We start from the raw sequence: 72089 nt of genomic DNA on the forward strand, positions 1-72089 counted from the left end.
ACAGGTTGATCCCTGGCCTGGCACAGTAGGTTAAGGATCCTGCATTGCCACAGCTGTGGCCTAAGTTTCAATTGCGGCCCTGATCTAATCCCTGGCCCAGAAACTCCATATGCCGCAGGGCAGCCAAAAAATGAAAAAATAAAATTTAGGTATGCAGTTTACTGTTGACATTTACAACTTGGAAAAATTTGCTGAGGTATCTTGGATCCCTAATTTCTTTTTTTTTTTTTGAATGACAGAGAACGCCCTGTATTATCCTTAATGCCTTAAGTTGTTGCTAAAATTTTAACATTACAGGAGCTGTTTTGTACCAGTTAGCGTTCAATGATCATTTTAAGAATTACTCATGGCCAAGTGATGAACGAATCCGACTAGGAACCATGAGGTTGCGGGTTCGATCCCTGGCCTTGCTCAGTAGGTTAAGGATCTGGCGTTGCCGTGAGCTGTGGTGTAGGTTGCAGACGAGGCTCAGATCCTGCGTTGCTGTGGCTGTGCTGTAGGCTGGCGGCTCTAGTTCCGATTAGACCCCTAGCCTGGCAACCTCCACATGCTGCAGAAGCGGTCCTAGAAATGCCCAAAAAAAAAAAAAGTTGCCTGGTGGCTCAGCAGGGTAAGGATCTGGCATTGTCACTGCTGTGGCATGGGTTTGATCCCTAGCCTGGGGACTGCCACATGCTGTGGATATGGCCGAAAAAAAGGAATTGCTCTCTAATTTTTCCATGTGTAACATAGTTCCAAGCTCCTGCCAAATTCAACACTTGAGAACCCCAAGCTTATTTCCTTAAGAACTGTCATGTCTTAACTTACACAAGGAACAAATTTGATTATTTCTTAGAAGTTAGGCTTGCTTTCTAGCTACTTGGTTTGTTCTCTCTCACTGGTTTGCAACACATTCTCATTATGGGCCAAGTTGCAGATTTCTAGGTGATGTAGACCTTCGGGGTTGTTCATGATTGTCAAAATTGAGTATTAAAATCTGCAAATTACAGGAGTTCCGTCGTGGCTCAGTGGTTAGCGAATCTGACTAGGAACCATAAGGTTCCTGGCCTTGCTCAGTGGGTTAAGGATCCAGCATTGCCGTGAGCTGTGGTGTAGGTCACAGACGTGGCTCGGATCTGGCGTTGCTGTGGCTCTGGCGTAGGCCAGTGGTACAGCTCCGATTCGACCCCTAGCCTGGGAACCTCCATATGCTGTGGGAGCAGCCCTAGAAAAGGCAAAAAGACAAAAAAATAAATAAATAAAATCTGCAAATTACAGAAGTTTACTAGGGTTCTTCCTTTTGACCCTAAGTATCTTTTAAGTCTCATTCAAGAATTTACTATTTTATTGTTCTTTTTTCCACCAAACATTTTATTGTAAGCATTTTTCCAACCTAATTCTCGTAATTTTTAATCTTTACCCTTTTTTCCCCTCAGAATGTTTCCATTGGAATTGTCGGTAAAGACTTAGAGTTTACGATTTATGACGATGATGATGTGTCTCCATTCCTGGAAGGTCTTGAAGAAAGACCACAGAGAAAGGCACAGGTACATAACTAATTATAACCAGAGGCTTTAGTTCTACCCCAAATTGCTGTTTTCCTGCCACAACTGTGTAAATTCTACCATTTTTGTCTTTAATTGTTGAGATAGACTTGTTGTTCATAAAGCAATAGGAAAACTAAGAATTGAGTAAAGTAGAATACTGAGGGGTCAGTGATCTCCATAAACACAAAAAGGATAGATGATTTGGTTATCTGTCACAGTTTCTCAGTTCTGTGGGTTGACAGGCACAGCTAGATGGTTCTTTTGCTCATCTCACTTGGGTTCTCTCCAGTGTTCCAGTCAGTTGAGGAGGTGGGGCTGGAACATCCAAGATGGCTTTGCTCATTTGTCCTCTTTGATCACACTTGCTAGGTATCTTAGAGGGACAGCTAGAAGGCTGGGACCTCTGCTAGGATGGCTGGGCCTCTGTCCATGTAGTCTCAGGGCTCTCCTTCACCAGAGTGTCCCTGGCAGGGTGCAGCCCAGAGGCTACAGAAGTTCAAAAGTTCAGAAGTGAAAATTGCCAGGTGTTCTTATGTTTGAGGCCCAGGACTGGCACAGCATCACGGCACATTCTATTAGTTAAAGCAATAGGGCCAGCCAAGATGCTACAGGAAAAAATTCATTGGGGACCAGCTTCACAAATACAGAGAAAAGGATCAAGAAGTATTGGTGAATCTCAGGTTAAATATGGGTCTTTTTTTGTTGCATGTTTAGAATACACATTTGCTATATACATGTTTGAATAGCTGAGTAATTGAAAAGAAAGTGTGCTGTACAGAAATTTCTTCTACAGCATGCATTTTTTTTTTAACTTGAAAAGGATACTGTTGGTATATTTGGAGGAGCGAGATATGCATTATTTAACTGCTCTTGGGAAGAACCATCACCTTTGGGAAGAATGCAGTGGAGTGCCACACAGCTGCCTTGTTTAATCATATTTTTGCCATGTTTATTGGTGCTAAAGAGGAAAAGAATGTCTCAAATGGTGCCAGTTGTACTTTAAGGCTTGTAGTGATAATAAAAGAAAAGCCTTTATTCTTGTGTACAACAAAGTATGATGAAATGCTGGAGTTCAGTGATGCCTCATTTTTCAGAACTGTAAAATTATATATACTTTTTACAAAACTTTGTTCAGAAATTTTAACAGGACAGTGAATTAAAACTGAGTATCCAAAATATCTCCTACTCTTTTTTCTCATAAATTTTTTTGGCAATATATTATTTGTGATTATATATTAGTCAGATGTTCTTTTTACATATTTGCTTTTTTCTTCTCTCTTAAGCCTGCTCAACCTGCTGATGAACCTGCAGAAAAGGCTGATGAACCAATGGAACATTAAATGATAGACCAGTCTGTATGTGTATTACCAAACATGTAAGAATGCAAAAACACAATACTGATGACAATAATCTATACTTTGAACCAAAAGATACAGAATGGGGTAATAGTGTGTTTTAGGAATCAGTTCAGATGTGAGTTTTTTTCCAAGCAACTTCACCAAGGCCATATAATGGGTTGCATTTTTCTTTAGAGGGTCTGTATAATCATTTTCTAGAAAGTATAGTTATCTGTACTAATGTTTTTATATGAAGAACATACTGTCTTTGTGGTTTTGAAGACAACTGTGAAATAAAATTGTTTCACCTGCTAATGTATTGGGTTTTTGTTTTTTACGTAGCTTCAGTAAAATAGTAGTCTGAAATTACAACTGTGTCATGTATGGTCAACCAGGTTTGCCAAATTAAACTGCCTTTATTTTTACTGACGGGAAAAATAATACCTCTTATCTATAACAGTCTTATACTAATTCCCCAATGTACGGACTGGCTGCATGAAAATCCATGGAGATTTGGTCCAGAATACAGATTCAGGGTTCATCCCTGGAATTCTGATTAAAGTCTAAGAAACCACCACTTTCTAACAATTACAGTAGGAAGATTATTAACACATGAATGATATTTTTTCCAACTGGTAGGTGGCAGTAGTGATATCTCTGGCCTCAGCATAGGGAATGTTTGCACAAATAGCAAAAGAAAAATTTTAATTCCAAACCATCATTTCCTCTTATCCTACTCAGCCCCATTCCAGCATAATCTTTAGGCTTCCTTTTAATATGAGATTTGTAGGTAGATATTGCAGTACAATTTTGTCTTAAATCATGCAAAATGAAATGAGAAATCTGATTTTAAAAACAAAAGTAGGGAGTTCCCATTGTGGATCAGTGGTAATGAACCTGACTAGTATCCATGAGGACACAGGTTCAATCCCTAGCCTCTCAGTAGGTTAAGGATTCAGTGTTGCCATGAGCTGTGGTATAGGTCACAGATGTAGCTTGGATCTGGCATTGCTGTGGCTGTGGTGCAGACTGGCAGCTGGAGCACACTTTCAACCCCTGGCCTGGGAACTTCCATATACTGCAGGTGTGGCTCTAAAAATTAAAAAATAGATAAATAAAAATTTTTTTTAAATTAGGAGCTCCCTGGTAGCCTAGCAGGTTAAGGATCCAGTGTTAATCACGGCTATGGTACAGGTTCCATCCCTGGCTGAGAAACTTTTGCATGCCACAGGCATGGCTGAAAAAATTTTTTTTTAATTAAAATAAAAAACTCAAGTGTTCCCGTTGTGGCTCAGTGGTTAACGAATCCGACTTGAGGAACCATGAGGTGGGTTCAATCCCTGGCCTCACTCAGGATCCAGCGTTGCCTGAGCTGTGGTGTGGGTCGCAGACGAGGCTCGGATCCAGCGTTGCTGTGGCTCTGGCATGGGCCAGCAGCTACAGCTCTGATTGGACCCCTAGCCTGGGAACCTCCATGTGCCACAGGTGCAGTCCTAGAAAAGACAAAAAAAACCCTCAAAAACTAATAATCAAGGATTTTGCTGCTAAGAAGCCTGGAGGAGTTACTTTATTTTCTGAGATTTGTATCTTTCTAAAGCAAAACAGTTCATTTATACGTAAGGAACTTGGGTTTTAGACCTAATTCTACTAATTAGTGGCTATTTGCTCTGAGCAAGTAATTTAGCCCTGTTTTAAGGAAATCCTTTGGAGAATTAGTGTGAGGTTAAATGGGAGAATTTATGTGAAACATAATAGATTTAAATCTCTCTTGTGACTTCCTAAAGGGAGAATGGTAAGAGAAACTCTGGCAACCTTGTTTGAAGGAATAACCTCTGACTAAATACACGATTGTGGAAATGTTGGTCTCCATTCTGGAAGTGGCCTCAAGAGTCTGCCGTTTGAACTTGGAATGACGCCACAAGTGCCATTTGACCTACAGTGGAGTTACATCAGGCACATGTAACTCACAAACCCAACAGTGAAAGAGAAGTCCCCCAATTTGCCTGCAGGCTCATGGGTGTATAGTCTGGGGGAGGGAGTATGAGTGGGAAATTTCATAATTTACTCTTTCCTGGGGCAGATCTCTCTGCCTGTGTGCCTTTTATTGTGTGAGCCTCTGCCTTTGTTGATTTATCGTTTAAATGTGGGTTTTGTGTGTGTGTGTGTATCTGTGTTTTGTACCTGTTTCTTAAATGTAAACCAATTACTTGGTGGGTACTCAGCTGAGAGCAATTTTAGTATTTTTTTCAATATGTATTGAGAGCAATTTTAGTATTTTTTCAATTTTATTTTTACACAGACTTTAGAACTTAAATCCACCCCACCCCAGCAAGATTCAGTTCTACTATTCGTACAGAGTCCATTGTGTTGCCTTTTCATGTTTTATGTAGTGTATTATCAGTTATTACATTTAATCTGTGTTAAATAAACAGTAGAATTCCTAACAATGTCCTCTCATAAAACCTATCACTTGGTAAAAAGATAACATTTAATTCACTTGGAATTTATTAGGCATCCATAGGTATATCTTTGAAGTACTGGTATTGTTAAAAATGAGAGGCAATAAAGTAGGTGACAGGATTCAGTTCTCATTCCAGTTTTTTTCCAGTTTTTACCAAATGGGGGGGGGCACGTGCCTTTTCTCTAGGCTTTGATTTCCTAGACATCAAGATTTTTGATCCTTGATATGCATTAAGTCCTTGCTCTCAATTTATAATTTAAAAAGCATTCAAAATGATACAGTTACATGTTAGAGTAAAAATAAGTCCCAAAACAAAGTGCATCTTACAAGTGAGGAAGAATTAGGCTCTGTAAGATCCTGATAACTGTTCAACAAGCTCTGTATTTAAGAATGTACACACTGCCAGTGATGATTTTCAGCACAAACCCAAACTCCTGAGCTTTCTTATGGCTACGACTAGTTTTTTATGCTTTTTGGGGTCTCATTTCATGCTGATAGTTTGTCAGGTTTTTTTTCTTTTTCATTTTTTTTTTGTCTTTTTGCCTTTTCTAGGGCAGCTCCTGCAGCATATGGAGATTCCCAGGCCTCAGGTCTAATTGGAGCTGTAGCTGCTGGCCTACACCAGAGCCACAGCAACTCGGGATCCGAGCCTCGTCTGCAACCTACACCACAGCTCACAGCAATGCCAGATCATAAACCCACTGAGCAAGGCCAGGGATCGAACCCGCAACCTCATGGTTCCTAGTCGGATTCATGAGGTTGCAGGTTTGATCCCTGGCCTCGCTCAGTGCGTTAAGGATCCAGTGTTGCCATGAGCTGTGGTGTAGGTGGAAGATATGGCTCGGATCCTGCATTGCTGTGGCTGTAGCTCCTATTGGACCCCCAGCCTGGGAACCTCTATATGCCACAGGTGCAGCCCTAAAAAGCGAAAAAAAAAACCCCAAAAAAATTTAAATTAAAATAAATAAATAAAAATGAAGAAAGGGAGTTCTCTTCATGGCTCAGCAGTTAACATACCCGACTAGCATCCATGAGGACCCAGGTTCGATCCCTGGCCTTGCTCAGTGGGTTAAGGATCTGGCATTTTGGTGAGCTGTGGCGTAGGTCGCAGATGAGGTTTGGATTTGGCATTGCTGTGGCTGTGGTGTGGGCCAGCAGCTACAGCTCTGATTTGACCCCCTAGCCTGGGAACTTCCATATGCCTTTGGTGTGGCCCTAAAAAGAGAAAACAAAAAAGGAAGAAAGAAATGGAACAGCCTATTGTACACACATTTAGATCTCTGAGTGAAACAAAAGCAAATCTCAAAAGGTTACATTGTATAATTCATTTCTATTACATCCTTGAAATGACAATTACGGAGAACAGGTTTATAGTTGCCAGGGACTAAACAGAGAAGCCACTATGACTATGAAAGTATAGCAGGAGGGGGAGCCGTGTGATGGAATTGTTTTGTACCTTGACCAGTGGTGATCACACAAATCTAAACATGGTAAAGTTGCCTGGAGCTAAATACATAATGAGTACGTATAAAACTGGTGAAATCTTGAGGACCAGTGAATTATGTCAATGTCAATTTCCTGGATTTGATATTGTACTATAATTCTGCAAGATTTTATCATTGGAAGAAACTAGGTGAAGAGTGTGTGGGATCTCCATATTTGTGACTTTACAATTATCCAAGACAAAAGTAGCTTTTTTAAAAAATAGAATTATAGTTGATTTACAGAGTTGTATTAGTACAGCAAAGTGATTCATTTATATATATTTATATTTTTCAAATTCTTTTACATTATAGTTTATTACAGGATATTGAATATAGTTCCCTGTGTTATACAGTAGGACTTTGTCTTTTATCTATTTCATATACGGTAGTTTGTATCTGATAATCCCAAACTCCTAAGTTATTCCCCCCCCACCTTTCCTCTTTGGTAACCATAAATTTGTTTTCTATGTCTGTAGGTCTATTTCTGTTTTGTAAAAAATATGATACAAATTCATTTGTTTCATATTTTAGATCCCACGTATAAGTGATATGATATCTATGTCTTTTCAAAACAAATTGCTTTAATAAAATGAATGTACAGGATTTGAGGAAGACATGGCCCTTGGGATGTATTTTGGGTTTTCAAAGAATTTATTTTTATTTATTTTTTGGCTGTGCCCTGCAGAGCACAAAAGTTCCCAGGCCAGGACGTGACCGTGCCACAACAGTGGCAAACTGGATCCTTAACCCAATAAGCCACCAGAGAACTCCTCAAATAATTTATTTTTTGCTCCATAATTCCAAAAAGAAATAAATCTCAAAATAACTGTATTCTAGATAGATGAGGCTCTACTTGTGTTCTATCTCATCTCTAATTGAGATGAGCCTGTTAGTAAGGTCAGGTTGTCAGACCTTTGTTTTTCTTTGTCCTTTGTCTTTTAAGGGCCACACCTGCGGCACATGAAGGTTCCAAGGCTAGGGGTCAAATAGGAGCTGTAGCCGCCATTCTATGCCACAGCCACAGCAACGCTGGATCTGAGCGGCCTCTGTGACCTACACCACGCTCACGCAACGCCGGATCCTTAACCCGCTGAGCTAGGCCAGGGATTGAATATGCATCCTCATGGTTACTAGTCGGATTCGTTAACCACTGAGCCACGAAGGGAACTCCTGTCAGAGCTTTTTTGTATTTGCAATATTTTGCTTAACACTTCAAAAAAATTTTTATTAATAATTGGCCAGAAAACCCTTTGTGTGCTTGCGCATGTGCGTAGGGGCGCGGGGCAGGGATATAGAAACTTAAATGGACAAAACTGCTGGTACTATGGCCGGTTGTAGCTGTAACAATTAGGTCTTTGGAGACAGGTAAAATCCTTTGAAACAGTGACTGTTAATCTCCCTTTACGCGTAAAAAATTTCTAATCTAGGTTATTTTAAAGGATCGTGAAAGGGACCGTTGCTAAATAAAGACCATGTCTCAGACTAGTGATACTTTGACATTCAAACAACTCCAGCCTAACTGCAGAGGCAGAGATTCACCCTACGTCAAGCTTTAAGAGCTGAAATGGATCTTCATATAATCCAGTGTCTCTTATTAGAAGAATTGAATTTATTTCTCAACAAGTATTTAGTTACTTTCCTAGTTTTTTAGTGGGTGAACTAGAAAAGGGCTTCCAGCTCTCAGTCTATTGTTTCCCACTGGGCCACACAGCCCTGGAAAACGTTTTCCCCCTCTGTCAAAGCACTTCCTCTCCTTGGCTGTTTTAGTTCGTGGAAGGAAAAAAAAAAAAAAAAAGTTTCTCAGTGGCGTTTAAATGACCTCAGTGCTTAATTTAAGCTTGCACATAAAACTTGATAAGTATGTGTTTCCAATTCCCTCTTCGGCCTAAAGGAACATCGCCAAGAGAAGAGGAAGAAACCTGCGGTTCCTTTGAGTTAGAAACACTTATAATGTACTTGCAGCGCGCAGGCGCAGGACGGAGAAGGCTTGTCCTCTCTGACTTGCCGTAGGGGCTAGGTGGCTGCAGCCTGGGTTGGTTCCTTACCCCTTTCCACGTCAGCGGAGGACTCTGCAGAGCTGCAGCTGCTTCTGGGGGTTGGAACCGTAGTAGACGCTCCCGCGGCTGCCCCAGCTGCTGCCCTCGGAGTCAGGTAGCGTCACAAGCCCCTAATCTCGGAGGCTCGTGCTGGGCTGGCTAGAGTCGGAGGAACTGGCTCTAATGGGAAGATTCGGAAAGGGAGCGACTAGGCCGCTAGCGTCCGGGCCTGGCGAAGTGGAACGCGGGGCCGGGAAGCTGTGGGCCGGACGCCCCATCCCGGCCTGCTTACTGACCGGAGGTCTTTTCCCAGGCCCCCGGCCTCGCTGTTCCCGGCGGGGCTTGCTTAGCTGGAGGGAAGGGAGGGGGAAGGGGCGTGGGGGCGGGGGCAGAGCACTGATTGAGGGAGTCAAGTAGACAGAGTCGGGTCCCATGGATGAATGCCTTCAAGCGCTCTGTTATAGCAGAGTATTCGTGCACGGGGTCTCTTGAGCAGTTCAGGTTGTGTGTTAGGTTTAAAAGTTACTTCTGTAACGTGATGTGGTGGGGCTGGAGGACTGTCACTGTATTGTGGGCTTTAATTCTCCAGTACAGCGTTCTAAACCTTGGGCGGGGTTGTGGGGTGGGAGGTAATATACCCAAGGCCAAGGCTGACAAGTGTGTGTTTTTTGTTACATCAGGATTTATTTTTATGAGACACAACAGAGATTGACTCCCCCCTTCTAAACTTCTAAAATAATAAGCCGTGCTGTATGAACTTTAGACAGAAAAGATCACAGTGGTTACTAGTTGTGTTTTGTGGAGGGTTTTTTGGGTTGTTTTTTTACTTCTAATGATATCCTTGTATTTTATTTTTCTAGATTTTTTTTAGCATCTATTATCTTAAAATTGAGGGTTGGTTATAACCGGAAATCATGACGGCTGCTGAGAACGTCTGCTATACGTTAATTAACGTGCCAATGGATTCAGAACCACCATCTGAAATTAGCTTAAAAAATGATCTAGGTAAACTTTGATAATATTTTGAAAATGAAATGTAAAACATGCAGATAAGCTCATTTGCTTTTTAAGTTTCTTTATAATTAGAAATGCTTGATTTTTGTCTACTTTTTTTCCCCTAGGATCTTTTCAGTAGAACTTTGTCCTATTAAAAATGAAAATTTGTTACCTTTAGAGTTGCAGTATTTGTTTTTGGAAATAAAACAGCAGCTCAGTTTAGCTTATAACATAGTGAGGTGGGACTAAAGATATATAACGGTTTAGTTTTTAGATAATCTTCAGAATAACATAATGGTTTGTGTAGTTTAATATGTTTAAATGTAGTAATAATTCTCTGTAGGTAACAGGTTGAGAATGTATTTGTTTTAGTTCCTTTGTACACTTTGCTTCATATTACTTAACTCGTAAAATCAAAAGAACTTTGTTTTTTGGGTTCACCACCTGTTGAACAAATGAAGTCAACACGGAATACACATATATTTCCCAGAAAGATTTAAGCTTTTTATTTTTAAAGCATTTATGCTAAGAAGAAAACAAAAAGTTATGTTTAAAACTGTATGCTGTCTCCTTTTTATGAGCGATTCTGTCAGAAAACTTTTTTAAGTAATGCACATTCCAAAAATCATGATTCTTATTTAATTGAAGTACTAAAAATAAGTTACTGAAACTGACAACTACTGTGTAAAACAGACTAGAGGGGAAATTATGCTTCAAATTTTGAGCATATTTTTTAGAAGATAGTTTATAGTTTAAAAGGAGACAGTATTTTACTTGCATATTCCCACCTTTTTTATCAATCATCAGTAACAGAATAGCTCTTGATTTTAGGTTACTTAATATTAGGTTTCAATGGAGGTCTATTTTAGAGAAGGAAAAAAACCTTTTTCATTTAGATTGATAGCCTTAGTTTACAAAAGCCACATGTACTGTATTTACTTCTTTTTCATAATCATGTAAGCTAGTAGAATGAAATGCAAATTAATAAACTTTCATTACTATTTTTTTCCTTATAATTTAAAGGTTTTCTTTTCTTTTTTTGGTCTTTTTGCCTTTTCTAGGGCCGCTTCCACAGCATATGGAGGTTCCCAGGCTAGGGGTTTGATCAGAGCTGTAGCTGCTGGCCTACACCAGAGCCACAGCAACACGGAATCTGAGCCGCATCTGCGGCCTACACCACAGCTCATGGCAACAACAGATCCTTAACCCTCTGAGCAAGGCCAGGGATCGAACTTGCAACCTCATGGTTTCTAGTCGGATTCGTTGACCACTGAGCCACGATGGGAACTCCTAAAAGTTTTCATTTTTAAATCCCTAAAGTACTTAAGCCTCTTGCTGGGAAGGTAAAGAATTAAACTTGTTCTTTTTTTTTCTGGCAGAAGTTCCCGGGCCATTGATCGAAGCCACACCAAACGTAACCAGAGCCATTGCAGTGACAACGCTGTATCCTTAACCTCCTGACCCACGAGGAAACTCCTAAAACTTGTTTTTAACTATAAAAATACGCTTTTCTTAACTACCCTCCGTCTACAGTAAATAAGTAATCTTGAATTTATATTGAATATTTTTTACTTTGTCTTGGAAGAGTTGAGATGAGAAAAAGTTTAGAAATAGTGTAGTTTCCAATTTGAGCAACAAATATTTTTGGTGAAATAGTGACTTGCTTTACCTACACTTTACCTTTAATCACTGGATATGAGCCCTGATGACTGTACATTTCCTGTAGTATATTTTGGTGAATTGAATTGATATTTGAAATTTTCCATATGTTTGATAATATTCATAGAGGAAAGAAGTTCTGAAAATTTTGAAACTGTGGAAAAAAGCATTCTTCATTCACCTCAATTTGAATTGGTAGAATAAATGGAAATTGGGGTTAGGGGAACTTGAAATAAATGGTATGAATTTTTTTTTTTACAAGTTTGTTAATAAACTTACTTTGAAAACTTTTTAACCTTTAGTTACAAGTGGAGTTTTATCTTACTAAACTTTTAGGATTTGCTGATTTGTGAAAAGCAGCCCAAAACTGGAACACATTGTGTCCTTTACACAATCAAACAGATTAGGGGGGAAAAGGAAGCTTTGGATCAGACAGATTAGGGGGGGAAAGGAAGCTTTGGGACAAAGAAAGGCTATTTAGCCTCAGTGAATACAACTTCAGCCTTTTAGAACTTTGCCTGTTATTTCTTAATTTTGTAGTTTTGGTAGTACTGTCATGTCTTCTTATGTTTTGTTTTTTGTGAGTTTTTTTGCTTTTTAAGGCCCCACTTGTGCCTTATGGAAGGTCCCAGGCTAGGGGTGGAATCAGAGCGGCAAATGCTGGCCTACTCCACAGCCATAGCAATGTCAGATCCTTAACCCACTGAGCAAGGCCAGGGATTGAATTGGGGTCCTCATGGATACTAGTCGGGTTGTTAACCACTGAGCCATGACGGAAACTCCGGGAACTCCTCTTATGCTTTGTTTTTGTCAAGACTTAAAAACTGATGGTTTGCCTAGATTGGTACCTACTTTATCCTTTTGCATTTATTCATTTCTTTCTTTCTTCCTTTTCTTCTTTCTCTCTCTTTCTTTCTTTTTTCTTTCCTTCCTTCCTTCCTTCTCTTCCTTCTCTTCCTTCTTTCTTCTTTTCTTTCTTGGCATGTAGAAGTTCCCAGATCAGGGATCAAACCTACACTGCAGTTGCAACCTACATCACAGCTGTGGCAATGCTGGATCTTTAACCCACTCACTGCATGACAACAGAACATTTCTTGATTTGTTAGGGCAACAATTTTTTTTTTTTTTTGTATGGACAGGAGATATAATACTCTGACGAGTATGAAGAGATGCGTGAGAAATGTGGGATAAACTTGGCAATAACCCTGTATTCTCTGTCCACATACCTGAGGATATTCTTTGTTCTGCAGCATGAACACACCAAGCTTGTAATAAAGAGCTTTCGAGGGATAGAAAGAACTTTTTTTTTTAAATAAAATTTTTTGGAGTATAGTCGACTTACAAAGTTGAATTAGTTTCAGGTGTACAACGAAGTAAATCAGTTACATGTATATCTATTACTTTTCAGATTCTTTCCCCATACACATTCTTACACAGTATTAAATAGATTACCTTGTGCTATACAGTTAAGTCCTTGTTACCTTTTCTGTTTTATATATAGTAGTATGTTTATGTTAACCCCAATCCCCTAATTTATCACCCCCTCCCATGTTTCCCCTTTGGTAACTGTAAATTCAGTTTCAAAATCTTTGAGTCTCTTTCTCTTTTGTAAGTTCTTTTGTATTGTATTGTCTTGAAACTTTTGATTTACATGCTGCAATTCTTCTGAAACTTAAAGCCTTCCTTTAACTCAATCAACTGGTCATCCATAATCTCTGTCTCTTTGGCAAAAACAAGGAACTTTTTAAAAAAAAGTTTTTTGCTTTTTAGGGCCACAGGTGCAGCACATGGAAGTTCCCAGGCTAGGGGCTGCGTCAGAGTTACAGCTGCTGGCCTATACCACAGCCACAGCAGTGTGGGATCTGAGACTCGTCTTGACCTACACCACACCTCACTGCAATGCTGGATCCTTAACCCACCGAGCGAGGCCAGGGATCAAACCCGCATCCTCTTGGATACTAGTTGGGTTCCTTACTGCTGAGCCACAATGGAAACTCCCAACGAGGAACTATTTAATGGCCATACATATTCTAATTTTGGGAATTTATTTCTGTTTTCTTCCCCTTAATTAATAGACTTTGGGCGTCCCTCTTCGTCTTTCCTTCACATAAATATTTGTTTATGGTCTAAGCAATTATAGCAGCAGTGTACTTGTCTCTTATATTTCTGCCTTTGAATTTTGGATCCCAAAGACCTTTACCATAAATTCTCTGTGATGCAGTGGTAATGATGTGAAAGTATAGATTGTTTTGCATAACATATAGCAGATGTTTTTAGGCAAAGTAACAGTAAACTAGCGTCTTAATCTGACATGTGTCATCCTTAATTCTAAATAGTGGTTACTAATCCAGTACAGTTTAATATTCCTCTAGTTTTTTAGATAATTTTTTAAGAAAGATTCTCTTTTCATAGGCTATAGAAATATAATGGGATTTTGGAATTAATCTAATCTATTAATTCCAAATTTTTTTGAGTTTGAGGTGCTTTCTAATGTTGAAACCATGTCTCTGATCCCTACCCTTATCTCCCATAATAGTGGTTGTTACTTCGATTGAGAAAATCTGCACTAACTAAAAACTACTTTGAATTCAGAAGCACTGAACAGCATCTGTTTAAATTTTGAGAAATGGCGGGCATTCCCATTGTGGCTCAGCAGTAACAAACCTGACTAGTATCCATAAGGATGTAGCTTTGATTCCTGGCCTCTTTCAGTAGGTTAAAGATCTGGTGTTTCCATGAGCTGTGGTGTAGGTCACAGAGGTAGCTCCGATCCCATGTTGCTGTGGGTCTGGCATAGGGTGGCGGCTGCAGCTCTGATTTGACCCCTAGCTTGGGAACTTCCATATGCTGTAGGTGTGGCCCTAAAACAAAAGAAAAAGATTTTTTGAAAAATGGCTACATGTATGTTCAAAATATACATTATTCGGTATACCTATAGATTCATGGCCTCTGCATTAACTCCATTGGTTAGGGACCAGAGATCTAATTTAGTGCCTTTATATTATGTGTAAAGAATCATGAAGTTCAGAGAGAAATGACTTATGTAAAGTTATATAGCTTGTTTTTGGCAGAGCCCAGTGGAGAACCCTTGTCAGTTAGTACCTTTATTACCATTGCTGCTGATAAAGTGAGAACATGTTTTATTTCGTTAATTGCCTTTAAAATTATTTGAGGAATTTTCTTTTGAAATAATTGTGCTTTTAAAAAAATTTTTTTTTAATCAGAAAAAGGAGATGTGAAGTCAAAGACTGAAGCTTTGAAGAAAGTAATCATTATGATTCTAAATGGTGAAAAGCTTCCTGGACTTCTGATGACCATCATTCGCTTTGTGCTACCTCTTCAGGATCACACCATCAAAAAATTACTTCTGGTATTTTGGGAAATTGTTCCTAAAACAACTCCAGATGGGAGACTTTTACATGAAATGATTCTTGTATGTGATGCATATAGAAAGGTAAACCAAGTCATAATTATTTCTGAATGTTGTTTTTATTTGAAATAAGTGTGAATTTGATGGAATGTGCTTTGTTTTAGTTTTTAAAATTAAGTCTTGGATAAAATGTAAGTTGTAGATATTTGGAACTGAGGTTGTAGAAAAGGTTTTTGTTTTTGCTTTTATTTTTGGCCACTGCATGCAGCGGGCTAATGTAGGATCTTAGTTCCCAGACCAGGGATTGAACCCTGGCCACAGTGGTGAAAATGCCAAATCCTAATCATTATTGTTATTTTTTTGTGACTTTTTGTGTGTTATGAATAAAGAACAGAGACATGTAGAATATAAGACATTGATATGCTGAGTAAAAATTGCTTTAATCAATAGGAATCTGGTAGAAATTGTATAATAATCTAGAGCTTTTTTTCTACTTCTAATTCTTTTATTGAAAAATTTTGTTCTTAAAAATTGTGTTTTTTTGTAAAATGCTGGAACTCAACATTTTTCATATTTAAATTTTTATATCAGGATCTTCAGCATCCTAATGAATTTATAAGAGGATCTACTCTTCGTTTTCTTTGCAAATTGAAAGAGGCAGAATTGCTAGAACCTTTAATGCCAGCTATTCGTGCTTGTCTGGAGCATCGGCACAGCTATGTTAGAAGAAATGCTGTTTTGGCCATCTATACTATCTATAGGTAAATAAAGGTCCTCCTTTGGCTTAGTTATATAAGAACTATTTAGTCTTTTAGACCAGAAGTTCCAGAGTGGTTTTTTGCAGATTGTACCTTGCTTGCAGATATGTTTTGTTTAGCCTGAACATTTTTTCCTTATTATCATTAAGTTGCAAACATTGAAAAGCCAAAGATGTGGCAACACTGGGTTTTAGCTTATACATGACAAAAGTCTGCTAAAAGTGAACATCAGTGGCCCCCTTTAAACAGGTTGTACATTTTCCAGTGTATGAGCCTACTTGTCATTCTCAGTTTTAGTACTCTAGCCCATTTAACTAATTTACTAACTTGCTTAGCCATAGGGTTTGAGGTTTTGACCTAATTTTAGGATTCTTTTTATGGACTGTGTGTCTTTTTATGCTTAGAGGCTTTAAGGAGGGAACCTTTAATAGGGAGGATTGCAGTTGTCAGCTGATTCCTGTTCTTAGAAAGATGAAGGTTTTGGACTTGAAAGTAGCAGATCAAAGAATGAATTAGATGAGGCGGGAAAGCTTGGCTTTTACAATCATAGGTGTCAGTCTGTTTAGAAGTAGGATGTAATGTTTATAAACACCTTTGTACTTTCATAGCTGATTGTTCAGTAATTTCACATTTCTCTTACTATTATATTAGATTTTGTTATTTCTTGGGGAAAGTAGTATTCTGGTTAATGATGTAGAGTTCTTTGAAAGTTACTATAAACTCTACACAAATTTCAGAATTTAAACTACAGTATACACACAAAAATTATAACATTTATAACACAACCAGACATTTGAACACTTTCTTTATGATAATAGTAAGGAATTGTTGAAACTTCTGATACAATAATAGTACTATTATTAGCTTAAAAATAAGAGTCCTTAATTTTAGAGAAGTATAACTGATATATGTACAGAAGAAATAAGTGATCTGGAAATTGCTTCAGGATAATACAAGAGAGGAGGTGGGCAGAAATATAGGCAAGACAAAAGTGACTGTGTGGAGTTCCTGCTGTGGCACAGTGGGTTAAGAACCTACCTGCAGCAGCTCCGCTCGCTGTGGAGCTATGGGTTCAGTCCCTGGCCCACCACAGTGGCTTAAAGGATCCAGTGTTGCTGCAGCTGTGGGATAGATTGCAGCTGCAGCTTGGATTCAGTCCCTTGTCCTAGAAACTTCCGTATGGCATGGGTAAGGCCATAATAAAAAAAAAAAAAAGGACTATGAACTAATCATTGTTAAAGCTGGATAATTATTTTTATTAAGCTGATATTCATTGTTCTGTATACTACAAATACTTTAAATTTAAAAGTAAAGTATTTATTAAGTTAATAAGTAAATACAGTGCTTAGTTAATAAAATTCAAGGGACTTTTTTCTCTCTGGTAATTAGTAATGAAGGATCTTTCAACACCTTGAGGTTTTCACTATGAGCATCAATGTAATATCCCTAAAGTATATGAAAGAGGATTATTAGAACTCTTCAGTTGATAGATAGCATATTGAATATACCACCTTTTTCTGTATTGAATTAGAAAACGTATAATTTGGTAACTTAATAGATGAAGATACAAGCAGTTTTCTAATTGATTTGAAGTTTGAAAAAAACAAAGCAGTTGATGGTGTTATCAGGTATGTTAAGGTAAATTTTGGTAGTGTCCAGAGAATTACTGAAATAACAAAGTAGGTTTTTATTAAATATGTGTATTTCCTGTTTTATTTCAAGAAATTTTGAACATCTCATACCTGATGCTCCTGAACTGATACATGATTTTCTGGTGAATGAGAAGGATGCAAGTTGCAAAAGGAATGCATTTATGATGTTAATCCATGCAGATCAGGTGAAGTACTTTTGTAAAAAATACTTTTATGACTGTATTTAAATGAGAATTAAAAATATTACAGAGGGCCTAATTAAGTTTTTGGTCAGTAATTTTGTTTATAATTTTGTATGTTTTGATTTTATTTAGATTTTTGAACTTAATTTGTATAAAAAGAGTTTTTAAAAATTCTGTCTGCGGAATATTGCTTATGTATATATTCTTTTTTTTTTCTTTTCTTTCTGTTTTTTTTTTTTTAAGTAAACATCAGAGAGGCACTTAATAACAGCCACTCTACCTTTCTTCCAGATTGAAATTATCATGACCATATTCTGTGGGACTCTACTTTGGGGCTTTATTTTTCTTTCTGTGGGTATAGATCTAAAATTGTTTGTAGGGAAAAATAGTAGCTTTTTATAGAGTCTTTGCTGAGCCGTAGCTTCAAAAGAAGAGTGGCCTTCAAGGTAGGTGTGTATCTTTATTAGGCTTTTCAAACTTCATAAGTAAATAGCAGCTTTTCATCCTGGTGATTACTGTTTATGAATCTACTGGTGGTTAACAGCAACTTTGCATACCTTGGTGACATCTGATCTTGGAATTTTTGCTATCCAGTACTTGTTATGCATGAAGACTGAAAAATATTGAATCTGTCCATTCCTCTGAAATACAGGTGCTGTCATTTTATCTTTGTAAACAAGATTATAAGAAAATTGCTTATTTGGGCCACAGTGTTTTGTCCTCTTGCAGAGTTGGTTTTTTGACCTGTGTCAAAAGGTGCTCTTTACCTACATGAAGGGACATCATCAGAAATAGTTCAGTAAAACTTGTTGATACTTTTACTGTAGAGATACTGTCGAGGCCATAGTTCTCTGTATATCACAGTGTTCAGTGTATGAGAATTGATGAAATTTCTCTTTTGGGTTTCAGAAGTAGGATTAGCTGTACTCATAAGCAGTTGGTTTGTTTTGATTGTGTGGATTCCCTGAATCATGTAATGCATAGTGTTTTCCCCCTTGGTTTAGCTGCTAAAAATTCAGACCCTAGATTTGTGGCCCATTTGTAGAAAATATATTTGACTTTGTATTTTTTCATTTATGTGTTTACCTTCATTTTTTTTCCTTCAGTTAATTTTTCTTTGCCCTGATTTCCTCATTTATTTTATACTTAGTTATTATGTTTTTGAAAGTTGCATTAAGTTATTTTATCAAATGAGGTGGAGTTTTATAAATAGATTCTTACTCTTTCAGGATCGAGCTTTGGATTACCTAAGTACGTGTATTGATCAAGTTCAGACATTTGGAGATATTCTTCAGTTGGTTATTGTTGAACTAATTTATAAGGTAAGACTGATCTGTAGTGAGTAAAATTAAGAGTTTGAGATAAGGTTAAATATAGTCTCTGGGACACTGCTTTAATTGGTAGGATAATCTATTTTAGTAGTAGAAATATTTAGAGCATGGCTTGTTAAAGTCTCTCCCCTCCTACCTTTTTTTAATCGTATTTTCCAAGTACTTGCTTCCATTCATTCTAAACCTGCACAAAGAGTTCTATAAAAGCTCATGGCTTGACCCAATACAGCTGCAAAGAAATTGTTTTCTAGGGCTCAGTCACTGTATAAATTATGAATTAAGCTTTGGAATGAAAGTCAAGATCTTTTCTTGAATACACACCAGACTACTTTGGAAATCTAAGAGCAAACAAAAAAAGCCTTAAGTATTTTGTTGTTCCTTGTTTGTAAAAGAAAATAAGAAGACTTTAAATATGTTCATGTGACGTTGTAAGCTGCTGACTCACAGGAAGTCTAAGACCAGATAAGAGATTTGGGTTTTAAAATGAAGTACTTTATTTGGCAACATTTTAATTTGATGTATCCTTTGAAAGAATTGATTGCATCTTAAATGTTTTGAGAAAATAAAAGATGCAGTAATGTCCAGTTTAGCTCTTGCTACCACTGGAGGCCAACAAAAATATATGTCAGGAATAACTTTTATTAAATAGGCCGGTATGGACAGACTACCCATAGCAGACACTGATAACTCGTTAAAACCTCTTAGCTTCTGCAGGAAAGAAGCCCCTTTCAACACAGGGTACCCAGTTATTTGGAATTGGCACTTAAGATGAAACCAGAGCTGTAATATATAAATATAGTATGTGTAGCATATATATAAATATAATTCATGTGTTTGGTTTAGGAATGCCACAGATTCTCAAAAATAGATTCTCTGCTATCCAGTGGCTTCTTTATCTGGGGATCAGAACCTATCCACAGTTGCAACATACTCCGCAGCTGCACCAGCACCAGATCCTTTGACCCACTGTGCCACACAGGGGATTGAACCTGCAACCTGGCACTCCATAGATGCCACCAATCCCATTGGGCCACAGTGGGAACTCCTTTCTTGCTTTATTTAAGAACTGTTATTTTTTTAAATCAGCTATTGAGATTTATATAATCCATCATATTTCCCCCCAACCCCACCCCCTTTTTTTGGCTATGCCTGAAGCATTTGGAAGTTCCTGGGCCAGGGATCGAATCTAAGCCTCAACTGCGACCTGCACCACAGCAGCCCAAGCCACTGCAGTGACTGTGCTGGATCCTTCACTTGCTGCACCAGAAAGAGAACTCCTTTATTTCCCTTTTTGACATGACATTCAGAATAAAAATATAGGACCAAATTTAATGTCCTATCACATACAGTACCCATTTAATGTACTTGGTTAATGTGTTGTTCTTGCTTCTGTTACTTTATATTTTCTTTTTCTGTTTCACTTGTCTAGTATGCACATTTTTATAAACCATCTGAAAATCTTTTGTGAAAGAGTAGAAATATAAATTGTAACTAAATGAGTAAATGAATAAGTAGCTATAACAATTACTTGAAGTAAAACCTATTCCTTTCTGAAATGACCAGTGTTGTGTCTCAGCATCTCATCCTACATATCCTGATGTCGTTATAAGACTATTCTTAACTTTCAAATTAAGAAAAGTGGCATCCCATAAGCTGACATCTGTTTTTAAAAATGTATTTTAAAGCAAGTGTCCCTGAAGTCAACTGAAACCTAAATGTTTTCTTCTCCAGGTCTGTCATGCTAATCCATCAGAAAGGGCTCGTTTCATTCGCTGCATCTATAACTTACTGCAGTCCTCCAGCCCTGCTGTAAAGTATGAAGCCGCTGGAACATTAGTGACACTCTCTAGCGCGCCTACTGCAATTAAGGTATTATTTCTTTTGGTGCCAGTTGCATGGTAGATATGCTGTCTTATCACTTATGATTTAGTGACATTACAATTTACTATGTGGTTACATGGCATAGAAATAACAACTACAGGTTTTAGGAAACGATTTGATTTGTTTCATGGTCTGACCTTTTTTTCTTTTTTTTTTAATGGCTGCACCTGTGGCACATGAATGTTCCCAGGCCAGGGATTGAATCCATGCTACAACCGTGGCAATGCTGGATCCTTTTACCCACTGAACAGGGCCAGGGATCGAACCCAAACCTTGGTAGCTACCTGAGCCAGTGCAGTCAGATTCTTAACCCACTGTGCCACAGCAGGAACTCCTTTTGTGTTTTTTATATACTTAAGATTTTTCTTTCCTATTTTAAGATTTTACAGATAATATTACCTTTTAAAGGATGACCTTTCTTCTTTTCTTTCTTTTTGCTTTCAGACATGTATATAGGTAGAGAGCAAGAGAGGGAGAGAATGGCAAATATGACCTGGAACCATGAGGATGAGGGATTGATCCCTGGCCCCGATCAGTGGGTTAAGGATCCTATGTTGCCATGAGCTGTGGTGTAGGTCACAGACGAGGCGTGGATCCTGAGTTGCTGTGGCTGTGGTGTAGGCCCGCCGCTGTAGCTCCTATTAGACCCCTAGCCTGGGACCCTTCATATGCTGTGGGCGCAGCCCTAAAAAGCAAAAAAAAAAAAAAAAAAAAGAATGATTCTGGCATTTTAGGATTTCTCCCCATACTTTAATTACTTTAAAAACTGAATCTCAGAAAATGGATGCTGGATCCTAAATGATGGGTCCTAAAACGTTTTCAGTGAGGTGTGTTTTTTTTTTTTTTTGGCTGCATCCCTGGCATATGGAAGTTCCTGGGCCAGGGATCAAATCCAAGCCACAGCTTCGGCAGTGCCAGATCCTTAACCCACTCCGCCACAGCGGGAACTCCTCCAGTGACTATTTTCAATAGTGGAATGTTTTTCTTTTTCGGTTTACTCTAACAAGACTATGTGAGGAAACCCTACTATATTCAGAGAATGAATTGTTCTAGAAAACCAGATTATATAATAGGAGAATTTACTGCTTTAGCCACCAATGCTTTAAAAATTCTTGTTAACTTTTTATCTTGAAATCATTTTAGACTTAAAGTTGTAAAAATAGGATGAAGTTCCCATTAACATTCACCTAGCTTCCCAATATGTTTATATCTTGCATAAAGATTAGTACAGTTATCAGAGAATGAATTTTTCTAGAAAACCAGATTATATAATAGGAGAATTTACTGCTTTAGCCACCAATGCTTTAAAAATTCTTGTTAACTTTTTATCTTGAAATCATTTTAGACTTAAAGTTGTAAAAATAGGATGAAGTTCCCATTAACATTCACCTAGCTTCCCATTATGTTTATATCTTGCATAAAGATTAGTACAGTTATCAAAACTAAGAAATTACCATTGGAACAATTTTCTTACATTGTTAACTAGAGACTTTATTTGAATTTCACCAGTTTCCTCACCAATGTCCATTTTCTGTCCCAACATCTAATGTAAGATCCCATATAACACTTAGTTGTCATGTGTTAGTGTCCTGTGACAGTTCCTCAGCTTTTCCTTGTTTTTCATGACATTGACACTTTTGAAGAGTACTGGGTCAGTTTGTTTATAAAATATCACCCAATTTTGGTTTGTCTGGTGTTTTCTCCTAATTGGATTCAGATTATACTTCTGGGGGGAAATAACACGGAAGTGATGCACCCTTCTCATTGTATCATATCAGGGAGTACATGATTTTGATAGGTCTTATTACTGGTGGTAAACCTTGATCTTTGTTAAGTATCTACCAGATTTCTCACTGTTGAATTATGTTTTTTCCTTTTGTAATCAATAAATATCTTGAGAAGTTACTTTACGTGAATATCCTATTTCTCCTCAGACTTACACCAACTAGTTTTAACATCTCTCAGTGGGTCTTTCTCCATGGCAGTTATTTCTGTGGTATTCTAATGGTGATTTTCTATTTTCCTCATTCCTCATTTATTATTTGGAATTCTTCTGCAAGGAAGAGCTGCCCCTTCTCCTATCTCCCACTTTCCTCCCCTCCCTCTCTTTCCTACCCTTTCTTCTTTCTTTTTATATCAATATGGATATTTTATTCTACAGATTATAATCCAGTATTATTTATTTTGTTGAACAAATTGTTCCAGCTTTGGTCATTGGGCGCTCTTTCAGGTTTACTCTTTTTTTTTTTGGTCTTTTTGCTATTTCTTGGTCTTGGGCCGTTCCCGTGGCATATGGAGATTCCCAGGCTAGGGGTCCAATTGGAGCTGTAGCCACCGGCCTTCACCAGAGCCACAGCAACTCGGGATCCAAGCCGCGTCTGCGACCTACACCACAGCTCACGGCAACGCCGGATCGTTAACCCACTGAACAAGGGCAGGGATTGAACCCGCAACCTCATGGTTCCTAGTCGGATTCGTTAACCACTGAGCCACGACGGGAACTCCAGGTTTGCTCTTTTGTCCTTTGTTTTTAATGATTCCGGGCCATCTTTATATTCTCATTTTTTATGTACTGTAATGCAGGCATGTTAGAGTTTGCACCTAAATTGAAAGATGTTTGATAATTAAACTATTTGGGATAGTTTCTCTGTCTGCTTTTCCCTGCCTTGTTCCTTATATTTAACCCTTAATTTTTGGCTGTTAATTAGCATTTCTGCCTGTAACAGCTCCTTTTCATTATTTTAATTTGTGATCCTTTTTATTTGAAAAAATATGAAATTTGTGAGGAAATAGAGGGACATGTACTTCTGGGAAAATGAAGTGTGGTAGTAGTGAATGTATTTTGACTTCTTCAAGGCTTTTTTTTCTTCCTATTTTCAGATTCTATGTTTAAGATAGATGATATGTTCTTAACATGTATTTCTTTTTCTCATATAGGCTGCTGCTCAGTGTTACATTGATTTAATTATTAAGGAGAGTGACAACAATGTAAAGCTCATAGTTCTGGATCGATTGATAGAATTAAAAGAACATCCTGCTCATGAACGGGTACTTCAGGTAAATGTTATCTGAAAAAGAGAAATCCTAAAGAACATCCATTTCAAAATGAGATAATTCCCAAGCTTTACTATCTCGGCTAGCCTAAATGCTTGGAGACTGGGCAGTTTTTAGTCAGCTAAGGTGTAACTTTTGAAGCACCATAGCTTTTGGGGGATATTGTCTTTGTTATAAAAAATATATTGCTGACATTTATTAATATATTTTTATCTTTTTGATTTGTCCTGCACTTTGATGGCCTTAAGCAGTAGATATATTTTAATTTGAATATAATTTACATTTAATGGAAAATAATTATACCAACTGAGAATAAAAGACGGTTAAATTCTAGAAAATTATTAGCATACCTGTTTGATCTGTGACAAATGATTGTTATAAAATCAAAGTCCTGGAGTTCTGGAGTTCCCATCGTGGCGCAGTGGTTAACAAATCTGACTAGGAACAAATCTGACTAGGTTGCGGGTTCGATCCCTGCCCTTGCTCAGTAGGTTAACGATCTAGCTTTGCCATGAGCTGTGGTGTAGGTTGAAGTTGAGGCTCAGATCCTGCATTGTTGTGGCTCTGGCGTGGGCTGGTGGCTACAGTTCCGATTAGATCCCTAGCCTGGGAACCTCCATATGCCGAGGGAGCGGCCCTAGAAAAGGCAAAAAGACAAAAAAAAAAAAAAGCCCCCTGGTAGCTAAATTCAGTGCTGATCCTAGATGAGAATAACAACAAAAAAATCGCTATAAAGGACATTATTCGGACAATTGGGGAAATGTGAATACAGATTTTATTACTTAATAGTATTGTTATCAGTGTTCTCTGAATTTGAAGATTTCACTATAGTTAATATAAGAGGTTTTTCTTATTCTTGGGAGGTATATGCCAAAACAATAAAAGTAGAGAGAGTATGACAAAGCAAATGTTGCAAAATATTAACACTGGCGAATATAAGTGAAGGTCATACAGGAGTTCATTCTTAAAATTTTTAGAACATTTTATAGAGAAATGTTGCTTTTTTTTTTTTTTTTTTGGCCATGCCTGTGGCATGTGGAAGTTTCTAGGTCAGGAATCAAATCCATGCCACAGTTGTGACCAAGAGCCACAGTAGTGTCAGTGCCAGATCCTTAACCTGCTGAGCCACAAGAGAACTCCCTGAGAAATTTTTTTTAAATATAAAGTTTTAAAGAAGTAAAATAGGAGCTACTGTTTTGGCTCAGCAGTAGTATCCATGAGGACAAAGGTTCGATCCTTGGCCCCATGTAATAGGTTAAGGATCTGGCATTGCCTTGAGTTGTGGTGTAGGTTGCAGACTCGGCTTGGACCTGGCATTGCTGTGGCTGTGGTATAAGCTGGCAACTGCAGCTTTGATTCAACCCCTAGCCTGGGAAATTCCATATCCATGTGCCAGCGGGTGCGGCCCTGAAAAGCAGCAATCAATCAATCAATCTAGTAAAATAATTTGTTTTGCTACGTATATATATATGTATATATCTTTGGTCATTTTAGGGCTGCACCGCGGCTTATGGAGGTTCTCAGGCTAGGGGTCTAATTGGAGCTGTTGCTGCTGGCCTACGCCAGAGCCACAGCAACACCAGATCTAAGTCACATCTGTGACCTACCACAGCTCATGGCAACACCGGATCCTTAACTTTCTGAGTGAGGCCAGGGATCCAACCCACAACCTCATGGTTCCTAGTCGGATTAGTTTCTGCTGTGCCATGATGGGAACTCCCTGTTTTACTATATTTAAAAATACTTTGCTGCCATAGGTTTTTTTTAAGTCCGCCTCTTTAAAATATTACAGCTTCCCAGAGCTAAAATAACATTATCACACTTAACAAAATTGTTAATAATTTCTTAACATTATTCAGTTTTTCCAGTTGTCCCCAAAATGCACTTTTTATTTGGTTTGTCCAATCCATAACCATACATCACATCTGATTGTGATAGATTGGCTGTGATGTATGGTTCCTTAAGTCTCTTAAGTTGAGTAGTATCTCTTTTCCATGACACTGACTTGTTCAAGAGACTCGACCAATTGTCTGGTCTCCTTTTGGATGTGTCTGATTGTTTTCTTGACTTTTGTATTTCCTATAAACTGGAAATTTGAGCTAAAGCTTGGTAGAGTCAGAGTAAACATTTGAAGTTTGAATCTGTCATATGTGATATTATATACTTCATATTGAATTGCATTGGGAGACCCAAATTATCTGATTCTTCCAACAATAGTGATTTTCTTATCTATGAAAGAGTTAAGGTCATGATGAACAGAACCCTCCATTCTTCAGTTAAGATTTTCTTCTTGTGACCAGAGATACTACTGTTAATTCTGGATTTTCTTTTGTTCTTTTTCAGGATCTAGTTATGGACATCCTAAGAGTATTGAGCACACCGGACTTAGAAGTACGCAAGAAAACTCTGCAGTTAGCACTGGATCTTGTCTCTTCTAGGAATGTTGAAGAGGTAAAACTCTGACTGCACTTTGTAAACTGTCAGGCCAAACATGATGTAATTCTCACTTATTTTTACTTTGTTCTATAGCTGGTTATTGTCCTGAAGAAGGAAGTGATTAAAACAAATAATGTGTCAGAGCATGAAGATACTGATAAATATAGACAACTCCTTGTGCGAACATTGCATTCCTGTTCTGTCCGATTTCCAGATATGGCTGCAAATGTTATTCCTGTGGTATGTAATTCTAGTGATCTTAATTTTGAAATTCTCTCAAAATAGATTCTGGTTATTTAAATTTAACTCTGGAAATCTCAACTGTCTGGAATCACTAAATCTCCCAGTCACAAGGGATCTTTATGCCACTCTTAAGCTCAGAAGGAGCTGACTTCTTTCTCTTACATCTTCACCAAAAAAAACTAAAAAATAGTGACAAAAATACCTCTGCATTTCATTACAATTAATGTTTGTTACAGTTACCTAAAGTAAAATTACTCTCTACATATAGATCATTCAGCAGGACAAATAAGTTTTTCTCTTAAGTAGTTTTACCTCTTAAAGTTGAAGGATTTAGTTATAGGAAAAATTAGCATAATTTAGAATAGTTTGCATTCTGCCATTGCCAGAAAAGTGAAGTATGTTATTATACTTTGAAATTTTGCCTTTGAGCCCTGAATTTTCTCTAAAATGATTTTACTTTTAGTTACAACTTAGGTCTATCCAGTTTATTTATTTTGAATTGTGTCTTGTAATAAACTTTGGTACACATCATGAAAAGCCGTCATGACTTTGTTTACATAATGGTGCTTGTCTCTTAACTTACATTTTGTTATGTATTTGAAAATTATTAATTACATTCTTTGTAAACTTGTTTGCTTTCTTATTAAACCTTAGATAATTTTCTTTTTGAAAATGTATGGTTGTTATCCTTTTTTTTCTTTTAGTTAATGGAATTTCTCAGTGACAATAATGAAGCTGCAGCTGCTGATGTCTTGGAGTTTGTTCGTGAAGCCATTCAGCGCTTTGATAATCTCAGAATGCTTATTGTTGAGAAGATGCTTGAAGTCTTTCATGCTATCAAATCTGTCAAGTAGGTTTAAAATTTGTTTAAGCATTTTACCAGTTTCTATCTTTAAGGGTCATTTGATAGAAAACATGAGAGATGACTTAAGAGAGTTAAGACAAAATAAGTGAATAAACGTCACTTCACCCCCACTCTTAGCCTCAATTAATCCATAATCTGTGGGCAAAAAATTTTTGGTAGGTGTGATTTGGTTAGGCTTCTCTATTCTCATTTCCTCTAAAACATTGTGAATCCTAAAGTGACTAAGGAACATATTTTTAGAAGGTCCTGCTTTTGGGATATCATTAGTATTTATATCCCCCTTTTAGCATTTACTGAAGTGAAAGATTGAAAATGCACCCTAGAGTTCCTGCTGTGGTGCAGTGGGTTAATAATCTGGCATTGTCTCTGGTGGCACAGGTTTGATCCCCAGCCTAGTACAGTGGGTTAAGGATCTTACTTTGCCAAAACTGTGGTGTAGGTCGCAGCTATGGCTCAGATTTGACCCCTGGCCCAGGAACTTCCATATGCTTCTGGTGCTTTCAAAAAAGAAAAGAAAATGAAACCTAAATCTGAGTTAGGTTTTCCCTTCAGATAGCCTTTGCTAATGAGAAATGACTGTTGCAGGAGTTCCTGTTATAACTTAGTGGAAACAAACCAACTAGTATCCATGAGGACATGGGTTTGATCCTGTGCTTGCTCAGTGGGTTAAGGATCTGGTGTTGCCATAAGCTGTGGTGTAGGTCACAGATGTAGCTCAGATCCTGAGTTGCTGTGGCTGGGGTGTAGGCATGTGGCTGCAGCTCCAATTCAACCCCTACCCTGGGAACTTCCATATGTTTCAGGTGTGTGTCCCCCCCCCCCCCCAAAAAAAAGAGAGAAAGAACTTGCATCCAGGATTTGCTTCCATTTAAATCATCTATAATAGACTTGCATTATACCTGCCTATGTTAAAAAAAAAAAAAAAAAACTATAAAATTGGTTCTATGACGTGCAAATATATTGATATTTATGAAGTGAGAAAGATTTGTTTCCTTTCTGAGAAAAAAAAAATCATATCAAGGTTTAGTTTTTGGCGATCATAATCTCTTAGAGCTTCAGTTTCTAGAATTTTTTTCTTTGGTAAACTTAATGAAAGTCTTAGGGATGATTCCAGAGATGACTGGAGACTATTCTTTAATGTTTTTAACTATAAAAATGTTACTTTCTTATGTTTTTGGGTTTTTTGTTACTGATCCTTTGTACTCCTTCCTTGTTCATTGTTCTGTTCAGCATCTTGCCTCTTTTCAGTGAATTACCTTTTATATTAAAATAATACATTTTCTGTAGTGGTAAGTGATAGAATCAAATTTACTGTAAACTCTGCCCTAAATAGAAGATAATATCTTTCTGGGAAACATTTTAGAATTTTATTTTTACTACTGGCTTTACCAGTTGTAGGATATTCCTTAAAATGATAGATGAGAACACTTATTTTTCTGTTAAGCTTTGTGATTTCTAGAGAGAATCAAAGAAACTTAGTGTCTTTGTTATTTTTTTCTTACTGTTTCATCAGTAGTCCCTTAGAACTGCAGCATTTACTTAAGCTTAAATTTACAAAGAAAGATCTCTGCTTCAAGATTTATTGGCAAAATTAGTGTTTCAGAACTTGTATTCTTGCCTTTAGGATTTACCGAGGAGCGTTATGGATCCTGGGAGAATACTGTAGCACCAAGGAAGACATTCAGAGTGTGATGACGGAGGTCCGCAGGTCCCTTGGGGAGGTAGGTTTTACTTTAGTAAATGCCTCTTTATATGGTGGGTTTTTTACCTGAGTAAGTTTGACATTTATGTAGTGATCTGCTTTCGTGTTTTTATTTACTAGTGCCTGGACTAACTAAAGAACACCAAGAAAATTTTAATTACCCAGATAATTAAGCCTTTGGGCAGTGAGAAATTAGGAGAGTCACCTTCCTCTACATTGAGCCAAACACCTTTTCTTTTACCTGTATTATTTGCCCTTGCCTTATTTGAACAGAAGGTTCTGTGTTTAAAAGACAAAGAAAACGACTTGTAAAACTCTGATTTATCCTCTGTGTTATGAAAAAAGAACGCATATATGATAAGAACAGGGCTGACTTTAGAATTTGTATTCATGTACTAAAACTGGCTGTATTTCCTCGTCTAGTCAGCCGTATGGTGGAATAGAAAGAACAGTGGTTGTTAGGAAACCTGTGTTCCAGTCTTACTTCTGCCAGTAATTAGCTCTAGAACCTTGAATATAAGTTCTTTAACCTGACTGGATATCAGGTTTTTCATCTTAAAAAATAAAGGAATCGATAGGTAATGATTGAAGACTCTTAGAGCTTTTAAATTAGATGATAGACAGGTATTGAGAAATAAATACATAGTACCCATTTAGCTTAAAAAAGAGGTCGTTGATGAAGTTCTATACATATAAGTCAGGTTTATTTCATTTTATAGAAGGATGGGTGCTGGGTTTGGTTAGTAGTTCAAAGGAAGCAATGGAGAAGAATAAGCCTTAGTGAATATCTGCTTTATTTTAGTCACTGTCCTAAGCATTTTCCTATTATGAAATTCATGTGGTAAGAATTAAGATTTCTGGGAGTTCCCATCGTGGCTCAGCGGTTGACGAGTCCTACTAGGAACCATGAGGTTGGGGGTTTGATCCCTGGCCTTGCTTAGTGGGTTAGGGATCTGGCGTTGCCGTGAGCTGTGGTGTAGGTTGCAGACTCGGCTCAGATCCCACGTTGCTGTGGCTTTGGCATAGGCCAGTGGCTGTAGCTCCTATTCGACCCCTAGCCTGGGATCCTCCATAGGCCGAGGGAGTGGCCCTAGAAAAGGCAAAAAGGAAAAAAAAAAAAAAAAAATTTAAGATTTCTGTTTAACAGATTAAGAAAATGAGGCTCAAAGTACTTTAATTAATGTGCACAGAACCATACAACTAGTAAGTGGTGTCCACAGAGCCCCTGTTCTTCTCACTACAATATCCTGTGAAGGAAAGAAAATTGATAACAGAGTCCCAGGATCCAAAAATTTCTTTGGGGGAATGATTCCATTATAGAAATGATGGAATATTTAAATATGTTTTGCTTGCTATTGATGTTATTAATAAATTGATGTTTCCAATTGATTTTTAGATACCAATTGTAGAGTCAGAAATTAAAAAAGAAGCTGGTGAATTAAAACCTGAAGAAGAAATAACTGTGGGGCCAGTTCAGAAATTGGTAACTGAGATGGGCACCTATGCTACTCAGAGTGCCCTTAGCAGTTCTAGACCCACCAAGAAAGAGGAAGAAAGGTAATTTACAGCACCTGTGCCTTGCCAGCTATACCTCTCTTAACTACTCCTGTGTATAAAACAGTCACATAATTTCTTTCTCTTATTAGTTCACTCTTCTGACCACAATGGAAATATTTGCCATTTAATATGCCTGAAAGGAGAAGGATGTTTTAAGTTCTTTCTCCCTGAAATTGTCAATAATTTTAATCCTCTGCTCCTTATAACTGTTCTCATTGAAATAACTGTGCTGTGTTTAAACTAAAATTATTTTATGTAGAAAAAGCTAAGTGGTGGTAGGTAGCTAATGATATTTGTTTTGTTGCCTATGAATATTTGGTAAACATAGTTTGAAGCTTCTTTAACCATTTAAAAAGTGGTTCAACCCTTTAACCATTTTCTCTTTATTCAGTTAGCTCTTTCATCATTTGAAGAGAAGTTTGAAAGCCATATATATATATATATTTTTTTTTTTTTTTTTTGCCATCTCTTGGGCCGCTCCCACGGCATATGGAGGTTCCCAGGCTAGGGGTCTAATCGGAGCTGTAGCTGCCAGCCTATGCCAGAGCCACAGCAACTCAGGATCTGAGCCACGTCTGCAACCTACACCACAGCTCACGGCAACGCCGGATCGTTAACCCACTGAGCAAGGGCAGAGATCGAACCGCAACCTCATGGTTCCTAGTCGGATTTGTTAACCACTGCGCCACGACGGGAACTCCTTTTTTTCTTCTGAGAGCTAAGGTGGGAACTAATTGAGGTCCTTATCACTGAAATATGGCAGTGAGAGTATCAAATATGCTTACTTGAATCGTTCATACAAAAGCTGCATCCTGCCTAAGGAGCTGGTGGGTTTCATTTTCCTTGATGATTTTGCAGACCTCCTCTAAGAGGATTCCTTCTGGATGGAGATTTCTTTGTTGCTGCCTCACTTGCCACAACTCTGACCAAGATTGCCTTGCGCTATGTAGCTTTGGTTCAGGAGAAGAAAAAGCAAAATGTAAGTTCATTTATTCTATATTTATCCAACAAATGAATATTGAGTACCTGCTGCATCCATTGAACTGTGAGGGACTCAAAAGTGAATACTGGGTTCCTGTCATGAAAGAGCTTATGGTTTAATGGGGGAAATGGACATAGTAATATAATGTAATATATATATATATATAATATGATGATTGTAAAATTGACAAAGTAATGTAATAACAATAGCATGTGGTTAGTTCAGTGGAAGAATACAAGGGCTTATGAAGTTATTTCTGTTTGCTGGGATTAGTCAAGGCCCAGTGAAGGAAATGCCTCTCTCTCTAGCATCTTCATCTTGTCAGTCATTGTTTTATTACCAGAAATGCCCCTTAAATGTGTTCCCATTTCTGTATTTCATACCTTCACTATAGCTTCTGACCATTCCGATTATACTCATTTATAGAAATGTATTTTCATTCCATCCAACCCCTACTACCATCCTTTGTGCTGTTGTCCTATATCTTATTTCCGCATGTCGTGTTATCAGCCCTGTAATGCATTATTATTTTTGCTTTAAATAGTTCATTACCTTTTTTATATATTGCACCATTTTTTCCCCATTTCCTATTTATCTAGTGTCCAGATGGACATACTTAGGAGTTGTAAGAAGTTGAGAGTACCTTCCTGGATCCTTTTTTTCCCCCATATTTTTCTTCATGGTAAAATAGATATAAAATTTACCATTTTTAACCACTTTTAAGTGTACAATTCAGGATCATTAAGTACAGTGCAGCCATTACCACTGTCCTTCTCCAGAACTTTTTCATCATCCTAATATGAAACTGTACCCAGGAAACAGTATCTCCCTATACTCCCTCCCCTGGTTTCTGCACCACCATTCTACTTTTCTGCCTCTAAATTTGCCTATTCTGCAACATAATTTATATAAGTGGAATCATAAAATATTTGTCCTTTAGCAACAAGCTTATTTCACTTAGCATAGTGTTTTTAAGGTTCATTCATATGGTAGCATTGTCAGAATTTCTTTCCTTTTCAAGACTGTAATATTCTGCTATTTTTGTTTATCCATTTGTCCATTGTAGTCAGTTTTCTTTTTCTTTTTCTTTTTTTGTCTTTTTGCCATTTCTTGAGCTGCTCCCACAGCATATGGAGGTTCCCAGGCTAGGGGTCTAACTGGAGCTGTAGCTGCTGGCCTACACCACAGCCACAGCAATGTGGGATCCAAGCCATGTCTTCGACCTGCACCACAGCTCACAGCAACGCCAGATCCCCAGCCCACTGAGCAAGGCCAGGGATGGAACCCGCATCCTCATGGATATTAGTCCGGTTTGTTAACCACTGAGCCACAACAGGAACTCTCTAATTACAGTGTTTAATAGCTGTGAGATGGTCCATTAGATTCTTTCATTTAGTCAAACCTCCGTATAATTAGACATTTTCCAGGACTTCCTGTGTGGCTTGCAGCATAACTACTCGGCCGTTGCTTCTGCAGTGGCTATGGCTCGACCCCTGGCTCAAGAACTTCCATGTGCCGCAGATGCAGCCACTTGTAAAATTAAAAAAAAAAAAAAATTAGACATTTTCATTTTAGATTAGGGACTTTCAAAGGATTTTTTTTTTAATTTACATACATATAGAGCCATAAATGAGATTTAGAGCATCAGGTAAATTACAAGGTATATTTATCAATTTATTTTGATTTAATGGACAGTAATTTACTTGTAACTCTGTGGGCCATTATTTATTTATTCAGTTCTTGTCTGTTCTTTTAATTATACTTTTAAAAAATCTCCAACATTTTGTGTCTCAGTTCTCTAAGTTGGGAGAGCATTTGCTGATAAGAGAGCCAGGTTTCTGGTAGCATATATGGTTCAGGAAGCTTAGTTGTTTATTACCACACTGGCTCTCCTTCATATATGCATTTTCTGACACTCTTTTTCTTTATGTAGATCTGAGTTTCTCTCTGGTTTCATAGATATACTTTTTGCCTAAAGAATTTGCTTTAACTTTTCTTGTTAATTTTCTTCTTAATTCTTTTGGTTTTTGTTTGTCTGAAAAAGTCCTTATAATTCCTTCATTTTTGAAAGCTGTCTTTGCAGGTATAGCATTCTAGGTTGACGATTTTTTTTTTTTTTTAGTGTTATAAAGATGCTGCTTCATTGTCTTCTGACTTGACTTATTATAAAGATGGTAGCTGTTGTGCCTCTGTGGAAAGTGTCCTATTTTCTTCTGGCTGGTTTTGAATTTTCTTATTATTATAATTTTAGCTTTCAGTAACTTGATTAGGATATGCTTTGGTGTGGTTTTCTTCATCTTTCCTTTGCTTGCAGTTCATTAAGCTTCTTAGATATGTGCATTTATAGTTTTCATCAAATTTGGGAAATCTTTGCCCATTATTTCTTCAGCTACTTTTTTCTGTCCCCTCCTCTTTCTTCACCTAGAGACAGTATCCAGGCTCAAAGGATTATTATACTTATTCTGTAGTTCTTTGCCAGCCTTCTAGTAGTTTTTTCATGTATGTATGTTGATCAATACTTAGCCAGAGACAATTTGACAAGGACATAGAGCATGTGTCAGGATAATGCTACATGAAACTGAAAGAGTAAGTTGAATTCACTGGTGGAAGACCTCGAATAGCAGACTAAGTGATGTGGACTTCACCATGGAGGCTGTAGGTAATCCACTGAAGGTGTTTGCATGTGGAGTGAAATGATTGGTGCATAGTAGGGATTACAATCCAGGTGATCACACTTTGTGTCACCAGTAATGGGACGACCTGACATTATGTACCTTCTAATGCAGTACAGTAAGATATGCAAAACAACACCTATCTGGTATTCTAACTAAAAGTAGAGGACATTCTTTAGAACAACTGGCCTGGGCTCTTTAAAAAAAAATCATTGTGATGGAAAAAAATACAGAGAAGCAGAGGGACTGATGTAGATTAAAAGAAACTAGAGATGGAGTTCCTGTCATGGCGCAGTGATTAACAAACCCAAAAAGGAACCATGGATTGCGGGCTCGATCGCTGGCCTTGCTAGTGGGTTAAGGACCGGGCGTTGCCTTGAGCTGTGGTGTAGGTCGAAGACACACCTTGGATCCCATGTTGCTGTGACTCTGGCAGCGGCTACAGCTCCGATTAGACCCCTAGCCTGGGAACCTCCATGAGCTGCAGGAAGCAGCCCTAGAAAAGGCAAAAAGACCAAAAAAAAAAGAGGAACTAGAGAGACGTATAGCCAAATAAAATTCATGAAGCTGATCCTGGATTTAAAAAACAAACAAACAAACAAACAAAAACATTTTATGGCAGTTAGAAAGATTTAGTTGAATTTGGAGCATGATATATCTTGGGATTATTACATTTCTCAGGTGAGATAATGATATTGTGATTATAAAGGAAACAGTCCTGATTTTTGAGATGGATGCTAAAGTAATTATGAGGTAGAAGTTCTTTCATATGTCAAACCAAAAAAATGTGCATATATAGAAAAAAGAAATTATGGCAGAATATTAACTGTTGGTAGAAGTGTATAATTTTTTTAACTTTCCGTGGTTGGATTTTTTTTTTTTTTTTTTTTGCTATTTTTAGGGACACACCTATGGCATATGGAGATTCTCAGACTAGGGGTCTAATCAGAGCTGTAGCTGCTGGCCTGTACCACAGCCACAGCAACACCAGATCTGAGCCCGATCTGCAGCCTACACCACAGCTCAAGGCAACGCTGGATCCTTAACCCACTGAGCAAAGCCAGGGATCGAACCTCATCCTCATGGATGCTAGTCAGATTCATTAACTGCTGAGCCATGATGGGAACTCCTCCATGGTTGGAATTCTTAAAAGATAGCATTGGCTTGTGAGGTGAGTGGGTTAGAGCAAGAGAAAATAGTTTTAAAACCATTGCTATTTATCAGTTGAGGGTTAGTGAAGGTTTTAGAGGTTGATAGTTAGGAAGGAGAAGAGTGCAAAACAAATAGGTAAAATCTAAAATATTTGAAATCTTATTCAGGTGAGGTGAAAATTAGGTTTGTTCCTTGGATTGTGAGTGGTAATAAAGTGATTGTTTTGCAGTTGGAGAAGTCTGACAATAAATAAGCCATTTCTCTCCTTTATCTAGTCTTTTGTTGCTGAGGCAATGTTGCTCATGGCCACTATCCTGCATTTGGGAAAATCCTCTCTTCCTAAGAAGCCAATTACGGATGATGATGTAGATCGAATTTCCCTGTGCCTCAAAGTCTTATCTGAATGTTCACCTTTAATGAATGACATTTTCAATAAGGAGTGCAGACAGTCTCTTTCCCACATGTTGTCTGCTAAACTTGAGGAAGAGAAATTATCCCAAAAGGTAAGGTATATATAATAAAGCCATAAAAGTGTTTTGTGGGTTTTTGTTAATTGTTGATTTTTCAGTCCTCATGTGTGAGGGCTGTCCCTATTGAAGGCCTACGGAAAGCTATCTTTTTTTCCCTATATTAAAGAGAGATGGTATTTTTTTTTTTTTCCGATACAGAAAGAATCTGAAAAGAGGAATGTGACAGTACAGCCTGATGACCCCATTTCCTTCATGCAACTAACTGCTAAGAATGAAATGAACTGCAAGGAAGATCAATTTCAGCTGAGTTTGCTGGCAGCAATGGGTAATACACAGAGGAAAGAGGCAGCAGATCCCCTAGCATCTAAACTTAACAAGGTAACAAAATGTATACACTGGTAAGTTATTTAAATTGGCTACTTAAGAAAATAGTAATCAGGAAGTTGTTGGTCCTGCTATTTCTTAAAAATAACTAACTGGTGGTAGAGCATCAGTTTTTGTAAAGTGACTGTAATTGATGGGTTCGTTAAACCTGAATTGAAACTTGGAACCTGATAAAGTACCTCACTATATGACAGTACTATAAATTCAATAGATGATTTTATAGCTTGTTCCAATTGTGTGTGGAATTAGCATAGACTAAAACACATTGCTGAGGGATCCTTGGAGGTTAACTAAAGCTTTTAAAGGTTAGGGCACTTCATCATCATCTATAACTGGCTGTTGTGAATAGCCTCCCCATACCTGCCCTCAGGTTCTCCTGTCCCCTGCTACTTTAAACAGGACAACTCCACTTTCATATTCTTAATGTATTGAATTTCAAATAGGATTTTATTTGGAAAATGATTCTACTCTTCAAATGTTAAATTTACAAATCAGTGATCTAGTTTAATCCTTCCTCTGTTAAATAAACACTCTCAAATTCATTTTTTGGTCCAAGATTAGATTAGGTGGCAGAATTGAAACTACTTGAACATGTTTTTCCCTTAAAATTGTGAGTAAAATTTTAAATATTTTTTTAATTGTAAAATTTATATAACAGCAAATTTACCCTCTTAACTGTTTTTAAGCATTCAATTCTGTGGCATGAAGTACCTTCACAATATTGTGTAACCATTAACACCATCTATCCCCTGAACTTTTTTTTTTTTTGTCTTTTTGCCTTTTCTAGGGCAGCTCCCTCAGCATATGGAGGTTCCCAGGATAGGGGTCTAATCGGAGCTGTAGCTGCTGGCCTATGCCAGAGCCACAGCAAGGTGGGATCTGAGCCACATCTGCAACCTACACCACAGCTCACAGCAATGCTGGATCCTTAACCCACTGAGCAAGGCCAGGGATCAAACCTGCAACCTCATGGTTCCTAGTTGGATTCGTTAACCACTGAGCCACGACAGGAACTCCCCCCTAAACTTTTTTCATCTTGGGAATCTCTATGCCCATTAAACAATAATTCCCTATTCCCTCTTCCTTCAGCCTCTGGCAGTCACATTCTACTTTTTATCCCAGTGAATTTGACTGTTCCAGCACCTTATATTAGTAGAATCATATTGTCCTTTTATGACTGGCTTAGTTCACTTAGCCTACTGTCTTCAAGTTTCATCCATTTCGTAGCATGTGTCAATTTCTTTCCCTTTTAAGGCTAAGTAATACTGCATTGTGAATATAGACTGTACTTTGTCTATCCATTCATCTGTTGATAGACACTTGAGTTGCTCCTACCTTTGGCTTTTGTGAATAATGCTGCCATGAATGTGGATGTACAAATATCCCTTCCAAGCTTGCTTTCATTTCTTTTAGGTTAAACCCAGAAGTGGAATGCTGGATCATATAGTGATCCTGCTTCAAATTTTTGAGGAACCACTATGCTGTTTTACAGCTACACTTTATGACATTCCAGACTTAAGGACATAAGGGGTCTGATTTCTCCACATCCTTGCCACCAATTATTTTTTATTTTTATTTTATTTTTCTTTATAGTAACCATCCTAGTGGATATGAAGTGATATCTTATGGTGGTTTTGATTTGCATTTCCGTAATGATCAGTGGTGCTGGACACCTTTTTGTGTGCTTACTGGCCGTTTATAGATCTTCCTTGGAGAAATGTCTATTCAAGTCCTTTGCTCATTTTTAAATCTAGTTGTGTTTGTTTTCTTTGTGTTTGGTTTTAGGAATTATTTGTATATTCTGGATGCAAGTTCCTTATCAATATATGACTTGCAAACATTTTCTCCCATTCTGTGGGTTGCCTTTTCACTCTGTTAATAGTGTCCTTTGATGCACAAAAGTTTTGTAATGTTGATGCAGTCTAGTTATCAATTATTTTTGATTGTTGTTTGTATTCTTGGTGACACATTTACATTTTTTAAATGCTGTACTTTGGATGTTTAAAAAAATTTTTTTTTTTGGTTGGGGAATATCTACAAATTTATCTTTGTGGAATCACAAGCATTTCTTGGTTGTAATTATTTAGTTCGCCATCTATTTAGTCTCTTAAGTTTGGATAGCAGCTTCTGAGCTTAGATGCTGAGGAATTTAACTGAAAATAAATGCAAATCTATTCAGTTCCCAAGTTGGGATAATGTTTAATGCATTTGCTAAGCATATTTAACATCTTTATAGTACTGAACTATAAAAACTGTAGGACTTCTTTAACGCAATCATTTGGCTAGGATATGTTTGGTTAAATTGTCTCAGTCATTTGATTATCTTTATTTTCATTTGACAGGTCACTCAATTGACAGGTTTCTCAGACCCTGTATATGCAGAGGCTTATGTTCACGTCAACCAGTATGATATCGTCCTGGATGTACTTGTTGTGAACCAAACCAGTGATACCTTGCAGAACTGCACGTTAGAGTTAGCTACTCTGGGTGAGGGAACTTACCTTAAAGTAAAGTTATTGCTACATAGTAAATCTTTTTATAATAGATTATGAAGAGTAGTACAGAAGTTTTAGCATAAGGATTTTATTGAGCCCTTTGTGACATTTTGAATCGAGGCTTAGTTTTATTTTTTTACCTTTTTTATTTTTTTGTCTTTTTAGGGCTGCACCTGTGGCAGATGGAAGTTTCCAGGCTAGGGGTTGAATCAGAGCTGTAGCCGCCAGCCTACACTACAGCCACAGCAACATCAGATCTGAGCCACGTCTGCGACCTACACCACAGCTCTTGTCAAAGTCGGATCCTTAACCCACTGAGTGAGACCGGGGATCAAACCCACGTCCTCATGGATACTAGTCAGGTTTGTTACAGCTGAGCCACAGTGGGAACGCCTCAAGGCCTAGTTTTATATTTACTATTTAGTCTCCTTCAACCTCCAGTTTTCTGAACCTCTGTGATACCGACATTTTTATGTTTATATTCTTGGTACTTTTAGATAGGTTTACTTAGTATTTTTGATCTAGCAAATGTCAGTTTTTCTAGATAAGAGCTGTTTAAGATACAAATTTACCAAGAAGCTCAGTTAAATTTTTGCTTGCTTGGTATAGAACTAGATCTTTTCTGAGTCCATAACTAATACATACCATGTGTGGCAAAGTAATAATACATCATTATCACATTTAGCAACATGAGTTGTTTTTTTATTTTTCCTTCTTAATAAAAACACATCAGTCAAACTCTCTCTTCCATATGGCTTCAGCAAGAGTTAAGGGACTTTGAAGAATCAGGGGAAAACATAATTCTGCCTTGTCTTTCTCAGCATAGCTTGAGGCGTATATGAAGAACCATGTTTCTAAGAATATAAAAGCCTTTCTTCAGCTTGTTTTATTCTTCTTTGTAGTGGACTGTATAGTTTGACTTAAGCTTTTTAAGAAGTTTGTACTCATTCATTGAAATAAAATGGTATGCCCAAAACACTCTCCCCCAACACACACTTGAATTAAATATAGAATTATCCTGAGAAGCCTATTACCTTTTAAAAGAAAATGTGCGTATTGATGTAAATAATACTGTTAAATGATTTCTTTCTTTTGTCCTTATCTTTGAGTCATAACTCTTCTCTTGTTCCTTGTTTTGCTAGAAACTATTGAGCTGCATACATTTTAAGGTTTTAGAATTTGAGGGGTTAATATATGTGTCTTTTTATTCATGTCTAAATTTTTTTCAGGGGATCTGAAACTTGTGGAAAAGCCGTCTCCTTTGACTCTTGCTCCTCATGATTTTGCAAATATTAAAGCGAATGTCAAAGTAGCATCAACAGAAAATGGGATAATCTTTGGTAATATAGGTAAGGAATTGTTTTATAGCATGTGGTGGTCGAATGTTTTTATTAAAGAATTTCTGTAATGAGTGGCCTTGGGACATTTCTCGAGGACAGGTCCTGAATCGTCTTGAATCCGTTCATTCATTGATTCATTTATGAGGCACTTGCTATGTAGTAAGTGTTGTACCATGTTCTGAATGTACAGAAATGAACCAGATAGGGTCACTGTCCTCAAGAAGCTGTTGAGCAAAAGGAGGAGATAAATAAGCAAATATATAATTACAGTACAGTGTGGTAAAGGTTAGTTTATATACTATGCTTTGGGATCATGGAGGGAAAATGCTAATAGTACAGAAGGCTTTATAAAGGAGATGGGTATGTTATCAAAAGATAACATTTGAGCTGAATCTAAAACTTTGTATATGCATTTGTTGCCAGACCACCTGGAAACTAGCTTATACAAAGGTGTTCAGTCAGTAAGCTTTTTTTTTTTTTTTTTCCCAAGTAATTTCTGCAGTAGATATGGGGCTGCCATGGTGAGGAACAAAAGCTCTTTGTCCTCAGATAGCTTATAGTCGAGTAAGGGAAGACCGATATGTGAAATAGATAGATGCAAGTGCTGAGAAAACAGCCTGTGCTTGGTGAAGTGGAAGTCTATGAAGAGGTTTGGTCAGCACTCTCAAAGAGGTGGGGAGTTGGAGGGAAAGGTAAGAAGAGGCTTTGTAGGGGAGCTGAAGGCTTTTGAAAGATTACAAAGTGGTCTCCAGATAGACAGGGATTCAGTTGGAATAAGTGCAAATAGTTTGACATACCTGGAATTTAGAGGGAACTGAAAGGTGCTGGTAGAAAAGAATGAGGTTAGGAATCTTAATGGCAGCTATGTTATACTTATCATGCTAAGGATTTTGGACTTTATCCTGGGTATAGAGGGGAGCCATTGAGGAATTGTAAGTGAGTGAGGTACGCAATCAGTTTTCTTTAGTGCTGTCACAGCACTAAAGAAAACTGATTGGAAGAGGCAGGAAGATTAACTAGTAGACTTGCAGTAGCATGGGTGAGAGATGACAGAGTTTAAACCAACACAGAAGTGGTTGGAATGGAGGGAAGGGCTGAATATAATAGGTGTTAAGGAGGAGTTCCTGTCGTGGCTCAGTGGTTAACAAATCTGACTAGGAACCATGAAGTTGCGGGTTCAATCCCTGAGTAGGTTAAGGATCCGGCGTTGCCATGAGCTGTGGTGTAGGTTGCATACGTGGCTCAGATCCCACGTTGCTGTGTCTCTGGCATAGGCCAGTGGCTACAGCTCCGATTAGACCCCCTAGCCTGGGAACCTCCATATGCTGAGGGAGCGGCCCTAGAAAAGGCAAAAAAAAAGTAGATGTTAAGGAGATAGAGTGTCCAAGACATGGTTACTGATTGAAGAGGAAGCAGCTAGAGCAACCCTCAGGTTTCCTGTTTGAATGTGTAGGAATGTGTAGGTTTCCTGTTTATGTTAATCATTAAAACAGAATATAGGAGAGAAGGACAAATTTGAGAGAGATAATAAGTTAAACTTGAGTAGGTTGAGTAATTAAGTGTCTTGAGATATTGTAGGGGAGTTTGAGATGAGTCTGAAACTTGATCAAGAGGTCTGAAGTAGAGATGAATATTTGTGTAGAGACCATAGAAATAGAACAAGTCACCCCAAGTGGGAAGAGGGGAGAATCGAAGAATGAATCCAAGAGAATTGGATTCAATATTAAAAGCTGTTCAGAGTTTGTATTCAGAGCAATATTAAAGCTGGTCAGAGAAGAGGTCTGCAAAGGAAGTTTGGTTAGAGAAGTAAGGAAAAATCTTCAAGAAGTATCTGAAGCTGTGAAAGATCTAAAAGAAGAGTCCTTTGGATTTATCAGTCAGTGAATAAAACATTTCTTGTGGTATGTCTTAGGCAAAGGTGGTGGGTTCAAGACTACATAGGAGATGGAGAAATGAAGACATTGAGTGTACACTACCCTGAATGTAGGACCTTGATTTTGGGGAGAATGAGAGAGGACAGTAGCCAGAAGAGAAGTCAAGGATGAGGGAAGAATTTTTTTTTTTTTTTTTTTTATGATGAGAGAACCCTGACCATGTTTATAAACTATAAAAAAAAAAGTCAATAGTGAATATGAAGGTTAAGACATAAGAGTGAAAGAGGTAATGATTGATGGAGGGAGGTTCTTCACCGAAGCAGGCGTCACAGATGGCAGCAGCCTTGAAGAGAAGAGGCAGCACTTCTCTGATACAGGAGGTAACAAGGTGAGAGTTGATTGAGAGAAGGATACATTTGTTTTTAGTTATGGGGCTGAAAATTAAAGGAACTTAATCTGGGTGACTTCAGTTTTCTCTAGAAGTAGATAAGGTGGGGGAATGTCAAAAGAAGCTTGAAGGAGGAAAGGTAGGCTCCCTTCAGATTATGAGTTTCTACTGTGGAAGAAACAGTTACAGAAGCAAATAATCTTCTATCATTAAGTACTATGGCTTAGCAATAATTCATCCAAAAAGTTAAACTCCTACTATGGGAACACTACTACTTGTGCATTCCTCTGCCATGCCTAGCACACTGCAGCCTCTATATAAGTACTCACTGAATTTGAATCCTGACCTCCACCACTTACCAGTTTTATGACCTTGAGCAACTTCTTTTTGTTTCTCTGTAAGATGGAAAATAATAATGCTATAACACAGGATTGATGAGAGTATTAAACAGGTAAAAATTTGTCAAACATTTAGAATAGAGCCCAGTATATAATAAGCAAAACTATTTGCTAATATCATAGTTATTATTTGGAAATATCAGAAACTTTAAATTAAACTTTGCCTTTGGTGATTGGGGATCTTTCTGTGTATGTATATTGCAGTTTATGATGTCTCTGGAGCAGCAAGCGACAGAAATTGTGTGGTCCTCAGTGATATTCACATTGACATCATGGACTATATCCAGCCTGCAACTTGCACTGATGCTGAATTCCGTCAGATGTGGGCCGAATTTGAGTGGGAAAACAAAGTTAGTCCTTGAGAGATTTCCTTGAATTCCTTATCTATCTTTTTTTGTTGTTGTTGTTGTTGTTGCTATTTCTTGGGCCGCTCCCGCGGCATATGGGGGTTCCCAGGCTAGGGGTTGAATTGGAGCTGTAGCCCCCGGCCTACACCAGAGCCACAGCAACTCAGGATCCGAGCCGCGTCTGCAACCTACACCACAGCTCACGGCAATGCCGGATCGTCAACCCACTGAGCAAGGGCAGGGACTGAACCCGCAACCTCATGGTTCCTAGTCGGATTCGTTAACCACTGCGCCACGACGGGAACTCCCCCTTATCTATCTTTTTTAGCTAGTGTTGAGGGATTCTCTGATACAGTTAATCCCACTGAAAAGTGTCACATATGAAAAGCTCACAGTCTTTCAGTATCTGTTCATAGAAATTAGCCTTAACGGAAAATCAAGCAAGTGGTTTGGTAAGTTACTGTTGTAAATTGATGAGAGTGGCAGTTCCAGAATGAATCTGATTGTTCAGGATGTTACAAACTATATTCTTTTCCCTTGTATGTATGATTAGTAACTTATCATCGAATCCAGTGTCCAAAAGAAGCTTTGCAAAGACAGTGGCCTGATAGGGAAGTTTGTTACTTTGAGCCTTGATTTTTATTAGAAATATTTTATATACAGCATGTGGTCTTTTGTGTGTGTGTGTGTGTTTTTAGAGCCATGCGCATGGCATATGGAAGTTCCCAGGCTCTAGGGGTCAGATCGGAGCTGCAGCTGCTAGCATCTGCCACAGCCACAGCAACACAGAATCCAAGCCGAATCTGCCACCTACACCACAGCTCACAGCAATGCCAGATCCTTAACCCACTGAGCAAGGCCAGGGATCAAACCCACATCCTCACGGATACTAGTCGGGTTCGTTACTGCTGAGCCACAGTGGAAACACCAGTATGTTGATCTTTTATGAAGTTATCTGTATCTGGAAGTTTTGATACCAACCTACAGTTTGTTGGATTTTGTAGAAGATGTCATTTACTTTTTGTCGCCCACCCTTTCCCCTTAAATTCTTGGAAGGGAAAGTAGGCTCTGATATGACATACAAGAGATTGTTTTCTCATCCCCAAGATAGGAAACTCACAACTTTATCACCATAGGAATTATAATCATCTTGACATTTTTCTCTCTCTCCCTTTGTACAGGTGACAGTTAACACAAATATAATTGATTTGAATGACTACTTACAGCACATATTAAAGTCAACCAACATGAAATGCCTCACTCCAGAGAAGGTAAGATTTGCCTTAAACTTGGTGGAGACTAATATGGTAGATTCTTGGCTTTGTTGTATTTCCCCTAATGTATTTTGTTTTTATTTAGCTTGAGAAAAGCAGTGTCATTCCATTCATAGAATGTATGGATCTGCTTACTGCTTTCTACTGGAGTAGGAACAGTATCTGCTTGTTTCTAGTACAGTGACCCAATTGAATAGTCAGAATGGTTTTGTTTTTCTTTTCTTTTTTTTTTCTGTTTTATATTTTTGGCCACACCTGTGGCATGCAGAGGTTCTCAGGCCAGCGATCAAACCCGCACCACAGTAGTGACCTGAGCCACAGCAATGACAATGATGGATCCTAGCCCACTGAGCCACCAGGGAACTTTTCAGTCTTCTCCCTTTTAGGTAAAGGCTTATTACAAAATAGTGTATGATACTGGATTAGGAAATGTGCATGACCTCTTCTGTTGGCTCTGATTGTGGGTCAGAATATATCTGCTCAAGTATGGAATTGTTGATATACTTTGATTTTCTACTGTTTGTGTATGAAAAAAGACTATAAACAAAGACCAAATAATGAAGCTGAGGCTCTAAGGAATTTTTCTTTATAAAATTTCTGCTAGTGTTTTAATATTGTTTTAATCAGTAAAAGAATGCCCCCAGAAGACAAGTAGGTTTTAGTTCATATATTGGTCTATTCAGCAAATACTGAGTCCAACAAATACTATACCTCCGGTACTCTATCTATGAGCTGTGGGATATACAGTAAGGAACAAAATAAAAAGAGTATCTTCCCTCATGAAGCTTAAGGTTTGGTATGGGAGGAAGTCATAAAACTTTAAACATCAAATATGTAAATACACATAAGGATAAATGCTACTTCTTTAAAATCAGGTTTATTTAGGTATAATATAGAAACAGTAAAGCTCATACTTTTTATATAATATAGTTCTGTGAGGTTTTTTGTTTTTTTTTTTTGTCTTTTTGCTATTTCTTTGGGCTGCTCCCACCGCATATGGAGGTTCCCAGGCTAGGGGTCGAATCGGAGCTGTAGCCACCAGCCTACAGCAATGCGAGATCCGAGCCGCGTCTGCAACCTACACCACAGCTCACGGCAACACCGGATCGTTAACCCACTGAGCAAGGGCAGGGACCGAACCCGCAACCTCATGGTTCCTAGTCGGATTTGTTAACCAGTGCGCCACAACGGGAACTCCTAGTTCTGTGAGTTTTGACAAATTCATAGTCATGTAACTACCAGCACATGATTAAGTCCTGTTTTAAGTGATCATTTACCTATGCTGTTTGTTTATGCTTATGTGTAGTTCTCTAGTAGAGTGTTTAATTTATCACAAATTTCTTCCAGGCACTTTCTGGTTATTGTGGCTTTATGGCAGCCAACCTCTATGCTCGTTCCATCTTTGGAGAAGATGCACTTGCTAATGTCAGCATCGAAAAGCCAATTCAACAGGGACCAGAGGCCCCTGTTACTGGCCACATAAGAATTCGTGCAAAGAGTCAGGTAACACTTCTTTATTTGAGATGCTCTCTTAACTAGATAAAAAGAAAAAGAATTTATGTCTCTCTTATTTCTGTATGTGGTATCGTACTAGTGTTTTGTGCATTGGAAGCATATATATTTATAATAATAATATCCTTGAATAGAAGTATAATTTTCCTTCATTAAAATGGCCCACTTTGAGGGCCTTTTGTTCTGACTTACTTGCTTAAAATCAGATTAATTCCTGTGGGGTGTTTGTGAAATGGATTCTTCAGAGATTTTCAAAATCCAAGCTACAAATCTAGTGACTTTGTAAATATAGCACTAAAAGTACTTAACACAGTAATGTTATGGTGAGTCTATTTTGTATATCCTTGGTTTCATGGTTGATGTGGTGTCATTGAATGGGGGCTTGGTTAAAATAGAATAACCTACCGGTATAAATATAAACATAATATAAATATATTATTATGTAATAATAATTATAAACATCTTCATTCTTTCTTACAGGGAATGGCCTTAAGTCTTGGAGATAAAATCAACTTGTCTCAGAAGAAAACTAGTATATAAGAATAAACAAGTCCTTGCAGCTTTACAGTTAAGATTTAGGTATGGGCTTACTGGACTCCAACATCTTTTGTACTCTTTCATGCTTTATGTTATATAGAATCTGAGTTCATGCTGAATGCATTCCAGCCAATAATTTATAGCCTTTCCCTTAAATCAAGATTGATTTTAAAATTATAGTTGTCTTTTGTCTTAACATTTCTGAATGCTGTCCTCAAAGTATATAATGTTTCACACATGTATCAAGACCATTTTCACAGTACAATAAACCAATCTATTCCTAAATCTTTTGTTATTTTATAAATAAATGTGTAATTACATAATTTTAGTTTTGTACCAATGGATTTCTTTTCATCAAATTACTTGAGAAAATAGACCCATTTTCATTTAGAGTATTATAAACTCTGACTAAAGTAAATATACTGTTCTTGGGAGTTCCCATTGGGCTCAGTGGTAATGAACACATCTAGTATTAATGAGGATGTGGGTTTGATCCTGGGTCTCACTCAGTGGGTTAAGGATCCAGTGTTGCTGTGGCTCGGATTTTGCATTGCTGTGGCTGTGTTGAAGGCCAGCAGCTGCAGCTCTGATTTGACCTCTAACCTGGGAACTTGCATGTGCCATGGGTGTGGCCCTAAAAAAGCAATAAATAAACAAGCAAACTATTTGTAATTATCCTGAATCATCCTAATGAAAGGTAGATAATCCAAACTAGATTTTTTAATCATTCACATTTAGCTTTGGTTATTATTTTGTGTTAGTTAGGAATTAAATTGATTCCAGCCAATTACTAAAGCTACACTGGGAGGATATAACTCCAGAGGATTCAGAAAGTTGTCCTCTTTCTATGTTGCCTCCATGCCCCACACACTCCTCCCCTTTTTATACTTTACACAAGGGCTGGGCACCTCACCTCCACTATGCTTCCAGATGCCATTCTAAACCAAGTTCTCTAGAGTCAGATTGTGTTGTTCTTTTGGCTCTTGCTTTCCTTGGGGATGATTGAAGTAGTCTGCTCTTTTAACTAAGTCTGAACATTAAACCCTTATACTTTGTCTTCCAGCTAGGATTCAAGCTGCATTCAGGATGAGTCCATAGATAAGGTCTGTCAAAGAGAGACAGCATCATCTCCTATTTCAGCACTTGAATGAGAATGGAGTGATTTGTTTGGAGTATGAGGGAGATTGATTGCCTTGTATGATGTCAGAAACTTTGAAGCCACTTGCTTTTTTGAGCAGAAAGAACCAGAAGATTGCAGGGCATTGGAAATTCCAGAGCACCGACACCTCAAAGCAAAATCGGTGGCTAAAAATGAGAAAGACACTAGGGATCCGTTAGATGCAGAGTCAAGAGTTGGAAATTTGTGGAGTTCCTGTGGTAGTACAGTGGGTTAAGAACCCAACTGCAAAGGCTTGGGTCACTGTGGAGGTGTGGGTTCAATCCCTGGGCCAGTGCAGTAGGTTTAAGTATCTGGCATTGCCGCAGCTGTGGCTAGGATGCAGTCCCTGGCCCAGGAACTTCCATATACCATGGGTGCAGCCATTAAAAAAAAAAAAAAAAAAAAGTTGGGGATTTGTGATGAGAGCAGAGGAACTGGTGCAATTTTGGATTAGATCATTTCCCAAGCTGTGTTCCATTACCTTTCTTGATGTCATTGGATATTATGAGAGAAAAAGGATTCCATAGTCAAGTAGGTTTGCAAAAACTTTATGCCATCCTATACTGAGGATTCACCATGCTCACTGGCATACTGAAAATTGTGTGAAGTCCTACAATAAAAAGAGCAGATTAGTTTGGTCTAACCCAGCATAACTTTATCTTACATGACCAGGAAATTCTTTTTCCATAAAATATCTATTGACTACATCTAGGACAGGAAAAGTGACTTAGCATGTTAAAGATTTTGGTTTTGTATTTATAATCAACAGTTATTGCATTTGTTTTTGTTTGTTTGTTTGTTTTTTTAGGGCCGAACCTGCAGCATATGGAGCTTTCCAGGCTCGGGGTCCAGTCGGAGCTGTAGCTGCCAGCCGACACTACAGCCATAGCAACACGGGGTCTGAGCCGTGTCTGAGACCTACATCACAGCTCACTGCAATGCCTGATTCTTAACCCAATGAGCAAGGCCAGGGATCAAACCCAAGCCCTCATGGATGCTAGTCAGACTTGTTAATTGCTGAGCTACGATGGGAACTCCTGTTACTGCATTTTAAATATCAACGAATAATGCCTCTTTTTGTCCTAGAATATATCTCTGTTGGTTCTCAGAAAATTGCCTGCTTAACATTCAGGCCATTTTTGTTAGGATCAAATTGGCTCACATTGCCATTTTCTTAAATTAGTAAATAAAGAGAACAAAGAGAAAAATGTTAACACAGTTTTCAGACATCTATACCACATTAAGGTATTTACTTCATTATCATTTTATTAGCTTTGTGCATTTTCTAAATGGAATAGCAGCACTGTTTAGAGAAAATGTGCTCTTTCGAGACCTAAAATACTTTTTATATGCTCATATTACAAGGGAACATATAATTAGGACCATGACATCTAGTAGGAGAATAAATATAGTACCTGGTACCAAATAAGGGCTTTATATAAAAATGTGTTGAATGAATAATTGTGTAAAACCTACAGGAAAATTAAATGGCCCTTATATTTTGCTGTCTTGACGCTAGAGGGAGCCCTATGCAGTTACTTTCATTTTGGAATTAGAAATGATTGAACTTGAGAGGGTTTTTTGTTTTGTTTTGTTTTTTTAACTTTTAACTTTTGGCCATACCCAAGACATGCGTAAGTTCCCAGGCCAGGGATCAGGCCCACACCACAGCTATAACCAGAGCCATAGCAGTGACAATGCCAGATCTGTCACCCACTGAGCCACTCCTAGAGTGTTTTATAAGAGGAAAAAAATAGTATAATTTTTTATTAGCAAGGAGATTGATATTAGTGATATTTTGCTGGCTATGAGAAACTTTACCATGTGATTTATAAACAACATAGGAGACAGGAATTCATTTCATGATATCTAAAAAGACAAGAAAACCAAAGGGGTTTTTTTTGTTCGTCTTTTTAGGGCCACACATGCAGCATATGGAGGTTCCCAGGCTAGAGCAGAATCGGAGCTGTAGCCTCTGGCCTATGCCACAGCCACAGCGATGCTAGATCTGAGCTGCGTCTGCAACCTACACCACAGCTCATGACAACGCCAGATCCATAACCCACTGAGGAAGGCCAGGGATCGAACCTGCATCCTCATGGATCCTAGTCGGGTTCGTTAACCACTGAGCCATGACGGGAACTCCCGGTTTTTTAAAACTTAATGTCTAATCTGAAATATCTGTGCTATGTATTGCATAAAATAAGTAGTTCTACTGGTGACTTTTTCCTTCCACATTGATAAACGTCCTTAGCTAATAATTTATAGCCTTTCTCTTAAATCAAGATTGGGTTTAAAGTTATAATTTGTCTCTTATCCCAACAGTTCTGAATGCTGTCCTCAGAGTAGGGTCAGGCGTATTAGCTACTTGCCCTGCTGCCCTCTCCCAGACTCTAAATGTTACCTTTCCCCTTCCCTGAACTCTACTCGCCAGAAAAATCAGGAGCCTAAAAAGGCTATATAGTATAACCTAACCAGGTATAGTGCAGAAGTGCAATTTAGAATCAGAAATATGTGGAATCCTGTCTGAATTTACTTGTTGTATGGTCTTAGACAGTGGTAAATAGCTGATTTATTTTTATTTTTTATTTTTAGGGCCATACCTGAGGCACATGGAGGATCCCAGGCTAGGAGTCAAATCGGAGCTATAGCTGCCAGCCTACACCACAATCCATAGCAATGCCAGATCTGAGCTGTGTCAGCGACCTGCACCACAGCTCACGGCAACGCAGGATCCTTAACCCACTGAGTGAAGCTAGGGAATCAGACTCTCATCCTCATGGATACTAGTCGGGTTGTTACCACTGAGCCATGACAGAAACTCATAGCTGATTAATTGAGTGCTTCCGCGTGCCAGACAAAACACTGAGTGCTTTTTCCACGGCATATATGATTCTCCCAATGAATTATATCAGGCAGATACTATGTATTATCATTTATAGGTGATGTTAAAGTCAAAAGAGAAGGTGTTACTTCTTATCAATTAAGGCTTAATATTAAGAGTTGAACTCTGATACAAAGCCAGGATTTTATATCTAACACTAAAACCTTACAATTAGTTTTATATTCCCACAACTGCCTCTTTGTGCCTCAGTGTCCTTGCTTGTGAGATGCTTATAGTGTCTCCTTCATAGAATTGATGTGAGGGGTGAAATGATATAATGTATTTATTATGAATGTTTGGCACATAGTAGGTGTTTATCAATAGGTATTTATTTCCTTTCTTTCCCACTTAACTTCCTTACACTGCAGAGAAGATAGAAACCTGTTTACATTATCTTCATACCTCCCTCAGACTTTAGGTCCTATAACCCACTTGAATGCTTTGTTCTTGTTTCTAAGACCAGCAACTTACTTAAAAGAATCTTCATGTCTCAAGAATTCCTTACCATGTCAATTTTTGAATTAGCTCTTAGCGCTTTTGCTTATATTGTTACCACAGCTAAATATAACTGTCCCAACCCGGCTACCTCATGTGATGGATGGTCTGTGATGAACATTACTAGTTTTATTTGCTTTCAGAAGGACAGTTGAATGGCCGATTCTTTAACAGCTGAGTACAGACGTATATGTAGCCAGGTTACAGTAGCAATGTAATATTTAGAGTTGCTCACATGGATCAAAAATCACTTCTAGGGGTTCCCATCCTGGCTCAGGGATAATGAACCCAACTATGATCAAACCTATGCAGGTTCGATCTCTGGCCTCACTCAGTTGGTTAAGGATCCAGCATTGCCATGAGCTGTGGTATAGGTCGAAGATGTGGCTTGGATCTGGCGTGGCTGTGGCTGTGGTGTAGGTAGGCAGCTTCAGCTCCAATTTGACCCCTAGCCTGGGAATTTCCATAGGCTATGTGTGTGGCCCTAAAAAGAAAAAAAAAAAAAGTCACTTCTAGTAATCTGACTACTTTTCTTTATTTTCTCTAGCTAGCATGGCTGAATCCTTTGATTAAGAAGTTAGTTATGCAGTGACAAAAGAAGGCAAGTGGGATTTGTGTCTTTTATCTGGGTTCTATATATATAATTGTGGAATTCTGAGAAAATTATGTGTTTTTGAGCAATTGTAAAACCAACAAGATATACAGATGGAATGCAGCATGGTGGACTGAAACAGCCCTGAATTGCAATTTTCTGAGTAGCTTTCTGAAAAGATGTATCTGTCTGGGCCTGTCTCCTATGTGTAAAATGAAATAGTTAACGCCAGGTTTCTAGTTCAAAAAAACTCATGTTAAAAATCCTTATGTTTTTATATCTACCTCTTTAACAAACTTTATAACTCAACTTGGCTATCTCTACCTGCTGTTATCCACACAAACACCTCAGAATCAACATTGTCAAATGAAACTTATCTCACCACTCAAACCTGCTCCTCTGCTGTGTTGTCTGTCTGGTTAGTTATGCTAGACACCCTTAGTTATCTTTAACTCTGCAGTCACCCTTTATATCTCATCAGACACCAACCCTAATGTTCCCCCTTGCTCAGTATTTTTCTAATCTTTTTTCCCCACTCCTTACCGCCATTGCTGTGGTTTAGACTTATGCCATTTTTACTATGGTCCATTGTAGTGGCCTAACCATGAACTTCACATATAATTAAAAATTGAAAGCCTACACTTTAATCTTGACCACATACAACAGTAGCTATACGATCCCTTGATCAAACCCTTCCCTGGTAATACCATTTTGAGAGACATAACTAACGAAAGGAAAAATAAGTCTTAAAATGTTAATAGTATTAATAAATAATGAAAATTGAAAATGATTGAGACACCCCAAAATGGGTATTGATAAGCAAACGGTATTGTGTTATACCAGAGCACTTAGTAGATTGTAGATGCTCAGTAAATATTTGTTGAGTGACCAGGTGAATATGGCATGTGGCTATAGTGATAACAGGGTATGGGTTAGATCACACTGTGGACATGTGCCTATGAAATAATGTTAGGTGAGAAAAAAGACAACACTCTAAAAAAGTCTCCTACATTAAGATGAATCAGGCTATGTTATAGGTCTGCTGCCTATCTCTTCAGGTGAATAAGAAATCAAAACATCAGAGTTCCTATCGTGGCGCAGTGGAAACGAATCTGACTAGGAACCATGAGGTTGAGGGTTCAATCCCTGACCTCGCTCAGTGGGTTAAGGATCCGGCGTTGCTGTGAACTGTGGTGCAGGTCGCAGATGCAGCTTGGATCTGGCATTGCTGTGGCTCTGGTGTGGGCTGGCGGCAACAGTTCGAATTGGACCCCTGGCCTGGGAACCTCCATATGTCATGGGTGCAGCCCTCAAAAGACAAAAAGGCAAATAAATAAATAAAAATATCACATTAGTCATATCACTAGTATATCTTGAAAATAAATGTTTACCTCCTCAGGTCAGTAGGTATGGTGAAGATATGTCACTAACTAGAGTCCCTGCTTTTAGCTCTTGCGATTTTTAGATTTATAATTTTGATGTCTTGAGCCCACCCAGAAAGCTAGCATCCCTCTTATAAGTAAGCATTGCATTCTTCTATGAAGAGGGTGGGGGCTGAATCTTACCACACGGGACTTCACCAGCCAGAACATGCAAAAATGCTGTATGGGTCATGGAGTCTGTCCAGGAAAATTTCTGAACACTGCTAAGCTATGCAAACAGTTTCTTAAAGCTCAACAACATTAAAGAAGTGAATTTAATTAGTCAGTCAGAATGTTCTCTTTCTGTGAAGTTAAGGTCGCACTTTTTTTTAAATGACCCCATGCTTTGAGTAAAAGTATAGCTGTTACTCATGTTTTGAGTAAAGCTATGACTGTTAAGAGCATGGTGTTTAAGCTTCCTCTGCTAGTACGTTAGGATTCCACAAGCTGGACCAGTGTGTTCCCACAGCTAAAATCAAATAGTGGTCTTTTCTCCCGGGTCAATGAAAATTTGGTAGAAAGAATTTTGTCAAGTTTGTGTTTCTTCTCCATAAATTTTAACATGTTAATACCTGCTACCAAATGTTCAACATAATAGAGAAGCATTCTGGGAATATTTGGCTAGCTGAAAGTTCTTGGTCTAATAGCTTCTTTTTGTGACCATTTATATATACTCTTGGTGGTTTTATATTTTCTTCTAGTTATTGTTCCTTGTTCATCAAATTGAATTAAATGCATTACTCTCATGGTGGCAGCAAAGGACAACTTGATTCATAGATGCTCCGCCACTGGCCTAGGTGTCTATATGAAATGTACTTATTAAATCCAAATGTTCTTATGTAATTCTTACAGATTGTATGTATACTCATAGGCACTATTTAATGAAAATAAGCCTTGGTATTGGAAGTATAAATCCAAGTTCAGGTAGGCCCTGGCTTATGCCTTCACTGTAGAAGACTCTGGAAAGACTGGGGAAAATGTACCCTGGTTTGGGGCCCTCAGCTGGTAAGACTTTCCCCTTATTCCTCAGCCTAAAGCACATGACTTTCTAGGACCCTTGGGTTCTGACTGAAAACAACTGCCGTTTGTCTAACGCTGTGAGATGGCCTTAAGTTACCGAGGGTAACATACAATTTGGTATTTTAAGGATACATAAACACCCAATCAGAGGTTTGTTTAATAAGTCTTATAACAACAACAAAAAAAGTACCAGCTGCTATGAGAGCACAGAAAACTGGTCACTGTCAGAAGAAAGTCAAGAAAGTTTTCCCAAAGAGGTGACATTTGAATTTAGCCTTGAAAAGGATAAATTTGCCTGCTGAATGTCAGATAAGGGATGGGAAAGCTTTTCCAGCCACAGAACCCTTTGGACAAATCACAGAAGTGCATGGCACAGAGAGGCAGGTTCTACTCAACATGGGGTATGTTGGGGACAATGGCAGGTGGTGAGACCGGAGATGGGAGATGGTAGACAAGGGTCAGAGCATGAAGGACAGGTTGAGGCATTTGGACTTCGTGTTGCAGGAAATGAACCACTGAGGATTTTAAGAAGGCAAATGAAACAAATCTGCATTTAGAAAAATCTCCGGCCACAGTTTGGAGAATAGATTGAGGGTATGGGAGACCAGTTAGGAGCCTGTCATAGGAGTCCTACTTTGACAGAATGAGGTGTAGAGAGGAGTTCCCGTCTTGGCTCAGTGGTTAATGAATCTGACTAGGAACCATGAGGTTGCGGGTTCAATTCCTGGCATCACTCAGGTCAAGGATCCAGCGTTGCTGTGGGTACAGCGTGGGTGTAGGTTGCAGACTCGGCTCAGATCCCACGTTGCTGTAGCTCTGGCGTAGGCAACAGCTCTGATTAGACCCCTAGCCTGGGAACCTCCACATGCTGTGGGAGCGGCCCATGAAAAGGCAAAAAAGACCAAAAAAAAAAAAAAAGAATGAGGTGTAGAGAGTGGGACAGGGTTGGGGGTAAGTAGAAGCCTCTTAAAAAAAAAAAAAAAAAAAAAGTTATCGGTTTCCCTAAGAGGAGATGCTGCTCCAATAAGGCAGCTTGAGTTACCACATCTGCTTGTCCTCATATGTAAAATGGGAGTGATTATCTTTACCCTTCAGTAACCCCATCTGTAAGGGTTACTGAAATGCAGTGAAATGTAACATGTAAAGGCCTGTCCAAATGGATGATGATGTAGTTAGTAATTGTATTTTCATTGTGATCTCCATTCACCTGGAGAACACAGACCATGAACCATGTAAAAGTACCTCTTTTATGGACTGAAAACATCAACTAACAGCAATGTCATGTGATTCAGCCTCATAGTTTGTGGGTTACTTAGTTTTTCCCGATACTTCCCGCCTGCCTCCTTCTAAGCTATTGCCTTCTGTCTCTGTCTTTCTTCCCTTCCCTTCCTTTCTCTGAGATGAGCAATACATTTCATTGAGGGGATTTCCAGGAATGCTAGGGAGGCAAATAAACCTGGAATCAGATTTTCCTCTGTAGTTTATTAACTGTGATCTTGGGCAAGTCCGTCTATTTCAGCTTCATTTTTTTCATCTGTAAATGGAAATAAATAAGGCCTGCCTTGCAGGGTTCTAAATGAGAAAATCCATATCTTGTTAGTGTGTGGCATGTTAAAAGGTGTCAAATAAAAGTTAGTCTCAACTGTTCCCTACACACCCCTTGCTCATTTGTCCTCCCTGTTCACAGAGAGTGTGGCCTAGAACTCTGGTTACCTGCTCTCCCCGTGTCCCAGAAAAGCTGAATTAACAGCTACATGCCAGGAATTCTGATGCGTGAAAATTTTTCAGTTGTCCTAACTTCAGGCCAAAACCTTTCAAACGAAGGGACCGTTTAAACTATCAAACATCATTCCATGGAGTTGCTTTAAGTGCACAATCCGTGTCAAATTTTTCCGGAATGCCACAAGCCTTATCACTTTTCACATCATTCAGGAAGTTACTCATTTAGCCCAGATTTCCAATAAACTCATACATACAGACTATGTCATAATCCCCTGGAAGTGTCACCACCTTTTTTTTTTTTTTTCCCCCTCTTAATGTGACAACTGCTTTTTGCAAAGAAAATAGTATTTATTTCCTTATATTCCTAACTCTGAATCAAACCCACAAGGTTAACTCAGAATTGCTGACCCTCCTCATTCTTGGGACCCAGTAGCAGCACACTTGGATTTCTGCCTCCGTTTCCCTGCTTAACGTTTTTGTTCCCTGAAGAGTTTTGCTTTTGCATTAATTCAGTGTTTGTTTTTAAATTGATCTCCTATTTTGTGCAAGACTGTCCTTGTCACAGGTTGTATATGGTGAACAAGGCAGACAAAGCCTTTGTATTCATGAGCTTACAGTTTTGTGACAACAGTCAAATAAGATGTTTGTGGAGATGATGAGTGCTGTGAAGGAAATAAATAGGCTAATGGGATAGATAGTGGCTGGTAAATGGAGGGTAACTTCAAAGGATCGTCAGAGAAGTAAAAAGGTAAAAAGGTCCTTAAGTGGAAATGAGTTTAGTGTATTTGAGAAACCCTGTGGCTGGTATTTATTTTCCTTTTTTTTTGCAACAGGGATAAAGCGGTAGAAGATAAAGTAGGAGAGGTAGACTGCCTTACACTACTCCCTTGAATTTGCCCTTGGTTGAAATCAAGGCTGAGTCCTTGATTCTCCACTAAATTTTGGTGAACCTGAAAATTAACATGAAACTTAATTACTGCTAAATAATGTCTGCTCACTGAAGATAGGAAATGAAGAAAGGCAAAAAAAAAAAAAAATTGTCCACAGTCTCAATACCCAGATGTAAATACTGATTAGCATTTTTGGGCTATATCATTTCATGTATATATATATATATATATATATGATCATAATGTGACCTTATATAAGTGATGTTAACTTCATTTGTATCGACAAGTCAGTGTCTGCATCTACATTACTTTATATAGTTTCTGTCACATTGATGATATACCACAATCGATTCAACCCTTTCACTCTTTTGAGAACCAAAAAAATAATAATTCTGACAATCCTAGTAGTTAATACATGTTAGGAATGCTCATCATTTTACAGACATCTTTTCTGTGTAAGTGACTTACCTAACACCACACACATAATAAGTAACAGTGCAGAAGCAGAAATGACATCTGCTAAGTATGGACTGTTGGCCAGGTGTGGTGCTAGTCTCAGCAGGAAGATAACTTCTGCTGTTTGCCTTCAGCTTTGCAGGGTAGAGCTCTGGGGGCCTTCAGTAACTGCAGTGGGAGATGTCCACACCCACCCAGACTGCACAGAATGTGTACAGAAATCAGTGTGCTGTTAGGAAGGAGGAGATGGAGGCTAGACACCCAGAATTCGATGGTTGTTACCCCCTTGCCTTAGGCTGCAGTCTGATCCCGTGTTCTGGTGTCCCTCCAGGAGGGCTCCCCTACCCTAAGCCCCTCATCTCTTACCTTCTCTGAGGTTCAGTTTCTTCATCTGTAAAATCGACCATGGTTTTTATTACTGTTGGCTATTAAGTACGAATAGGACCCAGCTCTGGGCGACCACGTTTTTAGGAATGAGCTGAGTCCTCGCCGATGCCCGTTGAAAAAGTGAGAAGGGAACCGTCAGAGTTTGGGAACTAAGGGATTGAGAAGGAAGGGAACCAGACAGGATCTGGTTGTTCCTCAAGGTTCTTGAGAGAAGCAGTTCAGGGAGAAGGGGTGTGTGGCAAGTCGTAATAACTTTAAAGCCCTCCTAGTTTCCTGGGAGAGCTGTTCACGAGGTAACCCACTGGCTTCTCGTTGATTCCCACATACAGTAGGGTAGTCAGCCAGTAACAGGCATCGTCAGACAATGGGGAGGAGGCTAGGAGGCAGAAACAAGCATGATACCTCATATCTGAGCTGTACCTTTCCACCCTGACAGTAAACTGTTGACAGCAAAGGGCAAAGGGACTGAGCAAAAATGGTGTTCCCATGGCAGCCAGGCCTTTAGCAAAGGAAAGAGAATAAGTTCCTTTGTGGAACTTTTTTCCCTTTCCAAAAGCACTGGGGAGGTGGCACATAACTGCCTATTTGTGGCCCTGGGTTCTGGTTGGGTCTCCGCCACTGACTGACTTGTGAGCAGAATATCCTCTTCTCTGGCTTACTCCAGCTCGCATGCTGTAAAGTTCTCTCAGGCTCTCCCTAATTGTTATTTTTTTCTGTTGCACACACAACACTCTATCCCACTATTATACCATGTAACACAACCTAGTGTGTTACCGTCTGTCTCCTCCCATAGTCTGTAAACTCCAACAGTATGGATTGTGCCTGATTAATCTTACTATCCCCTCTCTAGCTCAGTAATTGACATGGGATTAGCACTCGGTGGGGTTTCTTGAATAAATGAACCCATAACATGGAGGTAGCACTTGCCTGTCCTCTTCCCAGACTGTTCTGAGTCAGAAATTAGGACCTTTGGTCCACATGCTACCATTAACTCACTGTGTGATAATGATGGCACGAACTCACACGTGAGCAGCACTTGAAGGTTGCAGTGCAGTTTTTCCCCCATTGTCTCCTCAGTCCTCCTAGTGAGCCAGTTATGACTGTTCCATTTCACAGGTGGGAAAACAACTCAAAGAAGTGAGGTGACTGGCTAAGGTTGCTCAACAAGTAAGTGATGGAGCCAGAAATGGAACTATGATCTCTGACCCAGAGCTTGCCCTCTCTGTATTACATGTTGTTACTTTTACTTTCACTGCTGGAACAACCCTTGATCCGTTGTAAAACAAGTAAACAGACAAAAACCTCTCCAATAGCTAGCAGATTACTCTCTTCACCTCTGGCTGCAGGAAACTTAGCTCTCCCTCAAGGCCACGCCTCCCTTATGAGCTCTTCTAATCTCTTGATTAGAAACTGCCCATTCTTACCTACTCCACTGGGGCCTCCACAGGCCATACCATCATTCCCCATCGATGCTATCCTACCACCACACTTCCATTACATGCAAAATTTACCTCTCCCTTGAGGCTTATGCCAGCCAGCTCAGCCCATCAGACACTGTCCTGAGACCTTGCCTCTTTATTAAATGAGTGACCCGAGAATGGAAGGAACAAGGGGAGGGCCTGTCTTTGAGGCTCGTGCCGTCTGTGCTATCTTTGCTGTGGTTGTCCTCTGACCACCTCAGCTCCTAAAGTCTTCTCTACCTCATTCCTGCCATCACCCCAGTGACTTTACTATGTGAAGCTATTTAACAGCCTAGCCTCTCCCTTAGTGTTGGCAGCAATAAGCCCCACTTCACAGCCATGGTTATACCCTGGACCTTCTTCTTTTTTTTTTTTTTTGTTCTTTTTTTGTTCTTTTTGCCATTTCTTAGGCGGCTCCTGCGGCGTATGGAGGTTCCCAGGCTAGGGGTCTTATTGGAGCTGTAGCTCCCGGCCTACACCAGAGCCACAGCAACATGGGATCCGAGCCATGTCTGCAACCTACACCACAGCTCACGGCAACGCCAGATCCTTAACCCATTGAGCAAGGCCAGGGACTGAACCCGCAACCTCATCGTTCCTAGTCGGATTCACTAACCACTGAACCATAATGGGAACTCCATCCCTGGACCTTCTTAAGACCAGAAGCCAGTGCACTTTGAGATCTTAAGATCTAGTATACTAAATCTCTGACTGTCATCTCCTGGCTCCTTAGCGCTCTCCTTTATGGCCACCATATCTGCTCCTTGACATCCAGGATACCATCAGGTTTTTGTCCTCACTGTTTTCTCCCAAGTCCATCACTCCCCTTAATATTTCCTTTCCTTTCCTACACTGCCTAGATCTCATAGTACAGCATGAAAACCAGCATTATCCTCCTTCGCTATCATATCCATTCTGAAAACGCTAAACTTTCTGTCAGTCCAACCATCTGCCCTCTCTACCCCTATACCTGGGCCACTGAGCCCAAATATGCAGGTTGGCGCTAAAGCAATTCTGTGGGCTTCATCCTTAATAGGGCTCTCAGAGGTATTGTAAGGTTGGTCATCTCTTCACAATATGTATAAATTAATTAGCAAAACTGATTTAACAAATATTTATCATCTGTTACAAATGTGCTACATGTTAAACACATAGCAGTGGATAAAAACAACAGACACAGTGCCTGGCTTCATAGAATTATAGTCTGGTGGAGGAAAGAGACCTTGTCCACTACATACAAACATATAATTATAGTTGTGAAGAGTGCTGCGGGAGTTTCCGTCGTGGCTGGCTCAGTGGAAACCAATCTGACTAGTATCAGTGAGGACACAGTTCGATCCCTGGCCTTGTTCAGTGGGTTAAGGATCCAGCGTTGCCATGAGCTATAGTGTAGGTCACAGACGCGGCTCAGATCTGGCATTGCTATAGCTGTGGCGTAGGCCAGCAGCTGCAGCTCCGATTCAACCCCTAGCCTGGGAACTTCATTAATTCACATGGGTAGCCCTAAAAAAAGGAGTTCCTGTCGTGGTGCAGTGGTTAACAAATCTGACTAGGAACCATGAGGTTGCAGGTTCGGTCCCTGGCCTTGCTCAGTGGGTTAAGGATCCGGCATTGCCGTGAGCTGTGGTGTAGGTCACAGACGAAGCTTGGATCCCGAGTTGCTGTGGCCATGGTGTAGGCTGTTGGCTACAGCTCTGATTAGACCCCTAACCTGGGAACCTCCATATGCCGTGGGTTCGGCCCTAGAAAAGACAGAAAGACAAAAACAACAATAACAACAACAACAACAAAAGAGTGCTACAAAAGTGAAAACTCCAAGAATACAGGAAGACCTACTAGTCTGAAGGGTCAGGGAAAGTCTCCCTGAGAAAGTGACATTTAATTTCAAGACTCAAGGAAGGGTTTGAATTAGCTAAGTAAAAGGAGCAGAAGCAGAATGGAAGGGCTTTCCAGGTAGAGGAAAGGGTATCTGTGAAGGACCTGAGGCAGGAAGGAGAAAGTGAATGACAGGGGTCTTGTGAAGATGTATGGAGGGGATTGAGGGCAAGGCTGGAAAAGTCAGTGTGAGCCACATCTTTGGTGCATTTTAAGGATTTTTTAACTAGTGTAGGGTTTTATGCAGAAGATGGCATCATCTAATTTGCTCTGTCTTTTAAAAAAAGGTCAACTCCTTTGTAGTATGTTAAAAGGACTGAGGTAAGTAAACCAGATAGGAAGCTGTTTTAATTGTCCATTCAAAGAGCTGAGTGGAGATGGATTTGAGAACCTCGTTCAAACTCCAGAATGCCCTTAACCTGCTTCTGATGCCTCCCACCAGCACCACCACTAGCACCACTTTTGGCAATTAACTTGCTTCCTACTTCTTAGGAAACTAAAAATATCAGGTGTGAACTTCCTCAGTTTCCTGCCTTACACCCACGTATTAGCGAAGGGCACTTCCTTCCCTTCCTTCCTGCCAATCTCAAAGAAAGAGGGTCAGGTCTTTCTGAAACCCACCGTTCCCCTTTCACCTTCTCCAGGACCAGTACCCTGCTCCACTGCTTATCTACACCTGTCCTATAAACAAACTCAATTCACTTGCAATCAGAAAAACAAAACACAAAATCCACTCACCTCCTGCCACCCTAGCTACTACTTTATCTCTCTCCTTCCCCTCTAACAAATTTTTCCCCCCTCTAACAAATTTTATAGTCTACTCTCCCTGTGTCAGAGAGAGTGGGGCTTGCCAAGTAGTCTGGGTACTCCCCACATTTCCCAGCTCCTTTGACTGGGACTAGTGTCTCACTCTGGACCAAAGCATAGAATAGCTGGCATGTGACCTCCCAGTGAGCTCTTCAGTGGCTGAGCTAATTGTGAGGGGATTCTGTCTTCCAGAAGTTACAACTTCAAGATGATGGAGCCTTCATCACTCTGAGCTCCTAAGTGACTCTGTAGAACAGTCCCCCCAATACATAGAGCGTAAGAAGGGAACACTGTTAGTCGCAGAAATCAGGGTTGTTTGTTGCTATAGCACAGCTTAGCCTAATACATTTACTGTCTCCACCCCGTCACCTCCCATGTGCTTTTAAAAAAAAGAATTACTTTATTTCTGACATACTTTTTAGCCCTCAGACTCCTCCCCTCCATTGACATTTTACTCAGGCAAATGCCACTACAATTCTTTTATTACTAAATCATGTAATTTCATTTCTGTGTATCCGATGACCTAGCTGGATACTCCCTTCTCGAAGATTCTTCTTTGGCTGCTATGAGACTAGCACGCTCAGTTTTCTTCTAATTTCTCTAGAACATAGGTTTTGAAGGTCCAGTTTTTTTCTCACACTATCAAAATGGAATAGGATGGCTTTTATCAAGTCAAAGCCCCACTTAATATGCTTCTATGGCTTTCCAAATCTAAGCTCATTAAACTGACATTTGAGACCCTCAAAGATTTAGCCACAACCTCTCATTCCAGATTTAGCTTCAAGTCTTCTTCTTTGCACAGTTCATGCTTTACTCAGTATGAGCTTGACGATCTCTCCTCCTCTTTGATCTTCATCACACTATTCCCTGCATATGTCACATGCCTCAGTCCTGGTTTCTCTTGTGAAAATATTAGACATGTGTGCAAAGATGATTGTACAAGTTTTGCTTATAACAGCAAAATATTGGAAATGACCTAAATGTCTATCTCAGGGTGACTACTTAAACAGATTATGGTAAATTTATGCAGTGTATGCTATGAAGATAATGAAGATGTAGTCATAGAAATTGTTCATAATTTACTAAGTATATAAAGCAATGAAGTATACACCATCTCATATTTGGTAAAATACATAGAAAATGTCTGAAAGAATATATATTGAAATGTTAATGGTCACAAGTGACAAGAAAACAGATAAATAAGACTAGTCTTCAAAACTTAAAACTTTTGTACTTTCAAAGTCACCATGAAGAAAGTGAAAAGACTGGAGTTCCCTTCATGGCTCAGTGGTAATGAATCCAACTAGTATTCATGAGGATGTGGGTTTGATTCCTGGCCTCCCTTAGTGGGTTAAGGATCTGGCATTGCCGTGAACTGTGGTGTAGGTTGCAGACATGGCTTGGATCTGGCATTGCTCTGGCTGTCCTGTAGGCCGGCAGCTGGAGCTCCAATTCGACCCCTAGCCTGGGAACTTCCGTATGCCTCAGGTGTGGCACTAAAAAGACAAAAAAAGAGAAAGTAAAGACAACCCACGGAATGTGAGAAAATGTTTACAAATCATGTCTGATAAGGGACTTGTAAATATAAAGAACTCTTACAACTCAATAATAAAAAGACAATTTAAAAATGGGCAGGAGTTCCCTTCGGGGCTCAGTGGTTAAAAAATCTGACTAGGAATCATGAGGTTTTGGGTTCAATCCCTGGCCTCACTCAGTGGGTTAAGGATCCGGCGTTGCCATGAGTTGTGGTATAGGTAGCAGACACGGCTTGGATCCCACGTTGCTGTGGCTCTGGCGTAGGCCGGCAGCTATAGGTCCGATTCGACCCCTATCCTGGGAACCTCCACATGCCGTGGGTGTGGCCCTAGAAAAGACAAAAAGACAAAAAATAAATAAATAATAAAAATAAATAAAAATAAAAATGGGCAAAGGAGCTAAATAAACATACAAAAAGATATGTAAATGGATAATAAGTACATGAAAATATGTTCAACACACCATTAGACATCAAGGAAATGCAAAAGAAAACCACAGTGAGATACCACTTCACACCCACTAAGATAACTAATCAGAAGGACAGATAATAACAAGTTACTAACAAGGATTTGGAGACACCGGAATCCTCATACACTGCTGGTAGGAGCATAACATGCAGCTGCTGTTTTGGAAAACAGTCTGGCAGTTCCTCAGAAAGTTAAACATCAAGATACTATTTGACCCAGTGATTCCATTGCTAGATATAAATCCAAGAAAAATGAAAATGCATCCTCAGAGAAACTTGCATATGGATGTCCACAGCAACATTATTCCTAAGAGCCAAAAAGTGGAAACAACCTAAATGTCCATCAACATCAATAAGTAAAATGTAAAATGTGGTATATTCACACAATGGAATGTTATTCTGCAATGAAAAGAAATGAAGTCCTGATACACAGTATACAGTTTGGCTGAACCTTAAAACCATTATGCAAAGTGAAAGAAGCCAATCACAAAATACCACATTTATATGATTACATTTAAATGAAAGGTCCAGAATAGACAGATTTATACAAACAGCAAGTAGATTCATGGTCGCCTAGGACTAAGTGGGGGAGGGCACTGAGGTGGAATAGGAAATGACTGCTGATGGATACAAAGTTTCTTTGGGGATGATGAAAATATTCTAAAATTGATTGTGATGGTGGTTGCACAACTCTGAATATACTAAAATCTATTGAATTGTACACTTTTCATGAATGAGTTATATGGTATGTCGATTATATATCATTAGAGCTGGTTTTTATTTTTAAAATTTTACTTATTATTTTTGTTTGTTTATTTGCTTTTTTAGGGCCACACTTATGGCATATGGAGGTTCCCAGGCTAGGGATCTTATTGGAGCTGCAGCTGCCAGCCACAGCCACAGCCACAGCCACAGCAACAGCAACATCAGATCTGAGCCGTGTCTGCAACCTACACCACAGCTCACGGCAACTCCAGATCCTTAACCCAGTGAGAGAGACCAGGGATCAAACCCGAAACCTCATGGTTCCTAGTCGGATTCGTTTCCCCTGCACCATGACGGGAACTCCATAGAGCTGATTTTAATTTGGCATTTTTGGCAACATGGATGGACCTAGAAATTATCATGCTAAGTGAAGTCAGCCATACAGTGAGACACCAACATCAAATGCTTTCACTGACATGTGGAATCTGAGAAAAGGACAGACTGAACTTCTTTGCAGAACAGACGCTGACTCACAGACATTGAAAAACTTACCGTCTCTGGAGGAGACAGTTTGGGTGGTGGGGGATATGCTTGGGCTGTGGGATGGAAATCCTGTGAAATTGGATTGTGATGATCATTATACAACTACAGATGTGATAAGTTCATTTGAGTAATAAAAAAAAATTTTTTTTGCCAAGTAAAAAATAAATAAATAAATAAATACATAAAAATTTTGGCTGTGCTGGTGGCATGTGGAAGTTCCCAGGCCAGGGACTGAACTCAAACCACAGCAGCGACCCAAACTGTTGCAATAACAACATCGGATCCTTAACCTGCTGTGCCACAAGAGAACTCCAAAACTGATTTTTTTTTTTTTTCCTTTTTCGGCTGCACCTGGGCATATGGAAGTTCCTGGGCCAGGGATTGAATCCCAGCCACATCTGCCTATACCACAGCTGCAACAACCCACTGTGCCATGATGGGAACTTCCAAAGCGGCTTCAATGTAGAGATATTAATGGTATTGTTTTTATAAAGCTTGGAATGGGGTAGCAATATCGATAGGGAAAAGGGGAGAAGGGTTTATAAGAAATTAATATACACCTCTGGCTTAAGCAAACGAAAAGATGCATGTGTAAGAAATTTATTGGAAGGATGCTGGGGTAGTTCATACAGTCCAATGAATTACTGAATAACCAAATCTTAATAGGGCAGGAATGATGGCAGATCTGGTCATTCTGATGGTCCAAGTTTCAAATTCCCAAAGGGAGAGTAGTTGATTGTCTCAACCTGGGTTAGGTGTCTACCCTGCATCAGTCAACTCTAGGTGAAGGGAACAGGATCAAATAGCAAGCACCTGATTGCAGGAAGCCTTTGCTTGTGTACCTGATTCATTTGCACTGTAAGAGGACAACAGCTGTAAGTGGGGCAGCTAAAAACAGACACAAAGAGGTACTTACTACAATTAAGTAAAAAAAGCAAGGTTCAGAACAGTTTGTTTAGTAAGACCCATTTAACTAAGAATTTATAACATGTGCACATGAAAACAGGGCCCAGGCACGTAACATATATGAGTGTTACAGGCAAGTGTAAGACATGCTGGGACTATAGCAAACTAGAGAAAGGATCCCACATTTAAAGGGAGCAGATGCAATCTCCATTCCAGCTGATTTTAGTCCTGCTGGAATGCAGATCCACTGCTGGCAGATCTTTGGATTTTTCAAGCAAAGGCAAACACTTGATTTTTATGTGAAATTTTCTGAGTTTAAAAACCCTCTGGGAGGCAAAGAAAAATCTCTGCAGGCTGTTTCTGTCTGCAGGTTTCCAGTTTGCAATGCTGTTCTATACATTTGTATATAAATAGAAAGTATTAAGATGGATCTGAGTTTGTACCTGCTGTGTGTGAAGTTATTTCCCTTCTAACATGTAAAATAGGGACATTGATTTGAACCTTCAGGGTTGAATCCATGAGTTAACATAAAGTGCTCAAGAGCTTTCAGTTAAAGATGGGGTGAATTGAATGCATGCATATAGTTTTGCTCCCTCCTGAAAACCCATTAAAACCACAGTAAAGGGATTTGAAGTAACAGAAATTCACAAGGATAGGAGGAAAAAGGGAAGAGACAGCAGCAATAAAAATTTGGAATCTGGAAAGCAGATGGACAAGTAGTAAACCAACTTGGCAGATCTCTGAGATGAAATCTTACACATAGAAGGAGGAAAAAAAGAGAACCAACCTGATATATACCACAGAATATTAAAAAGGCTCAGGGACTGAGGAGAGAGGAAGTGGGAAATAAATTTAGGAAAATTGATTGAACACTGCCTAAGAAACTGATTCTTAGAGTCTCCTTCATATTTTATCCCCCTGAGTAACTTATTACACCCTAACAGAAGACTGAAGGATTATTATCTAGAATTTTTTAAAAAGAAAACGAGTTCCTGTCATGGTTCAGCAGTTAACGAACCAGACTAGCATCCATGAGGATTCAGGTTCAATCCCTGGCCTCCCTCAGTGGGTTAAGGATCCGGCGTTGCTGTGAGCTGTGGTGTAGGTCGCAGACTCGGTTCAGACCCCAAGTTGCTATGGCTCTGGCGTAGGCAGACTCGGTTCAGACCCCAAATTGCTATGGCTCTGGCGTAGGCTGGTGGCTGCAGCTCTGATTGGACCCCTGGCCTAAAAAAAAAAAAAAAAAAGATAGGTGTGGCCCTAAAAATAAATAAATAAAACAAAAATAAAATAAAGAAGACAAGTCCCTGAATTAAGGGCTTCATGGCACAATTGTGAACTAATATGTGTTTACTGAAGGTTGCATGCTGAGACCTCCCAACTATGTTCCTTTCCTGGCTCCAAGAAGGCAAGCAGCCAGTTATCTACCCAGGGCCAAACAGATGATTAAAACATTTTTCTTGAGGATCTAATCAGCCAAAGGGTAAACAAACAGAGCATACTGACATTGGGGGTTCCTGGACAAATGGTCTGGTCAGATCATCCCATAGAGAAACTCCAAATCAGCAAGCCTCACCCGTGTGCTCAAAGCTTCAAATCTATTTTATGTCCTTCTTCAACAAGAGCAATCAAAGATCTGAGTCAAACCTCTAACAGGAAAGATAAAGACAAAAACAAACAAGCACATAAAAGTAATTTAAAGGAAAGAAAGTAATACAGGAGAAAGAAAACTTCTAAATCACCGTAATTAATATGTTCAGAGAGATGAGATCTTTCCTTGCTATTTTTCGATAAAGGAACATTTGGAGAACAAAGCAAGGCCTGTGGAAAGTACAACCATGATAGCAGAAATGAAAAATTCAGTAGGAAGACTGGAAGTTAAAATTGAGAAAATCTCCCAGAAAGTAAGAGGAGAATTCAAAGAGATGGAGAGAAAAGGTAATGAAATTAAAGGACAAGTCCACAATTCTTACTGACACTCAAATAATAGGCACTCAAAGAACAGGTGTAACTGAGGGAAGGAAATCCTAAAAGAAATAATTCAAGAAAATTTCCCAGAACTGAAGTTCTTGTTTTTCCAGAATGAAAGAACTTAAGGAATATCTAGCACACTGAATGAAAATATATCCATATGTAGCTGTTGGTGAAATTCAGAACACCACTGTGTAATTTCAAAACACCTAAGGCAAAGAGAAGATTCTAAAAGCTTTCATAGGAGTTCCCATTGTGGCTCAGTGGTTAATGAATTGACTAGGAACCATGAGGTTGCGTGTTCGATCCCTGGCCTCGCTCAGTGAGTTAAGGATCCAGCGTTGGCGTGAGCTGTGGTGTAGGTCACAGACTCAGCTCGGATCCCACGTTGCTGTGGCTCTGGTGTAGGCCAGTGGCTACAGCTCCAATTGGACCCCTAGCCTGGAAACCTCCATATGCCGTGGGAGTGGCCCTAGAAAAGGCAAAAAGTCAAAAAAAATAAAAGCTTTCTTAAAGAAACGATAGGTTACATACAGTCAGAAATCAGAATGGCTTCAGGGAGTTCCTGTCGTGACGCAGCGGGAACAAATCCGACGAGGAACCATAAGGTTGTGGGTTCGGTCCCTGATCTCACTCAGTGGGTTAAGAATCCTGCATTGCCATGAACTGTGGTGTAGTTTGCAGACGCAGGTCGGATCTGGCATTGCTGCGGCTGTGGTATAGGTGGGTGGCTACAGCTCTAATTAGACCCCAAGCCTGGGAAGCTCCTTGTGCCGTGGGTGTGGCCCCAAAAAGGACAAAAGACCAAAAAATAAATAAATAAAGAATGGCTTCAGGATTCTTTTTGTGTGTGTCTTTCTTTCTTTCTTTTTTTTTTTTTTTAGGACCGCACCTGCAGCATATGGAAGTTCCCAGGCTGGGGATTGAATCAGAGCTGTAACTGCCAGCCTACACCATGGCTATAGCAATGCAGGATCCAACCCACATCTGCAACCTACACCAAAGCTCATGGCAATGCTGGATCCTTAACCCACTGAGCAAGGCCAGGGATTGAACCAGCATCCTCATGGATACTAATCGGGTCATTACTGCTGAGCCACAATGGGAACTCCTCCCCTGGATTCATAAAGCAACATTGGAAGCAAGAATGGATCAGAAGTGCCTTAAAAATTCTGTAGGCAAATGGTTTCTGACTGAGAATACTATACCCCGTCAAACTATAATCAAGTGTGAGGATAGAATGAAGAAATTTTCAGACAGGTTGTGTCTGAATTTACCCTTTCTCATCAAAATAAAGAAATACTAAACCAAGAAAATAGAAGTTTCAGCAAGGAAGGAAATGAAGAACACTTAAAAGGTGACAATGAAGAGAAATCCTAGGATCACAGCTTTGCACCAGGTGTGCAGGGCAACTAGTCCTGATGAGAGCAAGGTGATTTAAAAGAGGAATGTTGGGGGCCCTCACACAGGCTAAAATTGATGAGGCCACTGGTACATGTGATCTCCTAAATAAGGGTATAACCCAAGAAAGAGGAAGATACCAATTCTAGGCAACAGGGACTCCAACTCAGGAAAAAAAGAGAAAAGAATGCCCAGGATGGCAGGGAAAGAAAGTCCCAGGAAAACATTTGAGCAGGAGGGCTAGAGTGCAAACAGTTCTGGTAAGAAAATAAAGATCTACAGAGGGATATCTTCAAGAGAAAAATTAGAACTGATAGATTACCTGCTGCCATTGACCATGAGGAACACTGTAGTGAAAGAGTATTGGAGGTTGCCAGAAGAGTCAGCTATAGGTAACCGTTAAAAAGAAAATTAAGCAAATGAAAAAACCAAGGCGATTGTCAATTTTAGGAAAAGCAAAATTAGGAAAAAGATATACTTTTAGTATATTTCAGTGGTCAGTTGTAAATAGCATTTGTGTAGACACAATAATATAAATAATGATTACTGATCGAGCCAAAAATTGTAATAAAGTTCTATTGGGAGAATAGGGGAGAACAAACAGAAGGGATGGTGCTGAAGAGAGCTAAATCCTGATAAAAAGAAGAAACTACATTATGTCTAAAATTGATTAATCAAAAGGTAGCAATAAGAACATATTATTTAGGAAAAAGATTTTTAAATGCCAGAAGAAATAGCTAAGAATCTAAAATGATTAATTCTGGGAAAGGAGATTTAGGGGAATGGGGAGAGGAGAGGCAGGGTGAGAGATTATTGTTTTACATTAGGTATCTTTGCAGAGTGGGATTAACAGGGAAAGAGTTTTATTTAACACTTCATATTCTCCATACTATTTAAATTTTTCATAAGTATGCATTACTTTTCTAATTATAATAAAAGTAATAAAACTAACATGCTGTCCTTATTTTCCGCATTCTTGGGAATTTTATCTCCAGACTGTTGAGACACCTAAGGAAGTTCTCACCATCACCAGTGTCAAGACCTGCCCATGGGTTTGTCTCCTTTAGCTTGAATGACAGTAAAGCAATGGCTCTGTGGGTGCCCCACTGTGGTTTCTCTTCTCACTTGAGCCCATTTCAGTTTTTATCATACCAGTATCTTCAGGCCATCTCCAGGAGGCAGGAAGCTCTGGCTCCCTCAGCCATGTTAGCCACAGTCTTGCACACCAAAGAGCCTTTATCAGACCATGTCTTGCTGTTCAGTGTATCTCTCTATTTTGAGGTTCTCTCCTCCAACCCTTACCTTATTTGCACTAGACAGTCCTTTCCATTTTTGTACCCGCCCCCTACCCCCAGCTCCTGGGGTAGGTATTTCCTGGAGCATAATATCATAATTGTGACTATTTAAGTTTGTGTTTGGACCACACAAGAGATAACATCCTGAAATCAATTTGGACATTCATGGTACATGGTTAAAACCTTTGCCCCAGACAAAGACATTATCTTGTTAGATGGAACAAGAAGATCTGCCCTCTGCCATGGAAGAAGACATCTTTACCTTCCTAGGATTTTTACTATACAAACATCCTTAAAAAGATAGCCTGGGATTTCCTGCTGTGGCACAGTGAATTAAGGATCTGGTGTTGTTGCAGCTGTGGCATAGGTCACAGCTCTAGCTTGGATTCATTCCCTGGCAGGGGAGCTTCCATATGCCACAGATGTAGCTGAAAAAGGGGTTTAGGGGGAGATAGTCTGCAACAAAGTTGATATAAGATGTGCAAAAACTCAGTGAAGAATTGTCTCCCAAGACTGACCCGTAGAGACAGTAAGGTAAATATTTGTTGTCTTAAGACATTAAGGTTTGGAGTAACTTGTTACACAGCAATAGATAACTGATACACTCATATATTTTTATTTTTGGTGCTCTTTATTCCTTTGTGAAGATCTAGATTTCCATTTGGTATGATTCCCCTTTTTTTCTAATGCTGGTTTGCTGATAATGACTTTTTTTCAGCTTTTTTTTTTATCTCCAAAAGTCTTTGTTTCTTCTTTGTTTCCTTTGAAACAGTTTTATTGAGGTGTAATTTATGTACCACAAAATTCACCAATTAAAAATGTAAAATTTCAGTGATTTGGTAAATTAGAGTTGTGCGACCAATACCATAATCCAATTTTAGAACATTTCCATAACTTTAAAAAGTTCCCCTATGACCTTTGTTTTGTTTTGTTTTGTTTTTTGTGGGGTTTATTGTTGTTGTCGTTTTAGAGCTACACCTGCAGAATGTGGAGGTTCCCAGGCTAGGGGTCAAATCATAGCTGCAGATGCCGGCCTACACCACAGCCACGTCCACAGCAACACCAGATCTGAGCCACATCTGCAACCAGCAGCACAGCTCACAGCAACACCGGATCCTTAACCCACTGAATGAGGCCAGAGATCGAACCCACATCCTCATGGATACTAGTCTAGGTTCATTACCACTGAGCCAAGATGGGAACTCCCTCCAATGTTGTTTTAATAATCTCCACTTCCACCTTGGACCTATGCAACTACTAGAATATCTCTTTCTAGATATTTCATATATATAGAATCATATATGTAGTTTTTGTTTCTGACTTCTTTCACTTAGGATATTTTTGAGGTTCATCAATGTTATAGTAAGTATCAGTGATTCATTCCTTTTAAATAATACTATTCCATTACATGGATATGCTACTTTTTGTTTATTCACCAATTGATGAACATTTAGATTGTTTCCATTTTTGGCATTGTGAGTAACACTGCTATGAAATTTTCCATATGTGTCTTTGGACATAAGTTTTCATTTATCTTGGGTAGATTTAGAGAAATGGAATTTCTGTGTTGTGTGGTAAGGTTGTGCTTCACTTTTAAAGAAATGGACACATTGTTTGCAAAGTGGTTGCACAATTTTACATTCCCACAAGCAATGTATGAGGGTTCCAATTTTTGCATGTCCTCACCAACAGTTGGTGTTGTTTTTATTGTTTTATTGTTTTATTGGTGTTATCTTTTTTATT

The 72089-nt window shown here is 38.9% G+C and overlaps 2 protein-coding genes across 2 annotated transcripts in view; both read left to right on the forward strand.

Annotated features, from left to right (window-relative positions):
• The window catches only part of PSMA1 (proteasome 20S subunit alpha 1), a 15142-nt gene extending 11964 nt beyond the window's left edge, over nt 1-3178 (forward strand). Inside the window, exons 9-10 of the mRNA XM_047776233.1 lie at nt 1416-1526; nt 2810-3178. Coding sequence (XP_047632189.1) covers nt 1416-1526; nt 2810-2866 — 168 coding nt within the window. The 3' untranslated portion in view covers nt 2867-3178. The remainder of the gene's footprint in view (nt 1-1415; nt 1527-2809) is intronic.
• Nucleotides 3179-8827: 5649 nt separating this feature from the next.
• COPB1 (COPI coat complex subunit beta 1) lies at nt 8828-46686 on the forward strand. Its single transcript, XM_047776234.1, has 22 exons — nt 8828-8959; nt 9705-9849; nt 14724-14953; nt 15461-15630; nt 17350-17464; nt 18691-18783; nt 20524-20661; nt 23611-23730; nt 26071-26178; nt 26257-26403; nt 27111-27256; nt 28896-28992; nt 30370-30530; nt 31389-31509; nt 35612-35839; nt 36005-36184; nt 38533-38677; nt 39915-40034; nt 42890-43035; nt 44214-44303; nt 45654-45809; nt 46299-46686. The coding sequence occupies exons 2-22, from the start codon at nt 9759-9761 to the stop codon at nt 46356-46358; spliced, it is 2862 nt and encodes a 953-aa protein (XP_047632190.1). The 5' UTR covers nt 8828-8959; nt 9705-9758; the 3' UTR covers nt 46359-46686.
• Nucleotides 46687-72089: the final 25403 nt, after the last annotated feature.

This window comes from Phacochoerus africanus, chromosome 4 (genome assembly GCF_016906955.1).
Source record: "Phacochoerus africanus isolate WHEZ1 chromosome 4, ROS_Pafr_v1, whole genome shotgun sequence".
Taxonomy (NCBI): Eukaryota; Metazoa; Chordata; class Mammalia; order Artiodactyla; family Suidae; genus Phacochoerus; species Phacochoerus africanus.

What these genes read in the sequence shown, in the direction of transcription:
- COPB1 (XM_047776234.1), top strand. Translation starts at nt 9,759, where the DNA reads ATGACGGCTGCTGAGAACGTCTGCTATACGTTAATTAACGTGCCAATG. An exon ending in CTGCAAATGTTATTCCTGTG is followed by an intron (nt 26,404 to 27,110) that starts GTATGTAATTCT and finishes TTTTTCTTTTAG; the next exon opens with TTAATGGAATTTCTCAGTGA. An exon ending in AATGCCTCACTCCAGAGAAG is followed by an intron (nt 44,304 to 45,653) that starts GTAAGATTTGCC and finishes AATTTCTTCCAG; the next exon opens with GCACTTTCTGGTTATTGTGG.